Source organism: Sebastes fasciatus, chromosome 6, assembly GCF_043250625.1.
Source record: "Sebastes fasciatus isolate fSebFas1 chromosome 6, fSebFas1.pri, whole genome shotgun sequence".
NCBI lineage: Eukaryota > Metazoa > Chordata > Actinopteri > Perciformes > Sebastidae > Sebastes > Sebastes fasciatus.
In genome coordinates, this window is record NC_133800.1 from 7,874,865 (window position 1) to 7,946,953 (window position 72,089).

Here is a 72,089-nt window from a genome sequence, read left to right on the forward strand (position 1 = left end):
TTTCATTACCACTGCCCCTCGTAACCCCCCCACACACACACCCGACCCTCCCTCTCTCTCAGTGTCAGTGGCTCTGAGAAGGGCAGTTGTGTGAGTCATTTTATTAGTTTTGTAGTGTGACATGTTCCCAGCTTCTTGGCCCGTAGATGAAGCAGTCAGAGCCTGTCGTCTGCAAGCGGCGAGTGTTAATCACGGATCAGCAACTTGGGTTTCACCTGTCGGACATCGCAGCGTTCAGGGACTCGGGGATTTGCACAGTCTGGACACCCTGACAATGTTGTCTGTCACCCATTAGCTCTTTTATATAGTTATTCCCATCTATCAGTCCAACCTGCAATGTTACATTTTAAGACATCACAACACATTTTCACACTCAACGATTTTGCAGATTTGCTTGTGTCTTTCGTCATATAATACAATTTTATTCCATGATAATCACGTTAGGATTGCTGGTATGTGTTCATGAGTGTGTTTGTGTGTGCCTGTTCAAAGGCTTTCCAGGGCAGCACTCATTATGGATAAAGGGGGTGGGGAAACTAGTTCAAATTTATTGCCTGCGTCAGCTGTGTCAAATTTGGCAAGCTCAAATGGTCAGCTTGCAAATGGCAGGGCGATACCTAAGGGTCAGCAGCCTTTGTAATAAGCGCAGAGTTGTACATTTTCACCTCTCAGTGTATAAACCGAGTGTTCATCTGCATAAAAAAAAGTGCCCAAGTACATTCACAGATGACTGTTGTGTTCACATTTTGACATTCCCAGGCTGCTGAATCAGTCAACTGAGGGCGGTGAAGACTGACCTGATTTTGGGTTCGTGTGGCGTGAAGGACAAGAAGAGCCCCGCTGCTGCTGATGAAGAGCAGGCTGCTCGTCCAAGTGAATCCGTCAGTCTTTTCTTTTTTTTTTTCTTTTTTTTTTAACTTTTTCTCTTCTTTTGATCATTCATAAAGGGGACCACCCACTTTCTGAACCCTTGCCTCTATTTTTGCAGGGTCAGAAAGAGTGGCCAGTTGCTCTTTATGGCGGAGATTTTTACGATGTGGTCAGAGCTGTTTGGAGACCACCAGTTCTCCTTTCACTTGTCACTGGAGCTACAGTAGCCCCGAGGAAAGCCCGAGCTCTATGGGAAATGGATTTTTGAGCTGTTTTGAAGTCTTGGAAAATTTGGCAACTGCTCAAAAGTCTGAAAATAATTCTTTCCCCCCCCCTGTATTAAGACTATAATGTATTTGTATAATTGTATCCCTCATATAATTTAATTTCATAAATATTTATTGTGATGAATAGTTTGAAATTGCTATACTGCACTATTTGTTTCCATCAGAACTTGGGATAGCACCCAATATGGTCATCGATATGAAGAAAAATTAATTGCACATCGTAATTTCGTCACATTTTACTACTCACAGTAAATGTAAACTAAGAAATGACTTCAAGAAATGTCAGGTGTATTTGCCTCATGCCACATCTTTCAAACGAACATAAACTAAAATTAATTCACAAAACTAACTTTAAAGTGATGATGCTTTGAGCCACAAGGAGGCTCTGGGGCAAAAATAAGCTGCAATTTGCAATTAATCAAATAACCACAAAGTTCTGGCCTAATGGACAAACTTGGACATTCAGGAGCAATTTCCTGCTTTGTCTGCTTGGTAATCCATTCTTTCCTTTATCCAGACACCAGTGCAAGGATTTATTTACATCCAAGACGGTTCTGATGTTATGATTCAATATATTGCAATGTAAGCAAGCTGTAAGCGAGGCGATATATTGATATTTTTTAAATCTTATTTTAGGAAAACTGTCAATACAAAGAACACACCCGTATGCATAAAATATGAGTAAAAGAAAGTTTACTTTTTAGTGCAATCAGAACACATTGGATCTGCATTTGCATTTATCACAGTCCCTGTAACATCCAACATCACAACACTACTTTTTGCGCAGTCTGAGCTACTGTCTGCCACGTAAACTATTAATTAAAAATATAAACATTTTTGAGAATCGATGCAGGATCACAAAACATAATATTGCGATGCTCAAGTGTATTGGTATTTTCTCACACCCCTATCATAGGCACCACAATCATGGGTAAAAGTGGCTGACATGAGCTATCTTCATATCTGGCATTGAGGAAGCATTAGATCAGGATGTCCCCTGAACGCCTTGATCTGGAGATATTATGAAGGACATCCCGGGGAAGACTCAGAACACCGGAGGGATTACATATTTCATCTGGCCTGATAACTTCTCGGGATCACCCAGGAGGAGCTGGAGGACATCTAGGCAACCTTGCTAAGCCGGCTGTCAGTATGGATAAGCAGTGGAAAATGGATGGATGGATGGATGGATGCAAAACAACAGAGGGACAATTTGGAGTTTCCAATTCACCTGACCCTTTGGAGTTTAGGCAAAAACAGGAGCACTCAGAGAAAACCCACAGTAAACAAACCCCTGCTCTTGGCTTTAGCTGAAAGACAGGCCTGCAGGTCTGAGTTGTACGCCTGTTCTCCTGCACCACCTCTGCAACTGAGCTGTCTTGACCTAGCCTGTGCCATTGGGCTTCTCCACTCTGCACTTGTCGAGATGCCTGTACGTGTAAATAAAGGACAGCCATATCCTAATACTGGACACAGATTACAAACAGGGATAAAAAAAAATAAAAGGGCTACAGGAAAATATTCATATGCTAGAAAAGGAAAGTTGATTGGTTTTGCTCCTTGTAAAAGAACAGTATTTCACTCTTGTACCCTAACTGATAAATAAGTGTCTGATCCAGCCCCGGTTGCACGAAAAAGCGTATCAATGAGACAATAATTTGCGAGGCATTTAGTGTGCAAAAAGGACGCTTCTTGCTTTCGGCGTGTCATTTGTACGCCATGTAGTCTGTACTTAATGCAATGTCAAAAATATAAATGCTACTCTCAGAGCGAATGAAGTAGAATAAAAATCGAGAAAGATTGCTTCTGGTGGACGGGAGGGGAGGTTGATGGGTTTATGTACTTATTTTAAGCCCAACCATATAAGGGGTTTTGTTGCCTAAACCTAATTGCGGACAAATGACAAACAAAAAGCCTAAAAATGTGTCTTCATGACAGGCGCAACGTCCTTGTAATGTCGTGCTATTTATACGCCTTCCCTTGAGATCGGGTTGGTCTGGTCACAGTGTATTTATGTGCTTGAAGTTGGCGGTAGAAGAGCTAGACAAGCGTCATTTCTTGAGGCCCTATCTCCGCTTATTCTTCTTTCCATATCCCATTACCTAAACATCTTGCTGACAACACAGCACAGCCAGAGATATGTGAATTCCACAGTGATGACAGCAGCTACTGCAAAAGTACTCCACACCCACATCCAACCCTACCCTCAAATAAAAAAAAATATCCTTGTTAGCTCCTGTGACAGCAGGCTGAAGAAGTAATTACCTCTGCAAGGCCGAAGGCCTGGGAAGGAGGTTATGTTTGCACTGGCGTTGGTTTGTTAGTTTGTTGGTTTGTTGGTTTGTTGGTTTGTCCATTTGCAGGATTACTCCAAAAGACCGCGATGGATTTGAATGACATTTTTTGGAGGTGTGGGGTGTGACACAATGAACAATCCAATAGATTTTGGTGGCGATTCGGATCATGATCCGGCTTCGGGAATTTTTTTTAATAACTCCGCTCAGCCTGTGCATTAACACCACAGGCTTTAAGACATGCGCAGTGTAACTGATGACTGATTAAACTCTGTGAAATTACTGTTGAGTTCGACCAAAGCACACTTGGTGATTGTTGGAAAGAGTAATAAAGACGGTTTAGGTGAGTTTTACTTTGCTTCTGTCCAGTTTCAATGAAGTGTTTTACTCTGTTCCGCTACGTACAGCTGATCTCAACATAAACAAAAATGACACGTGGATGATGGCGCAAGCTGCACGGAGAGGGGGGACAATCGTACTCGGGCAGCTTGGCGGAGGTCTGCGCTCTCCGAGTGCCATTTAGCAGAATTCACTCATTATACATCACTGGAGTCTTCCACAAGCTGCTTGACAGCTGTGAGTACTAACAATAGCCATCTTCGCCGTTCACGTTCATCAGTGAGGCTTGAAGTGACGGACTGTCAGTGTTGCCATCTTGGCAACTTTCTCTCTAGATTAAGGGAGTTTTAGTTAGCAGCTAATGCTGCTAGCTACTTTCATAGGAAAAGAGTTGGCAACACTGGGCTCGTTTTTTCGACTGGATAATTTTTAAAAATCTTGTCTACTCTTGCCAGTTGCTCAAAATCACCCACCCTACATTTAATAACATCAATCATGACTGTACTCGGATTAGGTGAGCCAGTTCCAGGACTTTTTAGGTATCCGGGTTCAATGACGGTTACATCGCCTTCGTTAACGAGACCTGTGCTTTTCCTGCTAAGACGTGTTAAAATGTGTGCTGAGGAAAAGGCCTACTGGTGGTGGTGTCGTTCTGAAGTTGCAACTCAGTATGATATACATTAGTGCACACCTTTCATAATTTCCTGTAAGCACAAAGAAATACAATAATATATTGCACACCAGGTGCCAAAATAGTAAAATATGAGGATTAAGATATTGTACATTTTTCAATTTCGTCATTGTTATAATTTCTTTTAATTTCTCTGTTTTCATTATTATTTATTTTAAAGTGTTTGTCAATTCGCCTTTAACTGTGCAGATAGATTACAATGAATCGGATTTGACCATGGTCATCATGTTCTCTTTGGACAGCAAATACTACAGATGATTTTACTGCTTCATCATATAGTGACATATGGATATTGTGGGCCAGCTAATATGCACCCTCATGTAAATAAAAACACAAACACTATGCTGTTAAAGCACGACCTGGCTCTCTCGGTACAGCACAAGAGGGGAACTGGTTGGTGATGTACTGGAAGTGCGTAAGAAGTGACATCAACATGACTGACCCAGTTGCTGTTGCTGCCTCCTGTCAGCCAGTCAAAGGCAGATCAACATGTCAGAAATGCCTAACTGCTGCATTTTACCACTTTATTGCCCTGGAAGGGGGCAATGGTGGCGGTGGTGGGGTCAAGAGAACGTGAGAAGGGTTCGATGGGAAGGCACTTGAAGCTTCAGGTTACACAAAAACTATGCCTCATCTGGACTCAGCAGCTACCACAATAGAGACAGATTTGTGTATAGCCTAATAATATCTATTATTTCTCTTATAGTATCTTCTTTTTTCTTCACTTCTCTTCTTTTGTTTTCTCTCTGCTTCTGTTCTCTTTTCCTCTCCTCTCCTTGCTTATCTTCTCCTCTCTTCTATGTAAATTAATTGATCTGAGAGGAAAGACAGTATATCCTGCTCATCTTTGGGATGTTGATTGCTTATTAAGTATAGATGAAACAGGCCTTTTGTCTGCATGATTTGTTTTGGCCTCCTTTAACATGAGCTGGAAGTGTGACCAGTTAACATAAGATAAAAGGTGGGGGGTGGGGGGGTGGAGCAATGGTCTCTCTAACACATCATTGCCACACCCATAAGGTGCCATTAGGAACTCACTTTTAAATACAATGCTGCAGTAATGATCTACATTATAAGGGCAGACAAGAGGGATAGTCTTGAATGAAATTTGAGCTCTCACTTTCGTTTTCTTTTTAACTTTAGGATGTGGAATTTTTTCTTTTGCTAATCTTAAACATATTTTCAGATATCTATTTACTGTCCCACTACAGTAAATCATCATTAGGTGTCCTGTTGCTGTGCCCACCCATAATAGAAAAGATTTCAGGGAGGGACTTTGCCTTTCAACATTTAACCAGTGAGCAGCCTGATCCCGCTGAGACAGAGGGCTTTTCAAAACCTGGATTTAACCCAAGCAGACCTGCTCCGAGCCGAGGATCCCTCACATGTTACCCCCACCACCACCCAGTGATGTCCAGAACAACCTAAAACCAGGAGCGTTATAATGGATGGATCCGCTGGTGATACGTTATTGCGCGGATCTTTTGAAGAACTCTCCAACACTCAGTCCGCTGGATCAGGTTTTTGATAAATGTCTGAGGTGAAATAACTCCGAGGTGGTTGTATCACAGAGACTGTTGTTGTTGTGGATGGACAGGTCAGGAGCGCATATGCAACACTGTTGGATGAGCTCTGTTGGATTTATTTACCTCCTCCTCCTCCTGGGACGCATCTGATCGGATCTGATCGGATGAAATAAAAAGGAGAATGTATGGAATAAACCAGCGCTGTATTTACATGTAAGACGACAGTATGTAAAGACTATGATTGTAAGATTGCCACATAATGACTTCTTTATTATAACAACTCTTCATTTATTGTTACTTCTGCAGATCATTTCATTTCTTCGTGCTGTGGTGTCATGCTCAGGTAAGCGCACTTTACATTACAATATGAAGAAGTTAACAACAAAAAGTTGTAATAAATCACTTCTAAATATACTTCTGAATATGAATATAACAGATAGGCCTTCATCACTAACCTTCTAATCATAGGGGGAAATTGGATTTGTCCAACCTGTTAAAGTGGTTATACAATTGGCTATATGTCTTTATCCCAGATTCCCCAGATTAGAAAAAAATATGTATTTCCTAATACTGGACACATATTACGAACAGGGATTTCTATCAGATATGTCTTGTTAGTATTTCATGTCTTTCATGTAAATATATCTGAACCATCATGCAGTGGTTTGACGGTCATAAAAAGGCTACAGGAAAATATTCACATGCTAGAAAAGGAATATGAATATAACAGATAGGCCTTTATCACTAACCTTCTAATCATACGGGGGAATTCAATTTGTCCAACCTGTTAAAGTGGTTATACAATTGGCTATATATGTCTTTATCCCAGATTCCCCAGATTAGAAAAAATTATGTATTTCATTTTTCCCTTTTACATTAAAAAAGGGGGAGAATCACCCGTCTCCTAATTTTAAGCAGTATGTGAGGACGCAGGGCGCAGTGACGGACCAGCTCAGCCGCAGACAGGTCCGGGTCTACCAGCTCTACAGCCGCACCAGCGGGAAACACGTCCAGATTCAGGGCAAAAGGGTCACCGCCACAGCTGAGGAGGGAAATGTGTACGGTAAGTGCTGACCCGAGACCTGATGGTAACCTTCTAGCACATTTGGATATGTTTTTTTTTTTTTTGCTATCCAGGGAGGGGTTTCCTTATTTCAACACTGCAGGTCTGCTTCACTTGCATCCTTTACAACCAAAGTAAGACAACAAAAGATACAGTCAGTTTTTTTTTTATTTGGGACAAAAGCATGTTTACACTATCCCTAGATTGTGTCTCTCATGTATTACCATTAAACTGCAGTCACACAGCATCCTATTTTTCTGAATAAATAAATAGGCCTAATTTTGATCTTTGACAAACCTTAAGAGGGTTGTTGCTGCTCTGGAGGTATTTCCAGAATCCTCAAAAGCTCCTGTTTAGCCTTTTAGATTAAACAATTTTTTTAACCTGTTTCTCGAGATGCAACAGCAGGTATAGCTTGATATGGCATGTCCTTGCTCTTTTTCCACAACACAAAAAAAAATGTGAATATTTTGAATAAAAATAGCCTATAAAATACTGGCAAGTAAAGTCAACATTGTACCAATATAAGTGATAACATACATTGTACATTTTGGTTCACGTCATAGGCCTACAAATTGAGTAAGATGATATGAAATTTCCAGCCACTATCTTTGTCTGGATTTGGAAAAAGTTACAATTTAGGGAACTGGTTAAAAATGTTATATTAAACATGCAGTGAACTCATATTTCTTCATCCTGATAGTTAGAGGAGTATTGTGGAAATGTCTTTAGAACAATTGTAAGTTGTTTATTGACCTTCAGAGATTTTTAAAAATCACAGGGTAATTAAAAAATAAATAAAAATCAGAAAATCAGGTGCTTAGCTCTTTGAACCTGCTGCTGGTTTGGACTGATATTTACATTATTGTTTTTATTTTAATCTGCCAGTCAGCACCCTCAGTATAACAAAACTCACAATAATTCAGTCTCAAACTGTCAGCATGTAAAATCTGCAGGGAAAACTGTCATTTTTTGCCTGACAATACTGATGTGTTTTTGTACAAATATTGGTAAACAAAGATTGGCCTGCTATAAATGGCAAAAACATGTTAACAGATTCTTCACATGACTTAAGTGAAACTCTCTGAAGGATATTTGGTCCCTGACATTAGCCTGTAGCCTGAAAGCCCCTGCTGGGGACTGATGTCCTGGGGCAGAAACCAGCAGTTTCTCCTCCAGCCTGCTCGTCCCTCCCTCTGAGATGTGTTTTCAGGCTTATATGTTAATTCAGCCACCCTGCTGTATCCATGAAGCCATCGTCTGACGAATTAGCGGCTGATTAGGACAAGTCCTTTGTCTCTATTGCCCCAATACACAAGGCTGTTGTAATGCCAAATGGCCATAATTGACTGCAGGACGAATTCAATTGAGAATGTATATTCTGCTTCCAATACAGCTCTTTAACGTTCGGTGATAACATTTGTTTAATCATTTGTTCGAGGTATAATTTCAGGAGGGTTACCTGGGCCAGTGGGTGTCTAAAGGCTCTTATTGATTCAAGAGTTTCTACTGTTCAACAGAGATATCGTCCACTGAGAAAAAAAAAATCACATACGAAATTATAGCCTACTAGAAAGTAAAAGCAAATTCTTATATTAACAGGTAACATAATGACTCAACTGACAAAAATGTAACATAGACTGCATTGTCTAAATTTTAGATATATTAAATGCAGACCATGAGCTTTAATGAACAAATAGCAGACAATAAATGCTGTTCATCTATGTGTGATATTGCGCAGTAAAGTAGAAATTGCAGTTCTTCATATTTGAGCATCAGCATCAATGCAAAAAGATTTGAGTCTAGTCGGAATAATATTTGCTATTCATCAAGGGACATGCATGGTTGTCTGTGCATGTTTATATGAAAATGATCTTGAAAATACAAAAACATATTTAAAGGACCGGTGTGTGGGATTTAGGGGGATTTATTGGCAGAAACAGAATATAATATTCATAATAATGTTTCATATTTATGTGCTCATTCCTGTGTTTTCGTTAGCTTAGAATGAGCCCATCATATCTACATCGGGAGCAGGTCCTCTTCATAGAGTCTGCCATGTTGCACCGCCATGTTTCTACAGTAGCCCGGAGTGGACAAACCAAACACTGGCTTTAGAGAGAGCTTGCACATTTTGCGTTACCTGAAGGCCGCTCTGGGTTTTCCGACCCGCTTGGAAAGGGAAGGGTGAGTGGAGGGGTATTCAGTTGGTTGCAATCTGCAACCTCACTGCTAGATGCCACTAAATCCTACACACTGGTTCTTTCAAAATAAAGCCAAACAAATGAGTCCCTGGGTTGGTTGTGTCACTATGTTCTTGTCTTGTTTGTCCTTGGAGATTTTCTGACTTTCTCCTCTCTTTTTCTGGCAGCTCGTCTTTTCGTGGAGACGGATACCTTTGGCAGTCGAGTGAGAATTAGAGGTGCGGAAAGTGGGCGCTACCTCTGCATGAACCGGAAGGGGAAACTTGTTGGAAAGGTACAATATACATTTCTGGATGTCTTTTATTTGAAAGCAAGGCGAGCGGAATCAGTGCTGTGACAAAATTAAGTAAAAAGCAAATTGAAGTTATAGTATGGTAGTATTAGTTTCACGTTTTGACTCGCGGAGACCTGAATATTACATGCCTGTATTAACGTGCAGTACCAGCAGGGGGCACCGAAGAGACTTATTTATGATTAGGCAACAAAACCACTTAATTAGGTTAAGGGAAAACATCATGTTTGGGCTTAAAATAAGTATGTAAACAAAGTAAAACACGAACGGTAACAACGTAATGTCAGTACGGAAAACACGTAACAACCGTCAATACAAAACACTTGATAAACGTCGCTGATGTAATTTGCAAAACAAAACTCCGGTCTCGAACACAGGTCTCCTGCTTGAAAGTGCTGTGTTTGTTCGTGTAATATTCACATCTCTGCGACACAAAATATGACACTGACATGCTGTCTTCCAAGGGACAGGCGGGTCTGTTATAGGAATTGCATCAAGTAATCTTCGCATACTAATGCTGGGGGAGGCAGTTTAATTTTGGCGTTATTGGGCAGAAATTCAATAATAACCTTTCAGCATATTGTGATTCAAGTGGTCGCCCAGGGTAAGCAGTTTCCTGAAATAACCTGTGATTGGCCAAAGTCACGGGCTAGATTTTCTAAAGCTTGAAAAACAGATCCATGAGGAGGTGCAGAAGTATAGTTTTCTCTCAGAACACTTGAATTGCAATACGCAGAAAGGTTATTATGGAATTTTTGCCCAATGAATAAAAATATATTCTGCCTACCCTACTTTAAGGCAACATTTGATTCACAATGTAGCATTTTAAATATGCACTCTTTGCCAAACATACAGTTAAAATGTACTCAGATGGTGTAAAAATCAGTACAGTGTTTCTGTCAGTCTAAACCAGTCAGTTAATTTAACACATGAGGTAAATTTAAATCCATATATGAGTTTGGTCATCTTACAATCCGTGCCTGGCCTCACCTTATCAGATCTCTCTCACAACACACACTGTAGCTCCAAACACTAAAGCTTCAATCCATTGTCATTGTAGTCTCATAGCTTGTCAGTCAGCCCAGGACATGATGTGCTGGAAAAAAGGAATTCTCAGAGGACCGAGTGATAGTCGCTCAGTCTTATTGGCCGTGGCTGACGGCGATGAGAGGAAAGTACCCTCCCATCATGCACTGCCTGTGAATTTGGTCATAAGTCAACTCTCCACTTCCTTCATGGAAATGGAAAAGATGGATTCACATGTCTGGCTGACATGACAAGTCATAATATTTCTCATCATGGTTCAAAAGTGTAGAAACTGTGGCTGATGTAATGTATGTTTATAGATTTTAAACAGGCTCCCACTGAGGGATAGAGTCAAGATGAAATAAATCATTTTTTAGAAGGACATTAATTTTTTAGCACTTCTGTGCAATAAGAACTAATGAGCCCATTTAAGTTTGCTTTAAAGTTTGCAACTCCAAAACAATGAAATTTGTAGATCCAAATGTGACAAAATTAATCTATCACATTGTCTAAGTTGTAAAAAGAAAAAAAACAGGAAAATTATAAGCCAAACTACTTCCGTTAAACAATTTTTTTCTAAATGCAGCATTTGAAGCAGTTCAGCCTATTTGCTGAACTTGCATGCTTTTTTGCAATTTTGGGGTTTTATCCACATGTTGTAAGTCACTTTGGATAAAAGCCTCAGCTAAATGAATGTAACGTAAAAAAAAATCATATAACGTGTTAGCTAGTGAGTTGTAGACGTGCTGGTAGGCAGATTTTACCTCTGGAAAGAGCCAGGCTACTAAGCTAGCTGCGGCTTCATATTTAATGGGCTGAAATGATAGTGTTATCGATCTTCTCATCTAATGCAAAAAAGCAAATTAATGCATTTTCCAAAATGTGTATTTCCCCCAAAAAATATTCCTTAAACAGAAGTTAACTCAAGAAACAAACAGTTTTATAGTTTGTGTTGCAATAAAAAAGTCCAGATATTTACACAAGTTTAAAACTTTAAAAAACGACTTAAAGGGTCCATTACACTGCAATAGCTATGTTTGCAGGTTTGCTAACGTAAGCTAACATTAGCTTCTGGTCTTACCAGACCAAGTAAGACTGTAGCACCAAAACCCCTGAGGGGGTTATCGCTTATAACTTCAACTACTCATTTGTAACAGAAAACGTGTTATTTCCTCTTTCTAAAGTCACATAGCCTCACTTCCAGAAGGCTTTGATATAAAAAATAAAAAACCCAGTGTGAACTGGCTTATTTGAGATCATATGACTGTTTGATTTAGCAGTTTTCTGTTTGATAAATGAATGAATCAGAATGTATGCAGTCTGTCCAGTTCTAACATAAGAACCCTTTTCTGTCTTCTCACGCAGCCCAACGGCCGGAGCAGGGATTGTATCTTCACAGAGATCGTACTGGAGAACAATTACACGGCCTTCCAGAATGCCAAGTATGAGGGCTGGTATGTGGCTTTCACCAGGAAAGGGAGGCCCATCAAAGCGTCCAGGACGAGGGAGAACCAGAGGGAGGTTCATTTCATCAAGAGGCTACACACGGGCCCGCCTCCCTTCCCCAACACCGACCAAAGCAAACACTTTGAGTTCATCCGATTTCCGGCCACACGTCGAGCGAAGCGAAACAGGAAATCACGTACCTCTTCCTAACACGCAGCAAAAGAAATGGACTGATGACAGTTGTGATATAGGAAGAAACAGATGCAATTTTATTTTTGTATATTTTTGATAGGCAAAAGAAATGGGTAAAATACCATAAATCTAAAGTAATATGGCTGTAAAATGATGACGTGTAAATACTGAAAGAGAGTAAAGAAGATGGATTATATTTAATGGTCCTGTGTGTATGTGTTGACTGGTGGAGAGCTGCGAGGGATGGAGGGACATTTTTAATAGGGTGGGTGGTTTGTAACAAACTTTAGCATGACTTGTTATGATACGGGCCAACTACATTTTCAACTATGTTAAAAAAAACTGCTCAAAAGATTTATCATGCTGCATGAACATAACCAAAATACACTGATAACACAAAACACATCCAATTACATTTAGCTTCATATAATGCTGTATATGCTAAACAGGATTCCCATTATTCCCCTAGTATTTCACATTATTTAATGAAGTGGGTGAACAAAATAATGCTCAAACCTCATGGAAAATTGAAGAAGTGACTTAAAAGCAGTTTGCTACGTTTGTTAAATGCAACATGGAACGACTAAAAGAGCTCCGAAGAGGCCAAATCTTCTGAGCTCAAACTGCAGGAGCATCAGTCAGAGAAATCTACATCAGTGAATTTGTGAAAGGAAAAAGTTTGAAAAATCCTATTACTGTATGTCAAACACATACAACTTGCACTGACAACGAGGGACATGTCTTTGTTCCATCAAGTTTTTACATATGTTAATTTGTCTATGCCCTGTCTAATATTTATGATGACTTAAAATGCCTTATGATAAAGTAGAAAGTAGCGACAAATCTTGAACAGTATCGGGTGCCCAGTAGTAGTAAGAACAGAAGAAACAAATCACAGATAACAGGGTCTTTCTTAGTTTATTCTGGGGAAAAAAACAAAAAACTGTTTCAGCGATAAACCTGTCTCCTGATGTGTCTCCAGTGGTGTCTTTGAGGTAAGAAGGAAGCTGATGAATCAATTGTTTGACATGTAAATCAATAAATTGTGATATAGGTTCTGTAAGGGACTGGTCTCGTGCTACTGCAGGGCGCCCAGGGACTGGCTCAATGGTTGATTTTCTAATTTTAGAGAGTGTGTAAAAAATGGGTCGTATGCTACTGGGTGTTGCTGCAACATATAATCAAAATCATTTTTTGATATCAGTTGATGCTCCAAAGCATTGCTAAGAAAACTTTTAATCTCCTGAGCAAATTGCAGAGTGGGATCACAACAGAATAGTTTCCAAGACAGATCAAAATGTTATTTGGAGTTCAGCCGAACAACGCAGCTCTTTTAATGAACTTGGCAAAGAAGGAAGACATGAGTCTTAGACTGAATTAACATTGATAGTAGAACATATTGCAGTGTTTATGTAAATGTAATGAGAGCTATTTTTGCAGTGATGATGATAAGAAAACATTTGATAATAGATTGATGGGAGTACACCACTTTCTGCTCTAGCCTTAAAGTATTACATGCCACAGACTCACTGAGAAATATTTTCATTTGGGGAAATTTGTTACTCTCGCTTTTGCCAAATTGCTTTTGGTGGGCTTCTTTCTTTCTTTCTTTATATATATGTGTATCCCATAAGAATACTGTAAAAGTGCTGATGACAGTTTCAACACAATATAAAGTATATATAAAATGTAGTAATAATTATATATTCTTTTTAAGTAGGTAAATAGATACATTAATAAAAAACAACAATAACATATTCTCAAGATGTGTTACATATATTGTCATAGTAACAAATGTGATTTACATATGAAAAAAACTTCAGAATTATTCTACCCTGAAAAAAAAATTGTGTTTTATCAGCATTACCACAAATCAAGCAGGAGTTATCTACGTCCACACATCTGGAGATGACAGGCTTCAATGGATGGACTTTATGTTGAGTTTTGAATTGAACTTCCCTGACATTATCAAGGCCTATTGAGAGCTGGGACACGGTCTTGAACTATGGGGTATGAAACGTGCGCAGTGTAACTACATTGCTATTTGCTCAACTTCGGCGCGTTGAGGATGTGCGACATCTCCTCTTTTCACCCTCCTCGGACCTTATTAGCACTGCACAATTTATGAGGCAAAACCCAGGCTCTTTTCTTCTCCTTCTTTCATTCCAAATAAGATAAGATAAGATATTCCTTTATTAGTCCCGCAGTGGGGAAATTTGCAGTGTACAGCAGTAAAGGGGATAGTGCAAAAACAAGAAGCATCATCAAAATATGAACCATTTAAATAGAAGGAAGTATAAAAATAGGAGCAGTATATACAGTATTAACAATAAACAGACTATTATCAAAGGGCCTATTGAAAGCTGGGACATGTGAGTTCCAATAGAAATTGCTTCATAGTTTATTTTATTTATTATTTATTTATTTTCCTTTGTTTATGCCATTTAGGCTTCATTTTTGCAAGTATTCTTTATTGCAAAAGTCTCTCCTGCTTTAAACCCCTCTGTGAGATCAAAGGTTAGGGTTGCCTACAGGGCAGCATCCCCTGACAGTGTGAGTCTTTGAGTCTCTGAGTCTGTGTCGCCCCCCAGTGGCAGCTGCAGCTCACTGAACTGGGATCAGGTGGAGAATCAGCTGACTCCCCCACAAACAGGAAGAGGAACTCACAGCTCAACAACACCAGTCATGTCAAAATAGCATCTGTGCACTTGTTTTATTGAATAAAAAGAGGCTTCAGACTCAGAATATGTTCGCCGGAGACGATGAAGACGGGGACTTCTTGTCTCCATCAGGAGGGTGAGTCTGTCTGTCCCCACTGAGCTAACACTGTTAGCCTGGGAGCTAACCAGCTAACTAGCTGAACAGCAGTTAGCCTCGGCTAGCTGCTGTCGTCTATGAGACACATTTCATTAATCTATTGCGACCTTGTTTGTAGGTAATACACCTTTTAGAGAACAGCATGAAGCCGAGAGGATATTTCTAAAAGGTTGTTCTCTTATTCGGCTCACATATTTCACCAGATAAATAACAATACATGTTTATAAAGGATGTGTTTTATTGTGTCTATAATCCTCACCAAGGACATCAGGGTGAGCACCTCAACAACAACATCAATCAAGTTCTTTCACAAGAACATGTGTGTGCTGAATTACTGAATGACCTCTGATATTCATTAACATCCTGCCACTGATAACGTTTGATATGTGATGAGATTTGAACATTCATAAAGCTCAGAGTGAGCTCACCAGGTAAAGGTCAGCAGCTACAGAGCATCTTCAACCTGTGGAGAAGTATACATAATGCACCTGTAACAAACTAATCATGCAGGCCTAGTTCATGGAGCATTATAGCAAGTCATATTACATACTCCTATATTATATATAATATAATATGTATAGATAGATAGATAGAGTTAACTTTATTGATTCCGAGGGAAATTCAAGTTTCCAGCATCACAGTTCCATAGTGCAAAACATGTTAGTAAAAAGGCAGTAAAAAGGTTAATGGTGCAAAGTACAAAGTACAAAACAATATACCAGATATAAAAATACAAGGAGATGAAGAAAACTGTTAAAACTGAATATAGTGCAGGGTAACAGCTGTGATACACGACTATTAAACAAGTGAATATAGTGCAGAAGAGACTGTTAAAAGTGAGTATAGTGCATTATTCGACCACTCGAACATGCAGGCCAAAACTGACAGGCTCAACAACTTTGCCAGACAGGTTGGACTAAACATCAACACCTCCAAAACTCAAGTGATGTGTGTAAACTCCACCCCTGCAGCACCCATTCTTGTAAATGGGGCACCACTTGAGTTTGTGGAAGAGTTCACATACCTGGGCAGCCTCATCAGTAAAGATAGTGCAGTGCAGAAAGACATTAAAACAAGGCTGGGAAAGGCTCAGGGTGCCTTCTCCCAACTCCGTTCCATCTGGAGGTCCAAGCAATACAGCCTTAAAACTAAGATGCTTTTGTACAACAGCAATGTCAAGTCTGTTCTGCTATCTGGCTCAGAGAGTTGGCGAGTGATCAAAAGTGATATGAGGAGAGTGGAAGTTTTTCACAATGGATGCCTCCGACGAATATGCCAGATCTTTTGGCCAAACAAAATCTCCAACCACCAACTGTACAAAAAAACGGTAGCCGTAGCATCATCAAGGAAATTACACACAGACGTCTGAGATGGCTAGGCCATGTGCTGAGAATGGAGCAGGACCGGATCCCGAGAGTCGCCTTAAGATGGACACCACCAGGCAAAAGAAAACCCGGGAGGCCCAAATCCACCTGGCGCAGAACTGTGACACAGGAGCTGGACAAGATGAACCTGTCATGGGGAGAGGCCCAACATGCTGCCAAGGACCGAATACAATGGAGAGAGCTCATTGAAGCCTTATGTCCCATAGGGGATGAAGAGGAATGATGATAGTGCATTATTATCTGTCCTGCAGACCGTCCTCCTTTGTCCACCCCCCTCCCTAGAGAGGTGTTGTACAGTTTGATGTCTCGGGGGACAAAAGGATTTCCTGAGTCTGTCTGTGGAGAACTTGGGGAGCAGCAGCCTGCTGCTAAACGAGCTCCTCTGTTCGGTGATGACGGCGTGCAGAGGATGGCTGGCGTTGTCCAGTATGGGCCAGCAGTCTGTTGAGTGTTCTTTCCTCTGCCACCGTCACCAGAGAGTCGAGCTCCATGCTGAACACAGAGCCAGTATATGTATACATATTCCAGTGGTTTCATATAGACTGTATCTCTGGTGGTCCCATTGCTGGTCTGATGATTAATCACATGCCTTTATATCTCCACTGACTTTTGTCGTGTGTTTATTCAGCCAAGTATATATATATATATTTTTTTATCATTTATATGAATGAAGCTTCTCATACTGTCTGGTGTATTCAGGTCTGCGATGACATTTGATTTCCCTGGTTCCTGTTCTGTAGACAATGACTTCATGTTGTGACTTACCAAAGTCATTTTTATAACCTTGTGACTCTCATAAGTCTTTTGAGGTTTGAAATAACTGTCTGATAAACCAAACCCCTATTATCAAACGCAGTGTTTGAGATCTAGCTCAAAGTACTCAAAGAATGAAGAATACGTTTTTACATGTGTAACATTAGATTATGTATTTTCTATGTTTATGTCCACTTATAATGGAGGTTGTGATATTGACAAACAAAATAAATATTTCAGGAATCCAAGCTGTTAACGTTCTGTTAACTAACTTACTATTAATATACCTTGTCTCTCAGTTATGAGGCATTGAGTTACAGCTTTGCCACGTTCTCAAACTGACAACCCTGTTGTGCTTTCTGGCACTGAATGTGTGACCATTGTGTGATAGCGGCACAGTGTGGAGGCACTGGTGGAATAAGCAGCCAGTGTAGGGCATGATCTAGAGGGAGGAGTGTTATGGCGGCTAATTCCTATCACATGCTGCTTGTTAGAGGAGTGAGGTGAGGCCTTTTGGCCACAGCCCATCTCAGCTCGGTGGAGACCCAGCACTAAGTCGGAGCTCCTCGGTTTCTTTCTCTGCTATGCTGTTGAATCTGCCACAGTGGTGTGACTGCAACCGGGGAATGAGAGCTTAGGGGTAGCCCCGGGCTGAAGCGCTGGAACGTACGCAGGAAGGAGTTTGACTCACACATGCAAACAGGCTGGCCCTTCTCATCCCTGTTCCTTACCATCGGAGATGAGGGCCTCAAGGCTTTCAACATGTCTGCTCGGGGAGATACCAATGATTACCAGTGGAAGGAGTTCCAGGGGTCAGTACGAGTTAGCTGGGGAGTTTTCCCGAGGCTCGTCTTGTTTTGAAAACACAGAAACTTCGTAGAAGTGTTGGTCTAGTCGAGCAGGTTTGATCCTGACTGTTGAAAATAAGGAGATTGGTGCTTATGATTGAGGTAGTAGTTATAATGATGATGTAATAATATAATTTTTGTGCTACAATTGTTGTTGATTTGTTGATCATCAGAAGATTATCAATTTTGATGTCTGATTAATTGTCATTTGTCAACAAAAAATGTCAAACGTTTGCTGTTTTGGTTCCTCAGACATAAGGATTTGCTGCTTCTCTCTTTTTTTTTTTTTTTTTTTAACATCATTGCAAAATGACATCAAAATTTAGGATGACCTGAGAGTCCGTAGTTTGATCAAAAATGTAGTTCCATGATGCTGAGCAAACTTAATCCGCTGAAGAAGAAAAGATAGTATGTGGACTTTTGCGCACTTGCGTCTCCACAATGGATGTATTCCACTATTCCACCGCTGTCTTCCGGCATCACTTCACCTCGCCAGATTTCAATTCTTGAGCGAGACTCTTTCCATAATGTCAGACACTTATAATAACAATCTGAGCCTGTCGGTGGCAAAAACAAGCACTTTTAGTGGATGTAAATGACGGTGTCAGCTTGCCCCAATAGCACCATATTGCAGCCCGTGAGCAGCTGCCGTCTGCAGCGCTCGCCCTCAATACTGGACCAATTTTAGAAATTGTTATCCCTATTAGTCAGTTAGACACTAAATCATGAGCAAATAAGTTCCAGGTTGAAAAATACCAAAGTTACCCTTTAAGAGCTGTTGAAGTGTGGCAGCAGGCCGCTAAAGTAACCCCTGAAATGAAGATGAAAGGCTTGTATGAGCAGCTTTACTTGCGAGACTGCACAGTCGGGCCATATCTTATATCTGAGGAAAGGATATTTTATACTATAAGTGTAACCATAGAGCGGATCACACACTTCATGGCAAATATAATCATGTCTAGATGATCTTTACACTTGTTCTCCTTGCAGGGCCAAGTTGGCCTCCCTGTTCGGACTAAACCAGGAAGGCACTCAGGGGAACGAGTCCTTCCAGTACACAGCACCGAAACAGCCCAGAAAGAACTCCAATGCAGGTAAGACGATCAGAAATAGAGACATCAGTGACTTCAGATTCAGCTGGATGTGGAATCTGGAATTAATATGTTTTTTTGTCCGTTCACAGCGTCAGCCACCCAGAAACCAGCTCCACCACCTGGAGCTCCTGCAGTGTTATTCGCCACAGCAGTCCAAGCCTTCAGATAGTGAGGACACAGTTTTTAATATTTTAAAACCATTTGAATGTAGCTTGAAGTGCTTCTTGGAATATTTCTGTTTTTTCTTTTTCATGTATTTTCTAAACGTAAAAAAAGTCTATTCACTCCCCGCAAGAATTTCTTTTTGCAAAACTTAACAACTGTAACTATAAAATGGATTTTCATAATAAACTGTCAAGTGAAAAGCTTTTCTGGCACTTTTGTCCCATGTGCAGTATTAACGGACAGTATGCGAAGCAGGGGAAGCTGGGAGCAGCCGTACTGGGCAACCACGCAACAAAAGAGGTTGAGCGGTTTGCTAATTGGTCACTTGTTTGAGATTATTGGTGTGACTTTTGATTTTTTATGAATAATGCACCTCTTTTTTTTGCTGCAGTACAAGCTGCTTCTGTACTTGAGCCAACAGAAACAAGTGACCGCTGCCAAGATTCATGTGGGCTTTGTTTTCACAGTAAGTAGAGACGTACAGCATGTTGATTACATATGGACAGATAATGTGATTCATTAGAGGAATATCACACTTTGCACATGGTGGGGAAGTCTAAAAATATATGGAAACACATTTGAATCATTTCTAGGTCTGAAAATGTTTCCTAACTGATGGAAGTCCAAAGCTTTATCATATACTCTTTTTTAAATTTGTCATAAATAATCTTTAAAATAATGTTACTTATCTGATTGTTGTATTTTGACCTATTGTCAATATACAGTACACTAGGAGAGACACTGATATTTAAAACATATTATAGGGTTAATCCAATGTCTCTCTTCTTTTCTGAGTAACTCATGTACAATACACTATACTGTGATAATATGAATTGGTAAAAGTCAAATAATTACAAATTTGTGTGGGATAAATGTAGGAATCCTTTATCAGAAGTATGTGGGGCATTGTATTGTCAAGACTGCATCAGTCTGGAGTGTTTCACTGGAATATTTACGGACATCTTTATTGTTTAATTCAAATCAGTTCACAAGATGATGAATTTTAAAAATCTATTATAAATGGATTAAAATGTAATACAACAACACAGTTCAAAAAATCTCCCCGCCGTCTGCCCCAAAAAAGGGTGTGATGTCACGTTTCTGATGCGGGTAATAAATACTTATTGATAAGAGCGATCACAAACTATTAGCAGCGTATGAGAACGGAGCTTTAGTTTGTAGTCTAGTATAGAGAGACAGAGCACAATGTAATGTGACCATGCCTTGACTCCTGCCAGCGCATAACAGCTGGCCAATCAGAGTTCCTGTTTCCTGGGTGTGGGTTGAACATGGAAGTGCTTACATGTCTTTGAGTTAAAGTGAAATCGCGAAATGGAAACTGTAGAAATAAAGCAAGAGACAAATGAATTGTAATATAGAATAATGAAATGATATTTCAAATTTATTTTAAGATTCAATTATTCATTCGGACAGAATTACATTATCTGCAAATTTAATGATCATTTTATTATTCTATTGTTGTTTTGAGTTTTTAAATACATCCTTGAAATGCAAATTGGAAGAGTCTAGCAGTTACTTCTTCCCATTGATTCAAAAGTCTTTCAATATTATGTCCATCACAGCTCTGCAAGCTGTTATAAAAATATGAAGTAAATCTTCATTACTGAAGAATTTTTCGGTCAAATTAACAATTAACATTTAATATACTGTATATCAACTGACAAACATTAACAAAGACACCCCAGACTCGATATTAGTCACTATGTAAATAAATAATTGCAAATACAATACAATACATCAAAGTTCATGACACTACGGATTCCCCAGAGTGTGTAACTATGGAGCAGGTTGCAGCTCAAATGAGCTGATTGTTGATGAAAAATGATGAAGTGTTCCTCGTCTTGTGCCTGACCACATGTTCTTTCTCTCCTGCAGGTACAGCCAAACAATTACTTCACTTTTTATGACGAGCAGAGGCAGAACTGGTCCCTGATGTTTGAAACAGAGAAAGCTTCATCGGACTTCTGCAAAGAGGTGAGTGACGCAGGAGGAGACCTATTGTTTGACCAACAGAGTGAGTAACTAAGCAGACAGGCTGTGTTGACAGCACAAGATCCACAAGTATCAGGATTGATCTTCAAAACCCCTGTTATATTTCTGCTTTCATTTGATACACGCTTTAGCCAAATCGCACGAGTTATGTTGTTTGTCAGATGATGACTTCTTTCTGTTTATGTACATCAGGTGTGTTTGGCGAAAGCAAACAGCGCAGTCTCCTTAGATGATGTGGTGGTTCAGGATCTGAGTATTGGTGAGGGCCAGGCGGTGGAGAATGGAGACTCTTTGGAGGTGGTGTACACAGGCTGGCTCCTGCAGAACAACGCCATCGGCCAGGTCGCGCGCTTTTCCACCATTATTTAATCAATTGCGTCATTTTGTCTCCAGATCCTGGGGATTTAACTCCTATCATAGCACACTAGTTATTGAATCTTAAATATCATTTCAGATGTTTGACTCCAACCAGAACAAGGACAAGTTGCTACGACTGAAACTTGGAGCTGGAAAAGTGATCAAAGTAAGTCAAAACGTACTGTACAAAATAAGAATAGCAGCTTAAGTTCAATCTCCACAAAAAAAACATTTTAACCACTTTTTTTAGAGATGTAGGGGTGGGATGGGGAACAGGGGATGTTCAGGGGTAGATCGCAGGTCGACAGTAGATGCCACATAGAAGTGGTGTACATCACCTGAAAGTTGGGAACCTAGATTAGTATTTACTGCAGGAGCATGTAGTGTAAGCCAGCCCTGAGAACGGGTGTTATAAGTATAATGTCTTAGGCACAGGAGTGACAAGTTTAGCTTTAAAAGCCAAGGCCAGCCTAAACTGTGACTGCATCATGTTCGTCATCATATTATAATTTTTTGTTTTATTACATGCATTTGTTGCAATATTATTACTGTGTATCATTACCTTCTCTGTGTTAACAGGGCTGGGAGGAAGGGATGCTTGGGTTGAAGAAGGCAGGCCGTCGTCTCATTATCATCCCAGCCAACCAAGCTTACGGATCCAAGGGAGTCCCCAACCGCGTCCCGGCTAACAGCACTCTTATTTTTGAAGCAGAGATTCGAAGGGTACATTTTCTACATCATCTGCTCCTGTATTTGACATTTTCTAACGTACCTGATCATTCTAATGTCACATGAATACTAGTTAGGTCTGTGTTTAAGGAGCTGCAACTTCTGATATGACCTCTTTACTAATAGTTGCTTGTAATGTTGGTGAAGTGAAGTGAAGCTTTTTCTGCCTTTTTGCGCCTTAGGTGAAGTTTTCCAAGGACAATGGGTCTGTTAGTGGCAGCTCCAGAGGCTCTGCTGCTCCCTCCCCTGTTCCTTCCTCAGCTTCCAGTGTGGAGAATCTGGCGCCAGAGCCCCCAGTTCAGACGACCGCCTCCGGTCCAGGCAGACCAGGGTGAGATTTAAGCCTTGGAAAATAGTTACCAGCACTGTCCTTAACCCTTTTGTCACTTAAAATGATTTATTTCCGACCTTTTCTTTTTTTTATTGCAGGGAGCCACCACTTCGTGCAAAGTCAAACTCCCTCAGTGAACAGTTGGCAGTAAGCACCCTGCTATCACTGCTTCTTTTCTTATTAACAACGTACTGTGATATTGATTGTACTCAGTTATTTTGCAGCTGTACTGATGAAAGCTTTCTTTTTCAAACTTCAGAATCCAGATGCCTCAAAAGCCAAGCTGATCTCTCGCATGGCAAAGATGGGCCAGCCCATGTTGCCCTTTATGACAGGAGGGGCCAGCCAGCCCGAATCCAGTGATTCAGAGCTTGAGGTGGGTCGGCAGAATCTTGGGAGGAAGGTTTTTTCTATGGATGTTAAAGAATAAGTCTGAAGATATTCTGTATTTTTCTTATTGTCAGCAAATTCCATGAAAAGGCCAAGTCCAACAATGAATGTATCCTATTAAATGGATAGTTTGCGTGTTTTGAAGTGGGGTTGTATGAGGTACTTATCCATAGTCAGTGTATTACCTACAGTAGATGACAGTCGGCACGCCCCTAGTTTGGAGAAACCGACAGGAGTACCAGCACAGGAGCAAAATGATGTACTGCTGTGGACAGGGCCGGCAGAAAAACTTATTTTAGTCACCTAAAAGAATGGCCCTCCTAAAAAAAATCAATATCAGTTTAAGTGTACGCTATATTTAGAATATTTTCACTGGTTTACCATGCCGTGAGACAGCTATAGAGTCTATGTTTCCGACGGGAACTTGAGCTGTTATCTATGCTCTCTTTAAAGCCACCAGACTCCATTGAATATACGAAATGTCAGAAACATGATAAATGCCCTTCACAAGTTACATGAGCCCGAAGAAATGTCAGTAAAACCAAAAGTTATTTAACTCACAATGACAAGAGCGAGAGAAATGCAGCAACTTGACATGATTAAGAAGCTTTAACTAGTAAATGTTTGATATTTTTACTTGATACTTAAACGGAGAATTGATAAACAAAATGATCATTTTTATACCCCAGCGACAACGTAGTCGGGGGTATATCCGTCCTTCCGTCCATCCCTCCTTCCCTCCGTTCGGGTGTCACACTTTAGTTTCCGGAGCAGAACTCTAAAACTATTTAAATTAGGAACTTCGAATTTGGTATGATGATTGACAGTGTGGTCTAGCTGTGCTCTTTGGGGGTTAGAAGTCCAGGGTTCCCAACATTTTTGAAATATTTCGAAAAGGGCAAACACACACACACACACACACACACACACACACACACACACACACACACACACACACGGGAGAGACGAGACAACAGTCGGAGAAATAAGTGGCGTGCTCTAAAAAGAGAAAAGTAGACAGCGAAAACAGCTTTTTTTCCAGAATGGACAGACTCTTACACGTTCATTCTTCCCACAGACAGTTCAAAACCAGTATGTCTCATGTGTTCAGAGACCGTGGCGATTACTAAAAGCGGTAACGTCTTTTTTGAAGTGGAGGCTGGCATCTTCCATCACCTTTTCCGAACTTAACATGTACTGTTTATACTCATTTTGGCGCTTCACTTCCTCTGCTCTCTCCAGACTCTTTCTCCGTTCCCTACTTCCCTTTATACACAAAAACACATGCCCCATATGCACATCCATGCTCATACACCACACACACTCACCCAGGAGAGTTTGTCTGGGAGGGAGAAGAGAAACACCAAGGCGAGTCTCAATTCTGCCAAATCTGGTGTTATAACTGACTTTCTGACACTATTGCGTTGATCTCCAGGACACCAGTGGCAGCAGAGCGAAGGATCGGCCTGTGGCTCCATCTCCAGTGCAGATCTCCACTGCTGCTCCAGCTTCAGCACACAGTAAGCTTTTTCCACCTGCTCATATATACTGTATACGTTGCTCCTGCAGCTCAGGACTACAAAGAGCACAATTTCCTATGATAGTGTACCGTATGTTTTACAATTTCTTGGTTAATTCCCTGAATTTGATCTGTTAAATGTATTTTTTTTCTCTTCCTGCAGTACAATCATATCCTCACACCGCTCCACCTTCTGCCTTACTTCCTGTTATGACCACTGTTGCCCCACAGCCGGGGCTGTCTGCCAGCAGCCATGCCTTTCAGGTACTTTGCACTGACTCCTCATCAGTAAGTACATCATGGACAAATCTGGTAATATCAGTGCATTGTGTTGTTTCATAGCCTTACGCCTACCCACCGAGCTCCGTGGCTTCATCTCAGCTGCAGCCTGTTGGCCATGTCTACCCTGCACAAACTATCCCATACATGGGTAAGAGTGTTCAATTCAATTACAAGAAGTTTTTTGTACACCAGTCAATCCTAAAACTAAATATGGAGCCTAATCCCAGATCAACTGTACGTTGAAGGGCCCTGAATATCGTCTTCTGTGATTGTAATGTTTAAATGTTTGTATCCTTGTTTCTTGTCTTTGTCCTTTCTGTGATGTTGCAAATGGAGCTGCTGTTATGCAAAACAAATTTCAGACCTGTCTGACAATAAAGCATTATCGTATTATCGTATCGTATCGCTCTCGACACAGGGTCCATTCAGGGTCTGATTTACTATCATTTCACTATGCAGCCTCATTAATTAATGTAACTACACTTTGATTTAAATGGTGAATCTGTTACAAATTACAAACCCTGTGATTGTGTTGTTCTCGCCAGGCTCCAACGATGTGACATCCTTCTTGATGACTGAGGCCCGACAACACAACACAGAGATCCGGTTATCAGTCGGAAAAGTAGCAGATAAAGTGGATCAGCTGGCCTCAAAGGTATATAAACTCTCTGCAGGACAATACGTTCATTACGAGGTTTTAAAGGACCAGTGTGTAGGATTTAGTGGTATCTAACGGTGAGGTTGTAACCAACTGATTACCCCCACCCCCCCACACCAAGCTTGTAGAAGAACCTACAGTGGCCTTCAGGTGCGTTCACGCCACCACATTCAAGCTGCCACTTCAACGTAAAAAGGCGACTAGAAACACGGCGGCCCCTATGTTGATATGAACAGCTCATTCTAAGCTAGCAAATACACAACAGTTCTTTCAGATACACTAATGGAAACAAAGTTATGAATGTTATATTCCATTTCTGACAATAGGTCCCCCTAAATCCTACACTCTGGACCTTTTAATACAAAGCAGATCTGATCTTGTCTTTTTTTTTACTTCAACAGATAGATGACCTTCAAAGGCAGGGGAGTGTTTCCATGGGTGTTCCTAGTATGTCAATGGAAACCTCCATGATCATGCACAACATCCAAAGAATTGTCCAGGTAAACACCCGAACAGTACGGCGCCTTGTGTTTTACTGGTGTTTTTTTCCTCAGCTCTTTTTTATAAAACAAATATTGATTCTTTTATTACATCTTTTAGTGTCCTGGGACTTGAAAATCAAACTGTGTTCTGAAAACTCTTCATTTTATTTTTTAGGAAAATGAATGTTTCAAAAAGGAAGTCTTTGAGAAAAGCTCTCGCATCGAGGAGCAGAACCATAAGATCGGGGAGCTCATCAACCAGAATCAGAGGTGAGTCTAAAAATGTCAAATAGTCAGTCGCATCATGTCCGACCACTATTTCCACTTGAGTCACTTGCAATAGAAATGTACATGATCTCCCTCTCATGTGGAGCTCTTATGTTTTAAAGTCAAATTCCAAAGTGCCTTTGTATTTCATCTGAGAGATGTGTTTTTTATTTTAGACAGACGTCGTCTAAAATCTTTGTAGTGCTATCCTGCTGCAGTGTGATACTGAAATTAGTGCATTAGAAAAACAATGTAACTAGTAAGAATGATAAAAATGGCATCTGTATGAACTTAAAGATTTGTATGGGCCGCTATCTGATCTTACACATTACTTTTTCAAAAATAATAGGCAAGTGTAGGGGATTACAAACAGTTTTGAAAGGAATAGCGATATCGTCACACTGCTATTTGATCTGGTCGTGCTGTGGTTGTCTAGGTACATGGAGCAGAGTAACCTGCTGCAGGAAAAGAGGAATGACTCCCTCAAGTCATCCAGTGAACAGAACCAGGCCAGATTACTGCTGGCTGAGCAGGACAAGGTGAGAAAAAGTGGTGGTGAAAAGGGGGAACAACTGAGACTGGAAATTGTGCTTTCACACTGCATCAAGCATTACTCTCTTGCAATGCTGACAGACTACACTGGTAGACAAAATATAGTTTATTATGTATGTATTATGTGTATTAACATTTAACATAATTTGCCTGATCATACCTTTGTGGTCAGAGCCTAAAAGCCAAGTAGCTCGCAGTGTGTGAATGTACCTTCAGATTGTAGATTTGGTTTTCACAAAGCATGGGGGAAATATGCATTTCTCCACTGAGTCATCCAGCATTTTAGTGACTGATCCTAAGTAGAGCCTAACTGATCCATTGGTGGGACCAGGCGTATATGAGAGAGATGATGATGAGAGACAAGAAATGCCAAAGAGATATAGATGGATAGATATAAATATAGATAGATGGTTAAATCAATGTATTTAGAAAAGAAGTGTGCTGTTAAATTTGGAGACAAACAAAACTGAATTATTCACCCAGAGAAGAGGTGTTTGCCCGGGCTGCAATTTAAGTCCAACTTTATTTAATGTGTATATAAATTGAACTTGCTGTTCAGTTGGATCAATGTGCTGGTCTTTACCCGTCCCTTCTAGATAGAGAGGTGAAGTGTCTGTTTTATGCTGATGACCTGGTTCTACTGTCTCCTGCTGAACAAGGACTACAACAACAGCTGGGCATAGTAGAACAGTACTGTCAGAACTGGGGCCCTGGCAGTAAAAATGCCCCAGATGTCAGGGGAACAAATCCCAGTTTACCATAAATAACTATATCATTGAACATAGTATGAATTATACCTACCTTGGTATAACCGTAACAGCATCAGGGAGTTTCAACATGGCAGTGAATGCACTAAAATAAAAAGCTCAAAGAGCTCTAAATGTATTTAAGAGAAAATATTATAATTTCCAAATTCCAATTATAATCTTGCTTAAAATATTTGATAGTGTCATCCAGCCCGTTGAGCTGTATGGTAGTGAAGTACGCGGTCCACTCAGTCATTATAACATCCAACAGAACCCTGACATGCAGGGTTTTTCTGCGGATACATTTTACGCATATACAGAAACACACCGACAAATGCATGTAGAGCAGAATGTGGCTCAGAAAAGAGTCCCTTATGTCAGTGTGTGCTGAGGCTAACTGCCCCCTCTCAGGCACACTCTGGCCACCCTCACAACAACACCGCTCTCCAAACACCAACCAGAGTAAAACTAATTATAGCGCAATGTAAAGAAAACCATAGAGAACCCTGGAAAAAAAGAAACTAGAATGTTTTCTGGCTCTAACAAGAGATTATGAATTGTCAGATTATCTCTCTACTGTCTGAGATAGGAAGCACAGACGGATCCTATCCAAGACAGAGATGCACTTCCTCAAAAAATGTAAAACATTCAATGATATAAGGAACAATTATTTTGACAATTTCAACACAAAATGTAATTATAATATTGTAAATATATCATTAATAAATAACAATTGTAATGTTGTTGCCAACATTGTTTTTTTGAAACTGTCATGCCAATGAAGTCTTTGATTTAATAGCGATAGAGAGAGATGGTGAGATAGAAATGATCTAGTTGTGTCTGAGTGTGCAGCTGTTTCTTGCTACAACCTTTAGGATATCTTCCATTTCCAAGGTCTATATTCTCTTGTACGTGTGTTTCACCATTTTTACATTCAATATGTAAGGGTTTCAAATGCCCAAAAATAAGCAAATCAGACAATAAGAGGTCCGTCGATTTTTTTATTTTACATGTGTCCATAACATGTTTTAAACCTCTTTTTTACCTGTTGTTCCTGGTGAAAACTGTAAATCTCCAAATGTGTGTGAATTTTTCAGATACACTGAAGGATCAAGGGTTCCTTTGTGGATTGAGAAAATTCTCTTGCTTCTTTACCTAAATAAACTACTAAGTAAACCATTAAGAACCCCGTTGGATTATCAGAAAAAACTAACTCAACACTGATGGACTTTGTTCTGTAATAGTGGTACATTGGACTAGTTATTTAAGTACATGCATCATTATTTTTCTATTCTACGCTAACTGAATTTCACATTGAGATTTTCCCTTATTTATTGAATCATTTACTGTGTGTTTCTTGTTACAAATCTGATGCTATTAAGTGCTTTGCTCTTTGCCAACTGCTCTCTGCTTGGTTATTTGCGCTGCAGTGCTGCTCTGAGGAAAATCTAGCATTTACTGCTCTCTCTTCTCAGCATGCACTGCCTCGGGACCTGGGCTCCGGCCAGGTGAGCCTGTTTTCTCTGTGTACCGCTACCAGACTGGGGTCAAATAGTATCTGCAAAAGAAGAAAAGAAAATGACAAAGTGATACTGTGTAAGTGCTCCAAAAGTAATTTTTTTTTTAACTCAGCAGCTGTTTTGAGCAAACAAAGCAAAGACAGCTCCTCAGTGAGTTTGTCATCGACAGTTTAAACTCAGGAAGACAAACCTTCCTTTTTGCCTGAGAACTTTGCAATGACAAACACACAACAGATACATCCTTGAGACAGCAAATGCAAATCTGGCATTTAATCGCTGATCTGACAATCCGGTTTGCCCTTATCAAGCCCCACTTCCAAACACGCTGCACAAAATATAAAGTATCATGCGGAACTATTTGACCCCGATCTGACCGCTGCCACTGGAATCATCCTTTTTCATACTTCATTGACATTTGGACTAACTTTTCTTTCTTCTTTTTCCCTGCTGTCTCCTTTTCCATCAACCATCACTTACCATTTTTCTCCCACAGGGTCATGCTGCTCTCACACCAATAGCACCAGTAACCACTCATCTAGGCTGTCATTATGTTGTTACACTGTCTCTGTGTGGCCTGGGTTTTCCCTTACTGCAGACAGTCACTGCTACATGCCTTCCTCTCCTCTCACCCCTCTCTATGTCCGTCTGCGTCTCCATCAGGTCCGTCTGACGGAGGATCTGGCTTCGTCCGTGTCCCAGCAGTCTCAGCTGCAGCTGGAAGCTACAGCTCACCAGCAGAAGGCCATGGAGATGCAGAGTAAACTGAGCTCAGCGCTGCAGGACAACGAGAGGCACTGCCAACGCGTTGCTGCCCTGGAAACACAGCTGGAAGGTTTGTGCTGTCATTTTTATTGGTTTAATATAACAGTCCTGCAATAAATCCTACCTGCATGAGTGTTGTAATGTTCAGTTTTTGTTGTAAGTTTTTCACAGAGGTGTTCAACTTTATGATCCTTTTTGGAGGCAGATAATGATGCATTAAACCTTCATTGATAAAAATAGGGCGGCCTCCAAAATGACCATGAAGTTTAGTTAACACCTCTCTAACAGAGATTCAATAAGCAAATTGTAACTGGCAACTGGAGTGTATGTGGTTACACTCACTTAGTCAGTTTTTTCCTGCTCGACATACGTGGTTTAACTAATCCTGACTTAAAGCTACCATCACAATATGCTAGATTCTAAAAATGTTCCCAGCCCAGTGTTGCCAACTCTTTCCAATGAAAGTAGCCAGCAGCACAATCTCCAAAATTCACTAAATCTAGCGAGACTGTCGCTAAGTGCAACACTGACGGTCCACCCCTTCAGACCTCCCTCCAAAACCACTCCCCCAAAATGATCATTATGAACATAAATATATCATAATGAACGTAAACAACGAACACGGCTATTGTTAGTACTCACAGCTGTCAAGCTAGAAGCTTGTGGAAGACTTGGACGGGGTACTTACAGTCCTGCAACAGCCACTGATACTGTTTTTTTTCTTTTTTGATTTATTGATTACTCTAGGGATGTAATGAGAATTTCAACAAATGTAACAAAAACTGTTTTTGAAGAAGACTCTAGCTTTAATGTATGTTAGCCAGCTAAAACAAACGTGTTCATTCTCATCCAGTTAACATGTTTCTTAAACACAGATTTGAAGGATATGGCTAAGTTTTTCTTATTTTCAACAATTGACAAATTACTGTAAATGTAAATCTTTAAAAATAAGTCTCATATATAGCTTGATTTTCTCAAAAGGCTCAGTAATTTCCAGTAACAGCTGGTCACTGTAGTTTTTATTAAATGTTACTCAAACAAGAGGTAATAGTTCATTTGTTGGGGACTATTTTCAGCAGCGGATTAATCCACATGTGGTGTTCTAGTGAGTATTTGGGGCAGCAGGATGGTGTAATGTGGGATTGAGTCAAAATAAACTACAGTGTGTGTGTGCATGTTAATGAAGGAACATGTCACCCAGTGCAACAGTGTGGCTCATTGATGTGTTTTAATAGTTTTTGGACAACAATGGAGCTCTATGGCACAGAGGAAGACGATATATCAGGCTTTGATACACACACAATACTTGTTAGTAGATGCATTCATTCAGGTTTTTTTTTTTGTTGATTTGTTGATAATAAGGAAAATAAAGTCTTTCACCAGACGTATGTGTATCCTTCAATTTTGGATGATTATAAACAAGTGCGCTCTTATTCTGAAAGTCAAAACCATGATTAGCACTGATACAATTTTCCCATTAGTGCCTCTAAGAATGTGTCATGTGAATCTGAAAATGGGTTCAAGCATGGGGTTCATCTCGAAATGTCTTGATCATGATCTAGATAACAGAGTATGATTCAGAATTGTTAATAATTCTGCATTTTAACACATTTGAGCACAACAACATGTTGCTTTGTTAGCAGCTCCAGATAGGCCTAAACTTTGAAAAGCTGAAAAATCCTTCCCAGTGTAAAATCAACAGTCAAATCAAGGTTAGTCCATGTACCAAGAACATGGCCCTGGAGCGCACAAGTAAAGGACGTTAAAAAAATAAAATAAAGGACGTTACACCCGAACTGACCGAAGGCCGTGTTGGCCTAAGATGATTTTAAAGAAACACTGGTCTAACAATGCTGTGTTTATGTGTTTCAGAGATGAAGGAGGTAGCAGAGAGGGCCCAGGCTCAGTACCGTTCAGAGAAGCAAAGACGCAAAGAGATGGAGCTGAGAGTCAACAACACAGAGGAGGAACTGCAGGACCTGAAGACTGATAAAGAGAGCCTAGAACGAGTACGTATGCTTCATGTTTTTTGTCCTTCTTTCAGTGAAAGGGGACAGACTTAGGTTCTCCACAGAGGTTATGAACCTAATATCAGTATCAGTACACAAAAGTCACCATGGAAACAAGGATAGTATGTTAAAGAACTGTTCAAATTTAGGAAGAATTCATGCAGTGTTTTTTGTAATGTGAAATAGTTGTCGTGTAAATGTTGACAAACGGTTGTTTCCCCTCCCTTTAAGACACTTTCAGAAAGGAAGAAGAAGTGGCAGGCTGAGCGTCAGCGTCGGGATGAGGAGGTGGAGGAGCTCCGTAAGAGCAGCCAGCAGGAGCTGGACAACCTCCGAACTCAACTCCGCAAGGCCAGGACCAGCACTGACAATGCTGCATCCGAACAGGTTACATCCAATGAAAAGGCTGTACTGTAGGAACATAGACGATAATGTGATTATTTAATAACTTGCAATCGGTCTTCTCTCTAAATTCCCTTAAATATATTCTGTTAATAAACCGTGTTTTTTTTAAAGTGTCTATCTCAAGTGGCTACATTGTCGACATTGCTTTTCATAGTTCCACTAATGATAAATGCCATGTATGTGTTGCAGTTGTCTCAGCTGCAATCGGAGCTGGAGGAGGAGTGGAAGGGGAAGTGTGAGCAGATGTTGGCCTCTGCTAAAGAGCAGCACAGTAGAGAGCTGACTGAACTAACAGAGCAGAGAGATGCTCTGCAGGACAAGCTAACCCAGCTACAGGAAAAGGTAGACAAGCCATCTAGCCATGATAAAACACAAACACACACGAGTCCAAGCAGTATAATCACAAAGTTTGTCTCATTGGTTGTTGACTTAACGAGGAACTTCAATTTTGCATGTTATGGCCACTTTATAGACTGCAGATTGGCCCCTTCAGTCTACATGTCGAAGTGTCCTTGGGCAAGATATTGAAACCCAAATTGCTCTAGGTGTGTGTGAGTGTGCGTGTGAATGTTTAAGGTTTATGCTCCTGAAGAACAGGTGGCACCTTGTATGGTAACCTCTGCCACCAGTGTATGAATGTGTGGATGGGTGAATGCTTGCTTGTGTGCTTTGATTGATCACTAAGAACAGAACTATATAAACACAGTCCATTTACATTATGGGAAGTGCAGGCTCATACCAGAGACTAAAACTCATGATATCTCTGCCTCTGTTGTTGCATCGATTCTGACCATTCTTAGCAACTTAATGATGCTGGAGCAACCCTTTAAATGCAATTTAAATAGTATTGTAATTTCTCTATTATTATAATAGTATTATGTTTTATCTTTTCATGTAGGGCGAGGTCATAATACAGAGCAGGCTTAGTACAATATGCCATTAATGTTTTATGTTAATTACATCATCTTTAATAAATTATATTAATAATAATAGGTCCCTGAAATTTAATTTAACAATGATTTAATAATCATGACATAAAACCAAACAACTCGTCAGCTGTTAATACATGTACCAAAACCTCAAAGGCTCAAATAGCAGATGCCAAAGAAAACAAATATAAAAAAGTACCTTTGAATTAACGTTGTAATTGTTTTGAATTTTCAATTAGTTTTATTTTAGTTTTGACTTTTCAGTTTCATTTTTAGTTTAGTTTAAGGTAGTTTTGAAAGTGCGTTTTGTAGTTTTAGTTTAGTTTCAGTTTTTCAGAAATATTTAGTTTTAGTTTTTATATACTTAGTTTTAGCTTGTTTCAGTGTGTACTAACTACATATACATACTAAATACATGGTTGGGGAACTATTTAGGAACGGTCATAATGTTTAAATCTTTCTTGAGTACTCTTTCACAACCACACTCGGAAGAAAACTTGTCACCTGCAATTTCATCCCGGCCCAAGTTAGTTAACATTATACCTGAGCTAAGAAGCTCGGTTAAATGGCATTTGATCTACTGCAATATTTACTTCATGTTCTTGTTATTTAATTCTACAATACTAGACTCCATATTGGTAGTGATATATTATAGCTAAAAACCAGGGAATATCGTTTCAGTTTAGTTTTCTTAAAAGATATCTATCGTTTTTATTTAGTTTCAGTTTAAGACAATATTTTTCAGTGCTTATTTTTGTTTTAGTTTCATTTGTAGTTTAACCTTATAATAACCCTCCTTGGAATTTTGTAGATTAGCTACTACCGTTATTGTTTACAAAATGAAACCACTAGATGTAGCAAAAACACCAGATATGTTCAGCTCTCAAAGTAGAAAACAAAAAAACATTTTGAGGTACAAACACCCAGACTTCTTAGATATCACATTTTTTCTTACATGGATGCACTATAATTTGAAACAAGAAAAATTTGGTTGCATAGTATGATGTAAAAGTGAATATATGATTTGTGATTGCATTATTTTTGTCCTCTCTCACTCTCACCAGTTTACGGTTCTGAAGCAGTCAAGAGAGTCAGAAGACCAGTCTTTGCTACAACATCACGGGCAGACTGAAGAGCTGCAAGCCCTTCAGGAAAAAGTAAGATGGATGACTAGTTGTCAGTCAGCCTGTGCTTCTAATTACACTAAACGGTCATCATTGGCCGGGAACGCTTTTGTCAGGGATGTCATTTTTCTGGGAATTTCTTGTAGGACATCACGTTGACGCCCTATCACCCCCCCTCCCTCCACACACTTATACACACACACAAAACACTCTTTCACACACAGTCACTGTATGTTGTTTTCTAAGTACACAGCCTTGGAGCAGCAAGGAGTGGCTGTACGGGAGAAACTGGAAAGAAGAGTAGCTGAACTGGAGAAGAACCTGGCAGAGCAGGAGAGTTCAGGAGAGAATTCAGGAGACACTTCAGCAGAGGTGAGGAGTCATCTACGAACACATCCCCCCCCCCCCCCACACACACACACACACTTGTGCATACATGTAACAATGAAATGAGGGTGCAGCACAATTATTCCCTCCTGTTTTTCATCATTCATGAGAAGACTATAACTTTGTCACTGTGCAAGTCACAGAATTAAAATGATCAGCAATAGCCCATTACCACCACCAGATGTCAGCGAAGGGCAGCTGAGCCTTCAGTCCCTCCTACTCGTAGTTCCCAGCTTGCTTTTCACCACCTGACAAACAGGAAGTACAAGCTGCGGATGTGATGAATGAGTGAGGTGTTGTTGTATTGAATAACAGTTTTACCTGATAACTCTCCCGCCCACTACACATACATTATAGCATATAATATCTTACATACTGCACAGTGGGCAGGGCTTAGATTAGTGCTTGGGAGTCGTTCACGTTTTTCAATACGTAATGTGATGCATATTGTAAACCCATGTGGGCTGATCACCCTTTTGTAGTAGTACTAATATATACATATAAACTCAGACAAGTTTCCATTAGACTCAAGTGAAATTGTGTCCCCAGCTTGAAGTATTCATGAGTATGAACAAGATTCAAGACACGTTTAATAAAGCATTTCACCAACAAGGCTGTGCTTATTGAAGATGTGCAGCCGAAGGTCTTCATGTATTAGCAACAGATCATTTTGGCCTTTTTTAGCGCTTTTCATTAGAAACCTTTCAGTATAATCAATGCAAATTGAATCAACACCTTTATGATACAAACATAATCTGAATATGATTATAATATTACTGATATGATAATGTAATAAATATAAAGAATCGTCATAAATGTATGTAATGTATTTATGGTATTTTTTACAGTTAGAGAGATTTAAGATCATTTATGTCACGACGGTACTTCCTATAGGCAGGGTATTCATTATTGTTGTTATTATTTTTATTATTGGGACAGGCACATAAGCATAGAGTATTCATGTTATTACATGGTTATTGACCAATGCTGCATATCATATTTCATAGTTGAGGTACAACTTTTGCTTTGATGGCTGATTTACGTCGGAGTTTGTTTTTTGTTGTCAAAAGTTTAAGGCGTACGCATGCATGTGACATTACTTATGATTTTTGAGTAATGAAAGTGACGCTGCCTGTGTGTACTTTCAGGTGAAGCGTGTGATGAACGGAGTGTTTCATTCTCTGCGAGGGGAGTTTGACCTCAGTGAATCTTACAGTGGCCAGGCTGTGCTGGGGGTCATTGTCACTACCATTAAGGTAAGTGTATTTTACACAGAAATGCCAAAGCAGCCTTTCCCGTGGCAGTATGGAGGAAAGAAAATACATCTGATTAATGACATGTTTGGCAAATGGACAAAATAAAGGAAACGTATGAATGTAAAAAAGTGTCTTGTACCCACTTCAGACATAACTAGTGGTATTTATTACAATATGTAGTTGTACACCCAGTGTTGGTCAGCTATAAATGATTTATTGTCTAGATAAATAATAATAATAATAATTAATAAATAATAAAATAATAAATAAATAATAAATAACTTTATTTATATAGCACCTTTCAAAACAAAATTACAAAGTGCTTTACAATAAAACTAATAATAAAAGTAATAAAATACAAACACAAGATAAAAAAATAGTATAAAATAAAAAAGATAAAATATTTGCAACAAATACAATAAAGTTACAATCTCAAAGATCTCTGTTTTGTTCTCATTGGCGGCATCTGTGGTGATAGGCAGTAACTGCAGGTGTGTTTTTGGATCTCACTTCCCACAGATCTAAACAGTGTCGCCTTTTCCCGGTTATATAATACTGTAAATGGAAGGGCTTTCACCAGTGGGCCATAGGCGCAATCACCATTGTGTTACCTTATTCGGCGATAGATAGCGATTTAAAGAGATTTGCTGATTTTCAATGAGCTTTGTATCATTACAATGTGGGTAGTTTATGCAAATGAACAATGTTGAACTTCCCTCTGTGTTGCCAGCACCCAAAGGCCCTTCCTCATTTACCAGCAAATAATCCTTGCTGGCTCTGGGCTATTTGTTTGAACTACAGATTGCATTTTCACATTTGTTTTGTATTTTTTTTTGACATTTTTGTAAATGAAAATCTTAGATTATTACTTTAAGAAAAAGAAAGAAGAAGAGATTTAAAAGAGGATACTGAGTTTAGCTGTCTGAGAAGAACCATTAGTAGGGCCCTGCCAGAGGATCCCAAGCAGTGATCATCAGGCGCATAGTGAGCTATCAGATCACAGATATAGGTAAGGGCCTGACTATTCAAGGCTCTAAAAACCATCAGTACAATCTTAAAATCAATTCTAAAACTCACCTGTGAAGGGCTGATGTGGTCTTTTCTCTTAGAACGTGTTAGAAGCCTGGCAGCCGCATTTTGATGGCAATCCTACCCAGCTACTTTATATACCGTATATATACACACATGTGAAACTTCATTCACTATAATGGAGGTGGATGACACTCACTGGCCGATATTTGATTTTGCACAACAAAACACCAGTGCCAAACATCTGTTTTGGTGAAATTTCTTATAGTCATGTGGATATTTTTTTTTCCAGAATGTAACCTTGCAGCTGCTCAGTGGCACAGACAGTTCTTCGCTGAGACCGAGTAAGAAGGAAGAGGAAGAAGAAGAGGAGGAAGAAGAACATAATGCACATGTGAATGGTGGCAGAGAAGAAGTCAGAGAGGAATCTGATTCTCACCAAGTCAGTGAGACCCAGACGGATCAGGAAGTAGCAGCAGAGGAGCAGACGGAGACCGCAACTGAGTCAAAGACACAAAGCCAGACAGAGGCACTAGAGGTCACTGATCTCAGTCCTGTTTCTCCCACTGAACCAAAACCTCAAGAGACGGCAGAGTCTGAAGAACAGCAGGAGCAGGCAGAACACCCTGTTCCTGAAATCTCTACAGAGGGAAAAGACACCAACAGGTCTGCAGATCCAGATGATGAACCTGAAGAGAGTTCCCCACCTGAGGAGGACGGACAGGAAACTCTGTCAGAAACAAGCGCTGCAGTGACAAGTGAGGTGGACAAGGAGAGTGTGGACGATGGAGAGCATGTAGAAGAAATACATGCTGCTCCTCAGAAAGCCTTTAGACCCCCAGACAACCCGCCTCCACCACCGAATGCACTACCGAATGCACTACCGAACAGCTCAGGAGAGGACTCGAGGTGAGTCCTGGCACGAACGGCTGCTATATCAGAATATTCTTGGCCAACCACGGTGTATGGCATCCAGCGATTAACAAGAAGCATCTACTGCTATTTGCAGTTATAAACATTGTTTAAAAAAAGCCTGTAGGTAGAATATGAAGGCACCAGGAGGAGCATTTGAGATGTTGCACACTTTCTTCCAAGGTTTTAATACTTAGTTGATGGGATCAAATTCTGTTGTGCTAATTGAATTAGTTTTAAGTGGATGCAAGAACAATACAGGCCTGATCTGGAGGTACTACTGACAGCTTCTCTAATTTTCAGAATTTTGTCAGTGAAGAAGGAAACAAATTCATTGCGTGACACAGGACCCTCCTATCAGCTTGTCAACAGTTGCAAATAAGGCGCATGCATGTCAGAGAAGAAGCACTGTCTTTCTGCATTTCTCAGTTCAAAGTCTCTTTATAGATGTCATAATGCACCTGGAGATTAGTTTATCGCCACGTGCGTTCAGCAACTCAGTTTTTTGCCAGCGTGGCATTTCTCCATGGAGACTAACTTTACCTTAGTGGGGGCAATAGCATCAATAACATATTGTAATATTGCAACTGAAATTATCGGTATATATTAACGGTAGATTATGACATTGCTATTGTAACCGGCTCTTCATTGGTTTTATAAGAAAAGAATGAACGCACACGGGCATCCAGTTGAACAGCAGACAACACACTTAACTAACTAAGTAACCAACAAACTAACTAACCAATAGCTATAAGCATAATGTAGAAACGTACAGATAACTTCATCCTCACACCTCATCGGTGCGTTAACTCAGAAACATCCAGCTCCACCAGTCTTCACTTGATTCAATATTCATGAACATTACTATAGGCTACAGCAACGTAACTTAAATATCAACACCTTTTTTTTTAGGGAGACAGGGTTACCCCCTGTGTTAAGTTCCACTCTGTTCCATTAAAATACTAGTTACTGTACTGTAGGCTGCTGTACGAGGAGCAGAGATGCAGGGCTCAGTTTTCTCTCACAGCTGTTGCAGTCTGGACTGCTCACATGTGCCACCTGGTGGTTGTTTGTGCACACTGCAGCTAGTGCAGGAAACAACAGAATACAATAGAAGTCCTCCTACCTCCCTTTCTGTCGCCTCAGGGCACCTTTACCGCTGCAGGAATCGCATCACATGAAAGGAGTAACATCTGTACATGATCACTGACTGAGACTCAAGAGAGTTTGCTGTGCAAGAGAATGGCTGAATAATTCACTGGTGTTTATCAGTGATGTCCTCTGATTGAACATTTGTCTGCACTGAGGTAGTCATCTCAAAGAGAACACAGGAATGAGCAGAAAGAGCAGCTTCAGTCACCACAAACTTAGAAATGTTAAGACCCTTGGAGGTGATTATGTCCAGAGTGCGGCCTTAATGTGTGTGAGCTCTGTCACATGATGTATGTCAGTCCATAGTTATCCAGAGTATCAGAAAGCAGGTTTAAGAAACTCTGAGCCGAAGACTGAACTCTGAGTTTTCAGTTGCAGAACAGCTGATCAGAGTCAGTTTAATCAACTCTGAGTAGGTTGAACCTGAACATAAAAAGCCATTATCAACGGAGCTCTGATACTACGATTTACCATGGCAACAGGTAAAGAGCCTTCTTTTGAATCCAGTCGACGTAGAGATGTTAATACATGTATATGCAGGCTGTGCACATTTATCTTTAAAAAAAAAAAAAACTCAGAGCGGGGAAAAGTGTCAATAATATCATAATGTTTTATACAATAATGATGAGTTCCCCTCATCTCAGACTTAACTCAGTTTTCACTAATCCTGCTTTCTTAAACAGGCCTCTGCTGTCCTATAGGGGCTGTCAACATGAAACTTCAAATCACTAACAATAAATAAATACTCAGTCAAAGTCAATGGAGAGTCATCAAAAAAGTTTGCACTGTATTTAGGTGGCCTGTAGATGTTTAAGAATACAGCTCAACACGAGGAGTTCAGCTGAAAAGCAACATATTCAAAATGTTCATTTGACTACTTATCGAAACAGGAATAGAAACAGGAAGTCCAGTCACGTTATTATGTAGCACTTTGAAGCAGAGAGCACTTTAAAAACTTGCTGTTGACACATTCAAGAACACCCTGTAACTGCAAGAAAGGGACAAATTGTTCTTCCATGATAGCATTTGACTCATAATTCTTGTTTGTCAGAGCAGATTTTTGAATGCACCACAAAGTTTTGAAAATGGTTTGCTTCTTCATCATGCAGCACCAAACAACCGTCGGCCAAATATGGAATTTGAAAACTATCCAAGCTGCACTGTCGGCCGGTGGGAATGAAGATAATGCACGTTTGAACCCCAAAAAATAATATCGTGGATAAGAAGTCATTTAGGACTCGGTCACATGTTGTCAGATGCACTTTTGAAGGCCAATAAACTTTATTTTTACTGACCACATTTCATTTAACTTGACTACAGTCGTAACATATTTGTGCCACTTATCTCTACTAATGGATGCATAGATTCCTGCAAACTAACGGCCTGTCTGAACTTTTGTTTCTTGCTTGCTTCATCCCCGTTTTCCTTTTCACTTTCTTCTGTCTCTTTGTACTCCACCCCCCCACCCTCTTCCCACCACCACCACCACCCTTTTCTGCTATTCTCTCAGACTGACTGGGGGAATGGCTGAGGAAAATGGAGAGGCAGCGCCATTTTTCCCGATCTCAACTCCTGCCAACCCCCCCACAGCACCCAGTGAGGAGGAAGAGGAGGATGAGATGGTGAGGAAGGATCTGTAGATCCCCTTCCCCCTCCCTGACCCTAACCCTTTCCTTGTTTTTTGTTTCAATGTTAAGGCTGTCAGTTATGTTTTATCACTGCATCATGCTTTAATGTTCTGTATTACCACCAATGCAACATTTATGTCATCATCTCTCTCGTTTGCGTCCAGAGCTTGAAGGGCCGTCCCCCCCCTGCCCCTCTCTTTGGTGATGAAGAGGAGGATAATGATCTGGACTGGCTAAACTGAGATGGAACCAGAATAATGCAACACTATAAACAGGCGCAAGGAGCTTTACCAGCCGTCTCTGCCTGGTGGAGCAGTCAACACAACAAGAGAGACCTCTGCTGATGACCTTGATCGGACGGAGAAGTCAGACCCGCCTGGCTCTTCACCTCCGTGCTGCCCTGCTGACAGACAGCTGCTGCCACAGCTACAATTTCAGGCTCTGATTTTGTTTTGAAATAACAATTCAATTTGTAATTCACAGAAGAAGACAATTACAACAAATACGTTTCATCAGTTTATGTGATACCTGTTTGGTGATTTCATTTAATCCCAAATTTTTACATGGCACTGTAGCAGATTAGTCTGTTGAATCAGAAGTAATCCTGTTGTTTTAATTATTAGCTTGCTGCTTTAAGAATAGAACTTTTACACACTTTTGCTAACCTGAAATTCATTCCCAGAAAATAAATGACATATAAAATGCCACGGCTTTATCGCTTCTCTTGGCGTGTTGTTGTTGTGCGGGTCAAATCATTTTATAATTGTTGTTAAAGTTAGCATTTAGTCTCATGGATATTTCAGAAACCTTTGGAAAAAATAAGTTTTGTGCTTGTGCGTAAAATTGTCCTGAAATACTGTAAATTGAATTTGATGCCGATCTTTTGATTTTCAAACAAAGTGTATTCGTTTGTCAATTGTTATTAATTAGTTTATAAAATATGCAGTATATTTTTTTCATGTTGGGGATGACAGAGACCAGCAAGGGGTGCTCGAGACCCTGATAAAGTGTAGCTTTATCAGGGTCTCGGGCACCCCGTGTGGTGTGGATTGCTGTGTCCCCAGGGTTCAAACAGACCATATAGAAAAAAATACAATTTTAAATATATTTTCTTTTGGAAAAAAAGGTGATGTCATATACCTCTGCGCACCAACCAACATTTAGCAACATTTGAATCAGAATCTGATGACAGTTTTTGGATTGTTTGCCAAAATCTGGTAAAACCACACTCACACAGCCCTGATGAAGTTGGTTATCTGTGTTTTTGAGTGTTAAACTTATATTATAATATCTGAAATATTTATATATTTTTTTTACTTTTAATTTGTGTTGCTTATTTAGTCATACAGAAATACTTCAGATCTGAAACTAGGTTTTCAGGGGCTTTAACGGCTCTAGTGCTTCACATTGTCTGAGGAACTACATCAGTTCTTTTGCCATTTCATTTCAAAAGCTTTTGTTTTCGCAGTTTACTTACTTGCAAGACAGATTCATGCCAGGCAGTTAATGTTTGATATTTGTGTCCACAGATCGTGCTAAATACAGAAATATAGACCATATAAATGGAATATGGCAGAGCTATTGTCAGTTCCCGGCATCTACATCCGATGATGGCCCTCCTATACGAATGATAACTTCAGGTTTTGGTTTTCAACCTGCTTTTGCCAAAACCCTGGGCAACATACACCTGTCTATTCCCTTGCTCAAAACCATACATTATTATCAATATTTATAGTATATATGACTCCTTTTGGTGTTGAGCTAGTGTGTCCAAATCAGTTCTCCTAGCCCTCATCAACAGAAGCAAACAGAAGTAACAATTTCATGTATTCCCCAGGCCATAAATGTAGAAGCTAAAAGTGATATAGAGCTGCATGGTATAGGGACCATTCCTCCCCAGGCATCAAGTACTGTGACATTAACCAGGTCAGTTGCAAATCTCCATCAACACAATCATGTCTTAAAATGTTTTTTTTCTAGGAGCCTATTTTCCCAATTATTATACACTCAATTTAAAGCCTAAATGCAGGATTAGTAAATCACTCCAAAATGGAGTTTTGCTGTTGACATTCACAACTAATCTTTTTTTCTTTTAAAGTACTTCATGTTTTTTTTTCTGATTTATCTCTTTATTTGTAGAAACATCTGCGATGTTTGCTAGATGCAGAGCCTGAACACCAGCAGTCAACTTCCAATCTACCCATTGTCACCTCTGATATTGGTGAAGAGGAGACGGTGAGCAGGTGCAGCATGCCTCATTCAATATTACAGTGACCATATGATGTCATGATATAATGTGTAATAGCTTTGAATGAGTGATACCTGATGAGCGAGCGAGAACATCATCAGCTATAGGTATCAGACTTTGCTTCCTGTTATATAACATGGTTGGTTTTTGTAGCAGTACTGTAGATGTCACCGTAGAGTCACTCATGTCGGCTCATGTGAACATAAAAACTGGACCACGGTGTAGGATAGACAACTTTTCAGAATAGAATTGCTGACTGATTAAATTAGGGTGACATCTTTTCTTGCAACTATGACATCAGAATCACCTTTATTTGCCAAATATGTGCGCGCATACAAGGAATTTTACTTGACTTTTGCATCTCTCTCAATTTATGTACCTACAAATAGAAATAATGACTCGAGACATGAACAACAAAGCTGGACATATAAAGCTAAAGGATAGACCGGACTGTTATGTACACAAGTAGTGAAAAATAGGTATTTATATAAATGTACAGTATATAGAAAGCACCAATGACCAACAATAAAATAAGAAATAAAACGTCTATATAAAGTCAAGTGTTACATAATAACGCTATATATTTATATATATACATGTAACGCTAACCATACCTTCAAAGTGGGGACCCACCAGGGGGGCTTCAGCAAATTGAAGAGATCATTAGGGAAAAAATTATTTTTAATAATTGTGATGTCATGTGACATCAAGATGTGAATGATGCACCCAGGTTTAAATGAATGGGACTTCCCACTAATCAGAAGAACTGATGAAGCCTCGTGGGTGAAACACAGTCCAGTCACCTCTGATTCAGTGCTTTAAATATCCTTCAGTAATTTGCTTAATGTAGCTAGAGATGTGGAGAGATTTTAGCTTCTCTTTCTTTAGAAATGCATTTCCTCAGGAACTTTATATGTGGTATTTAGATGCTGGAGAAGTCTAGATTTCAGCTTTGAAGCATATTGTCTGTCAATTCAAGACCCTCCAAGAGTTTCAAAGGGCCCTTTGAATAAGTGACCTCAATCCAGTTGAATATCAGCGCAAACACTCCCGCCTAATTTTAGTCTCCAATAACACAGAATATTTGTCATCGGGTATTAGTGCATGCTGCTCGCTGCTGAACAAACAAATGATCTCGCTGGTTTGCTGAAGGAAGCGTATTTTGCAATGAGCTACATCAAGGTTGAGTGTAGCCAGGCCTGTTTCTTATACTCACACATACATACAATACCTTCTGTGCTGTCATTTCGTGATCAAACGTGACTTCATTTCCATTTACTGTATGTTGGTTTTCCAGCAGCCCTCGGACTCAGTGAGCTTTATGTGTTTGTGTCCCAGTTCCCGTAGTGGAGCCCTGGAACGTTTTCTGTTTACGGCTTTACTGTGATAACATTTTCCCCTCTGAATCACAGGCAGCGCTGTGTAGTGGTGCCACCTTTCCCCTGCCCACTAAACAGGACACTCTCTGTCAGCTGGCTACACCACCAGCTCCCACACTAAAGTCCCTTTGAAATACCAGTTTGTTTATTCTTGTGTACTAAATATGCAGTGTGCCGTTTAAGAAACCTCAGATTGACTGGAGGGAGAGGCAGCATCTGTGGCTCTGGCCTCTGTCATTTTTAGCTAATTCATGGTGTTTCTTCAATTGTATTAAGTGTGTTTTCCTGCAAACTTACTTTGTGTGTACTGTATCTCCTCATACTGTGTTTACTTCATTTTTAGTCTGGGATGTTATGGAGAATGCCTCCACCCATTGCCCACCTTTTTTATTTCTATTTCTATTACAGGATTCTGTAGAAACAAAGCCCAGGCTTGTCTTCTCTTCGGTTTGTGCATCCAATTTGAACAACAACTATCTAACATTTTGGCTACTAAGTGTTGTAAAAGCTGAGCTGTCGTTGGCGGACAGTAGAAGGCAGCTTTGTTTTGCCCTCCAGGGGGGCGTCGCTCCCATAGGGCCGTGACATCACGTGATAACTATGAATTGGGGTCTATGTAGTTCAGTGTATTTTTGGGCCTACTGGACCACACAGTCCTCAATTGACCCTTCGCTAAGTCCCGCCCTTCAAACGCAGACTGGCCAATCATAGCGTAGCATCACCCAGCTACGACCAGGGTCCGACAACTATACGACTGCTCCAAAGACTCATGCAATCGTTTTAAATTTTTTAATTTTCATAGCTTGTCATAGTTAAACTTTTTGGGAGTGAGAACGGGTTGGACTGTGTTTTAGCTGTGGTTGCTTTGGCATATGTTGATGTTCAAGATTGTTTTTCTAAAATCCGGATTTTCCATGCCATTATAGCGTGTTTTTGGGCAATGTAGAGAGCATGAAGACAAGCCGACACACGGGAAGGCACGGTGGAGGGGGGTGAGAACGAGGGTGCTGTAATTTATCGATACAATGTTCACGTCCTGCAAAAATAGTAGGTCTGCATAATATTGCCGACGAGAGCGAATCATCTACAGAGCAAACAACAATCATCAAATCAAATCAGTAATGGACTTTCACTTGCGCTTGTATGACAAGAGATGACACTGCGTCTAGGATACGTTGTGAACGTCTCCACGCTGAACAGTCTGTTGTTCATCTCAGTAAATGGACCAGGGGTCGCCTCCTTCCCTGCCCGGAGATTTGCAGAGATGTGGGTGAACGAGGGGCGACACACTGCAGAAGACCCCTCCACAGGAAATCAGAAAAAGAAGACAGAAATCCGTTATCAAAGCAGACTGTTTTTTTTAGTTCTTGCATTTTGTGATTATTTTATATTAAATATTGAGGTTTATAAATAGGCTTACTGTTTTGGCACGCCTGGCCGAGTGGCGCTATCCATGGTACTGAAAGGGGGATTTAATTCTGGCATGTTAAATTAGCGTTTGACCGTTTGTTTTGTTATGTAGTCCCTCGGCAGGCCTATAGCAGCAAAACTAGGGGCTGGTCCAAGGCAGCCTGAGCCAGCCTTGGACCAGCCCTAACTATAAGCGTTATCAAAGAGGAAAGTCTTAAGCCTACTCTTAAATGTGGAGAGGGTGTCTACCTCCCGGACTGAAACTGGGAGCTGGTTCCACAGAAGAGGAGCTTGATAGCTGAAGGCTCTGGCTCCCATTCTACTTCTGGAGACTCTAGGAACCTCAAGTAACCCTGCTGCATTCTGAGAGCGCAGCGTTCTAGTGGGGTAATAGGGTACTAGGAGCTCTTTAAGATATGATGGTGCCTGAAAGATTTATGGCTTTGTAGGTGAGGAGGATGATTATTTCTATTCTGGATTCTGGATTCTACAGGGAGCCAGTGCAGAGAAGCTGGTCCAGGAGACATATAATCTCTTTTAGTTCTTGTCAGTACACGTGCTGCAGTATTCTGGATCAACTGGAGAGTCTTAAGAGACTTACTGGAGCAGCCTGATAAGAAGGAGCTGCAATAATCTAACAAATGGACTAATTTTTCTGCATCATTTTGAGACAGGATGTGATTTTTGCAATGTTAGTGAGCTGAGATGAACATCAGAGCTGTCACTACCAGGAACAACGTTCACAACATTTGATCCACTGTTAATATAAAAAGCATTCTATTTTGATTCTCTAATGCACCTTAAAATAAAGACAAATTTACTGACTTAAAAAAGCTTCTTGAGTATTGCACACAGAGAAGCTGCACCTTTAAGCACCTTTAAATCCACTTGTTGAATAGGCCTACCTCAACCTCTCTGTGGAAGGGATGTGTCCATCAGTACCTGTAGCACACCTGCTCATGCCAGACACACAATGGCCAGGTTATTGCTAGTATTGCTCTCACTGTGGCCAGTTATTGCTGCTCTGTGCTCCCTGCTGTCATCACTCCTATTAGATGCTGTAGAGGAATGTGCAGGCCACAGCTTCCCTCTGCCCCGCTGCTTGGGCAGCTGCCAGCTCAAATCATGACTCCCTTTTGTATGTGGCTGCAGGACAGCCACACCTGCAGCCCCCACGTGCAGGACTACCCTGCTTTTTCCTTCACTTTTATTCATCCCAAGAGTTTAGGAGTTTGTGGCACTACCTCATCCTGCTAATGAAAACCCATCCAAATAAAGCCTTGTTAAGGGAAATGCAAATTTTGGAACTAAATCCTCCAAATGGTTGCTTTTTATACACAGTGCTTTGTAGTTTTTATATGAGCAAGTATCAGCAAGTAGTTGACTCCAGGGAAGTGAGGAAGAGTCTGGCTGTAAAGTGAACAGCAGTCAACGAGCTGCAGCCGCTGGGAGCGCAAGCTTGTTCGGAACTGGCCGATTGCTTGGGGGAAATGGTAAATGGACTTGCATTTATAAAGCGCTTTTATAGTCTTCTGATCACTCAAAGCGCTTTACACTACATGTCAGCATTCACCCATTCACACACACATTCATACACTGATAGCAGAGGCTGCCATGCAAGGTGCCAACCTGCCCACAAGGATCTAATCTAAATACTCATTCACACCACGACGGCACAGCCTTCGGGAGCAATTTGGGGTTAAGTGTCTTGCTCAAGGACACTTCGAGCCGCAGCCGTCCCAAATCGCGGGACAGTGCCCTTTCGGAGCACAGAGCTGTGGTCTCTCCGCTGTGGACGACATGCTTGTCTCAGTCTGCAGAGCCCTGAAGCCCCGCCCCCGCTGCAGCACAGAGCGCTGTGTGCTTCTTTATTCAAAGTTTCTTAATATTAAATGTGTCGTGTGTCCAAATTGCAACAAATATGACACTGCGTGTCCTTGGGTCCCCAGCAATACACCCGCCAAGTGTGAAGTCGATCGGATGAACGGTTCTCGAGATATGCAAATAACACACAGAAACACAGACAGAGATTCCTCGCTTTATTATAGTTACATTTTGGATGTGGAACATTTAATTCTTAAATCCAGCGAGGCAGAACATTATAAAGAATACATCGTTGGTACCAGGCTTCTTCGGGACATAATAGCGGTGTATCATCTGCATAGCAATGAAAAACAACGTTATGTCTATGCACAATTTGCCCTAGGGTTAGCATAGTAAATAAGATGGGACCCAGAATAGACTCCCTCCTCCCCCTCCCCTCCAAAAAAAAAGAGAGAAGCACAAGAGGATCAGACAGCAGAAGTATAACAGAGAAGGACCTGTTGGTCAGACCAGTCCAGATCCACATTACTGATGCCAACATAGTTTTTCCAACACGTTCTCAACTCAACTCGTCACATACTAGCGCTTTGTCATGCCCCATGGTGTCACTTTAGGTTTAGGCGTCAAAACCACTTAGTTAGGTTAAGGAAAAAAACAACATGGTTGGGCTTAAAACTACTACGTTTGTAACGTGAAAATGAAACTGAATGTTGTGAACACGGGATGTGAACGAACAGCTGATTGTAATGTGAAAGTGAAACTTAACACACAGGACACAAACAGCGGTCTCCTGTCTCCTGTCCAGTCTCCTGGATGAAAGCCCTGTGTCGTTGGGTCCATCCACCTCCCCTTCTGCCCGCCTTGCGTGTCTCTCTTTGCTCTTTAAACTACGTAACCACACTCCCGGTGCACATTCTCTGAGCGTTTACTGTTGCCATGGACGGGTTTACAATGTAATTAATGGAAAGCCCGGTGCGTCTCATACAGGTACTAAAGGGTGCATTGTGCGGCAGTATCACACGCCGACAGCCGTGACAAAGCCTTGGTATTTGACGTCCTGGGAATGAGAATTTTCAGACGGCTGATTAAGACATTGCTGTCCGCTGAGGAGAGAGTTGGTGAATTTGTTGTTTAACTTTTAATACAAAGTGATGTAGAGCATTAATTTAGAATATGGAGTAAATCCATGTGCTTCACCTTCTCAGAAAGACCAATGAAAGAAATGCTAAATGAGCGATTGCATTGACTTACAGAAGCTAGTGGAACATTTTATCCTTACATTTAGTGTGAAACTGTGAAAAAAAGTAGGGAAAGGAATACCAGCGATGAACAACCAATATGAAGGAAAACTTTATATGAAAGGGCTGATGTGCAGATGCCTGCTGCCAGTCATGGGCATCCAAATGCACCACCGCTCATGACATAATCTGCTCACACTCATCTATGAATTCTGATACTCAGCTGGTGATCACTGCGTACAGTATGGACAGTATGTGTCTGGAGGGGAAAATGGAACCCATTCGGGATAAGTGGGATGAGTGATGACTGCAGTGCACCAGGAGCTTTTTAAGGACACTAGTATGAGGAATGTGGCGGAGACGTAACTTGTGGAGGTGGTGTCATGGGCTGGGGTGCAGCTTACACACACACACACACACACACACACGCTTCACACAGCTGATTCTCCACTGAACATACATATACATTTACCTAATTGCATGTTTTTGACAACTATTGCGCAAAATGTGTTGAGGTGTGCTTAGTTCTTCTTGCATCTACTGTTTACAGACACTACCAGGCTGGAAAAGATTAAAAAAAAGACTGTTATGGTATGATGTTAGAAATAAAAAGAGTAAAAGTCTAAAGCCTGTAGAGTCTGCAGTGTTCCTCAGACCTGGCAATACAACAAGACAGACAACATACTGATCATTTTGTTATTCTTGTCAGAGACCAATTTGGTGTCCTAGGCAAGGTTTTAGCTGGTAACAGGATTGACATAGCCTCTTAACCTGCTGATAATATTGACCTTGATTGTGAGGCACCCATACTTTTTTGAATTTTGTTTTTGGTTTGAATCAAATCTTGTTTTTATAAAAAAATTAAATCTGACCAGACTGTACCAGTCACAATAATCCTGTTGGAAAAATTAAACAAGATAAGCTGATATATGTCTTTTAAATTAAACTGTCTTGTTTGAATAGTCCAAAAATTAAACTGCAGCCTTCTGGTAGGCCTATTTCTCACATAATTTAACCATCTAAATGTGAAACATAGAACCATTAAGGTTATATTATAATAAGGCTCTGCCTGTCTCAGTGATCACCATGATTTTAAAAATTGAATTATGCTCCTCCTCAGTTCTTGGTTTGCTCGGCCTACTTTTAAAAAATTATGGTGGATTATCTGACTGGTATTAACATTACTGTCTTTTGAATGCTGTTGTAGGTTTGATTTTTTTAAGACAGTGAACATACAGTGGTATCATATGAATGTCTTTACCACGAGGTCTGTGACACCTCAGTGACAAACGGCAGTGTTATGGCCAGGCTGTTTGCCCGGCGCACAGCGCATGATGCACGTGTGCCTTGCGGCAGCAGTGATTCTTAGCATCTCATCAGTGGTGTGGCTAGTTTGTCTACAGTACAGTATATGGTGCTGTAGGAACAAGAGGTCATGGTTCATCAGATCATGAATGAATGAATGAATTACTAAGCCTACTGCAAATTAGAATCAGAAGTGCATTTTTTTTTCTCAAATTCTTAATTTTAGTGTCATATTTACTAAAACAGATGAGCCCAATCAATGTTTGCTGTAGTATAATTAAAGGGGACATACTGTATCATGCTCAGTTTCAGGTTCATACTTATGGTATTTTGGATTTCTACTATAGAACATGTTCACATGATTTAATGTAAGAAAAACTCCTGGCTGCTAACTCCTAACACCCTGGACTGGACCCGCTGTGCGCCTGTTATCTTTTAGCGTTACAGCACCTCTTCCTGCATGCTGCAAACACTTCTTGTTTACCCTTTGGATTGCTATAAAAGAGTGATTCTGAGTTATTTAGCAGGTTTTGCCATTTTCATTACTACCTCTTCAAGGAAACCTCACAGTTAAAGGAGTGTTGTCGCATCTATGGTTACAAAATGAGAGCAGATTGAAGAAACAACTGTTCTCGGAGAGACAAGTTAACTTGTTGTTTGTGAGAAAAATGTTAAAAACACTTTTTTATCGGACTGACTCTTCAGGCTGGTGGATGGTGTCAGATATCGAGCTGAGAAAACAAACGAGAGGGGGGGGGGGGGGGCAACAGCGTGATGAATAACTCCTGACCTCCATGAGTTTTGGAAATGTTTGCCTGGCTAACAAACAATGGTTGGCACATTGCCAGGCAGGAGGCTGCCAAACTGGCAACCCCTCCACCCCTCCTCGACTCCCTCCTACTCCATCAGTGTCTGACGCAGCGTGGCCAGTACACACATCCTGCCTTTGTGGGCCAGGAATTCTAAGAATCCAGACTGCTGCCCTCCTCCCCACTGCTGCCCAACAAGGTGCTCTCACCCCCAACCTCCCTCTCATCCCCCCATCTCACCCCGCTCCAGCGTCCCTGGTGGTTTTGCAGCCCAGCCGGCCGGGTGTCTGGGTGGCTGCGTGTGGTTTGATGTTGTGCTCTCTCTTCGCACAGTAACTTCACCGTTTCAGTCTGGAGGTACAACACCTGCTCTCAGGAAGTGAGCCGTGTGTAGTGGGACCAGCTTTCAACATAAAGGCCTCAGGTTTGGTCCCATCAACAAACTGAAGTTTGATGAGGTTTTCAGGGTGGGCTGCGGGGGGGCTGAGGTTAGTCCTTTTTCATCTTCAAATGGGACTTCTTTGATGCCAAAAAATGTGGAAATGCTTTTGAAATACCATGGCATTCAAATTCTTTATTGAAATACACAAAACTATTACTACCTGCAACACATTTTAATGGTAATAATAGTTCTTTTTTATAAAACAGTCAGCAACACACACAAATGCCAATATTCCATACACATAACGCAAATAGCAATGCTAGTGCGCTCCCATTGTCAACAATATTAAAGTGTGCAGGCAATTTCAGCTCCTCAAACGAAATAATACTATACACCACTTTCTCATGTGCGTCAAACACACACACACACAAAACATGCGCAAGCATGTTTCATCTGCAACTTAAAGGTACTATATGTAGCTTTCAGAAGATCCTTGTTATTAATGACACCTGTGGCCGCTAAGTGAACTGCAGTCAGCATCCTGTTGCTCTTGCTCGTGCTCGTGTGCATGTCCGCGCACTGTAGGTACGAGCGAGCATCCTGGGCATTGGCCAAAACAGTGACGTGACCTTACATTACAATCATATATCTTAGAATAATGTTCTGTAATGTTCCTATATTTTATTTGGACCATTGGCTCCATGATACTAACTAGCTTGCAGTTTGCAAATTACTTTATCAGCTAACTTTACAAAGCAACCAACGGCAGGTCAATATATCTTAACACCTTAAGATCTCAACTTGCTCCTTCAATAGCCTCCTCTTTTTCCGTTCAGATAATTCAAATAATTTCAGTCATTTAGACATGCTTCAGTATTTCCTTATTCTCACATTGCATTTGTTTTGTTTTTTCTCAAAGACAATCAAACTTAGTGTAAGTAGGCCAGGCTATCACTGGCTCATGAGAACTGGAGGCAGGAGGCATGATAGAGAGGCGGCTGCTGCAGGTGCGGCGTGATTGACATACACAACACATTTGATTATCACGCTACCTTGTGGCTACCTCAGAGTTGTTGTGGTCTTCCCCTCTTTTTTGGATTGTTTCATTTGATGGAAACTTTAGAGAGTATCCCGTATTTTACAAGGGAAAAGCAGTCACAAAAAATAATCATAATTTTGTGATTGAAAATTCATTCTTGACTTTTTTTTCACCACAAAGTCTCGGTTGGACCTTTTTATCTTATCACAAGGTTTTCCCCAATAGATAGAGTGGCCCAAGTGTCATGGTAATGTAGATTTTCAAATTTCCAAAGACTGAAGGACTTCTTGTCTTTCAGTCTCTAAAACAGCTACTGAGCCAACATGGACAAGAAATCCTTAAAGTGGATAGAAAATTGGAAATTTGAGCATCTACAGTACATTCCCTTGACAACTGCATCAATTCCATCTGCTGAGGAAGATCATGTGATATGATCAAAAGCTCCAGAACAGCTGAGTGGACCTCATTTTTTGTTTTCTTTCTTCTTATGCCTTAATCATCTGGTGCCCTTTTTCAGGCTGGGAATCACTGCTATAGAACGTATTACTGTCCGTCCTGGTATAAGGTCCCACAGAAAGCAGTTCTGTATAATCACCGCATCATATCTCTTATGTAAGTTTCTCTCAGCAGATTGTAGACACCATGTTTTTCAGGGAGCAAGGGGAAGACCTTCGGCAGCCTTATCAAACGCGCCAAATTACATTTCCCATGTTTCATGACAGCGTAAGCCAACGCTTAATGTGAGGACCTTCCTGCTCTCCAACAAAACACTTTTTACGTGCCCCTGGGATGACAATGGGAATGCAGCGTTTTCCTACCAATCATGGGAACCTGAGGACAGGCCTGTATTTCCTGGAAAGCGGCCCATTCGGAAAGAGATGGAGGGAGCGCAGGATGTCCTGAGAACAGTGTCCCACAGCACACTAGCTGCAGCGGAGAGGACAGAGCCCGGCTGGTTGGCCAGAGCTGGTGGAAGTGTTGTTCACAGGGATTTTCTCCACATCACCACTTCCCCTGTTCAAGACTCTTACCATGATGGAGTGGGATTCCCCACTCAGGTTTTCCATTACACCTGTCCTACCATTGTTTTCTTTGTTCTTGCAGACATCTGTCAAATATCCCTGGGTATGTGTGAGGCTTAGGGTTACCCTTAAAGCCTATGGCACAATATATTTGAATCATTATTTGGTTGCTTTGATAAACCAACTACTATTAATTATTAAAGTTTCTTGCATATATTTGGACTCCCTGAGGTCATATGTCCACAATAATACAGTGATTTGAACACGTCTCTGTCAGTATCTCACACCAGCAAACCCGCCACCACCTCCGTCTGGACACTCTCCTGCTGTCTTGAGAGGAGAGTGGATGATATCACAGCGGGGGCGGGGGCATGTGCGTCTATAAGTACAGGCCCTACACAGGGAAACCTCTCTATGAAGTAGAGCTGACCTGTGCTAACAACAAGATAGTGTAGGAGGGAGAGCGAGAAAGAGCAGACGGGTGTACCTCTCGGTGCACAGACTCTTAACTGTGGATACATTTTTTATCCTGGAGCTGACGAATAAGACTTCTTTCCTCTTGGGACTTTTGGATAGTCGATCTAAACAACTTCTTACTTCTACAATTCTTTAATTCCTTTGGAAGGTTTTTTACCAGCTTTTTCTTTTTGGTCATTTGCTGTAATCAGGATGTTTAGCCCAGTTACTTTGCAGCAGATCATTTCCACCTTGTTTGTGCTTGGCAGCGCTGCAGTGATGGTGAGTTGCAGTGACTTGTGGCCACTTGCTTTTAAACCATCTCTGTTATTAATTTCTGTTTGTGAAATTTCACATTGTTCAGTCATTATATCTTGGATGAACTTATTCTTAACTCATTTTATTAGTTTGATTTAGATTTTTAAAATCACACCCACCTATTGTGACACATCCTGACCTGACCTTTGACTCCGTTCCTCAGGCAGACAGTGAGTGCCCGGCTGAGTGCTCGTGCACGCCCTTGCCCCAGCCGTGCCGGCCAGGCGTCAGCTGGGTGACCGACCACTGTGGCTGCTGTAAAGTTTGTGCTCGGCAGTTTAATGAGGACTGCAGCACCACCGAACCTTGCGATCACATCAAGGGGCTACGCTGCCATCTGGGGGCTGGAGGAGACCCTGAGAGAGGACTGTGTCGAGGTGAGTGAAGGCACATTGTTAAACTGAATTAAAAAATTTTATTGACATTTTGTCCAACATTTTGCCATAAAATGAAGGTTACTAGACATTTCTTAGGACATTTTCATAATTATAAACACTCCCCCACCCACCCTTTATCTCCACAATAAAGATACTAAGCGGCAGCAGTACAGCACAAAGAGGGGGGTTCGTCAGGAAAAAACAAAGTCATTAAATTGAATTAAATTTAATATATAGAAAAGACAATGGGCTTTATCAGTTGACATTTGTATACTGTATTATCGCCTCAAATGTATTCAAAAACATCTTGTAGCGTACTGTTTAGCTGTAAAATGAGAAAGTTTGTGACCCGGCAGCCATGTTGAGATCTGCTGAGGAAATACCAAGCACCACCCACCAGCTGGAGCACAGCCAATAGGAACGCTCTCTCTCTGAAATGACCTATGATTGGCCAAAGTCTTCCGTCACGGGCTAGATTTTTTAAAGCCCGAAAACAGAGCCATGAGGAGGTGCAGAAGTCTAGTTTTCTCTCAGAACACTTGAATTACAATATGCTGAAAGGTTATTATGGATTTTTTGCCCAATGATGCCAAAAACATTCTGCCTACTGCAGCTTTAACCAGAGAATCTGTGTCATAAACTGGAGGTATATAAAATTCTAAAGATATAGGCGTTTTCCAGCCAGGGAGGGTCTACTAAAAGGTGCTATGAAGTTGCATCATGGGAAGTGTAGGATCCAGAGTTTTTTGAGATTGACTATAGGGACTGACAGAAAGGATATTTCTGCCTCTGTTGCACACATTTTGACCATTCTTTTTTATTATTATAGAATTGCAGTACAAAATCATGAAATATTCCCTTTTACAAAATATATTTCTTTGTGCAATTTGATCCTACAGGCTATGATGTATTTGTGGTTGTGTTCGTGTAAACGCAGGTTTTCCGCTGTGTCCTTCTATGAAGTTCAAAGGTCTCTGTTCACAGCTGTGTTTCCTGTTTTGTGTGTGTGTGTGTGTGTGTGTGTTGACAGCTGAGGCCCAGGGTTTGCCGTGCGAGTTCGGCGGACGGGTGTACCAGCATGGCGAGGACTTCCAGCCCAGCTGCCAGCACCAGTGCATCTGTATGGACAGGGTGGTGGGCTGCATGCCCCTCTGTCCTCGCCAAGTGCCACTGCCCGACTTGCGCTGCTCGAGGCCCCGGCTGGCCAGGCCCGAGGGCGGCTGCTGCGAGGAATGGGTGTGTGACGACGACAACCACATCAGTGAGGAGCCAGACGAGCTGACACACACCTCCCTGCCAGACAGCCAGCCCCTTCCCAACCACATCAGTGCCCTGCTGCAGGTCCAGCCGCAGCCCCGGCACCCAGTTGCTACCGGAGGGGCCACGTTCAGAGGTGAACTTCTTCCTGATGCCCACCACCAACACTTAATGTGGTCTGAAGGAGATTTTCTATTTTGATGTGCAGGACATGGGCAAAACTCAGGGTCATTTTCCACAATATGATACATCTTGAACTGGTTTCAGAGATATTCTTTCTTAGTTTCTGACTTGCATTTGGGTGTAATTCTGTGATATACCAGGCCATTACACTAACATTTCATTAGAAATGTTTTGTATACATTTCAGATTCCAGTTCGGAGATTTTTACGCACATCATTTAAAAAAATATGAAAATGAAAGTTCTCCCCCTTGGAGCGTGAATGTAAAAATCTTTATTAAAAAAAATCATGGCAGTGGTTTTCTGCTAATTAGATGTATTTGTTATCTTGTGAGCAAAGCTGATATTTTATCCTGAGGGTGGCAACTACAAGAAAGCTCATAGTGAGTACAAAATGGAAAGGGTTTAACCTCAGGGGAGCATGAATGTGCTCAGTAAATATAATGGCAACCTTTACATTATAGACTTGGATATTTCTTCTGTAGAAGTGAAGATTTTGACCCGGCTTTAACACTATACAGTAAAGGTCATGGGGTGTGATTCGTCCTATGTGGACCATTAATGTCCACAGCTAATTTCATGAAAATGTGCTCAGGACCCAACAAAACAATCAACTGACTGACATCTCTAGCCTAAAGTTCTTCCATTACTGGGGCAAAAAAGAAAAAAAAACATCCCATTAGCATCATTTAATCCAAAGATTATGAATATATGGATAGATTATAGATGTCATAACGGCTGTTTGCTGGGATTCAATGTTTGATTGTAACTCATTGTTATTTTTTTTGGCATCCCACAGAAATGGTGTCGTTCCCCATGTCTGAGGTGTTACTCAAATCCAGCTGTTTCCCACAAACCACTGAGTGGACCGAGTGTTCCACCACGTGTGGGATGGGCATTTCAAGTCGAGTGACCAACGACAACCCAGACTGTCGGCTGCTCAGAGAAACCAGACTGTGCCAGATCCGGCAATGTGAGCTGCAGCTTCCTGTAGCTAGCAAAGTACGCTACAAAAACACATCTGTTAGGAAATGAAAGAATTGGAGATTAACATAAAATATTACATATTACATTACAACAATAACTCATCTCAATTTCTTTGAATAATACTGGTAGTGAGCTGACTTTGAGATGAGCCTATAGCCTACTAAAGCCTATTTGTCAGTTATAATCCTCTGAGTTAATGTGATTTTCACATTGTATGGGAAATTAATAATGAAATCCATAAATACTACATTGTTCCTTAATGAAAACTCAATAGGGGGTTTCGTGGTGTCATTTTAATGGTGGCTCTGTTTCTGTCATCCAGAAAGGGAAGAAGTGTCAGCGAACTGTCCGCCCCCAGGAACCGGTCACAATCACCTTTGCCGGGTGCTCGACGACACAGCTGTACCGTCCTCGCACCTGTGGGACTTGCACCGATGACCGCTGCTGCACGCCCTCCCTCTCCCGCACCGTGCGGCTCCATTTCCACTGCCCCGACGGAGAGGGCTTCTACAGAAACGTCATGTGGATCCAACGCTGCAGCTGTAACACCAGCTGTCGTATACACGGCGGGCCCTCCAGCCCTTCAGTCAGCCTCCACAACGACATCCACACCTTCAGGCACTGAGGCTGACTCTCCACGCCCAGCCTTGGCCTGGCACACTGGGCAAAGACTGCACCCCCCCCTAAACCCACCACCTCCCTGTCTGTCAGCTGGGTGTGCTCCTGCCACCCAACTCCCCAGCTAGGCAATACACTCGCTTGCACTTTAAGCTTCCTGCCACAATGACATCAGTTTGTCCACACTAGAGGTGTGTTACTTCTCTTGTACCAGGGCAGCACTGAGGACTCTTCAGTATACTGTATGCTGCTGTGTTAGACTGTCGGCTGAGAGCTTTTTCTGAAATTTCTTTTATTTAATTGTAAATTTGTGTCCTCTCCACAGAGAGCAATGTGACAGTTTGTCATACAGAAAGAAGTTTTTTTTAGATCAGTAACAGAGAACCATCATGAGAAGTGATGGTAATTATGGACATGCATTTTGAATAATGAGGAAGAACTAGGAGACATATTCATTAGTGACTATAGAGGCTATGTGTTCTTTATTACTTGTCCTTCGTGATGTTTCCTACACATGTACTGATTGTGGCATTGATTATCTATGTGTGTGTCTGTGTGTGTGTGTGTGTTCTTGTACAACTATCTTTTGAGGACCAATTTGAGTTTTAGACCTTCAGAGTGAGGACATTTTTTGGAAAGTGAGGACATTTTCCTTGCTTTGGGACGGACCTTCAAAGGCCTGTTTGAGGGTTCAAACTTAGTTTTAAGGTCCAGGTTAGAATTAGGTTTAGGTTAAGGTTAGGGTAAGGGGCTAGGGAATGCATTATGTCAACGAGTGTCCTCACAAAGATAGAAGTACACGGCTGTGTGTGTGTGTGCGCGGATGTGCGTGTGTAGGTGAAAGTGTATTGGTTTGTTTGAAGAATGAGAAACTTTCACAAGTGAGAGTATGCTATTACAGTATATCAATTAAAGCGTATAATGTATATGGACTTCACTCTTAGTTGTGGAGTGGTAAATTCTAGGATCACCTCATTTTTCGGGGTGTGATTTTATTTTTTATTTCTTGTTTGTGTCCTTCACAGTGTACATACAATGCTTTATTTTAAGGAATAAAATTATGCTATATATTTAAGACATGTTACACATGTTCATTGGATGTTTTTGTCTGCACATCAAATAAAAACTTATCAACCTGTAATTTGTCTTATTTTTTGGTTAATGTTTGAATTAAATGTATATCAAGAGGCGTCGCAGCTGTTGCACTATTATTATTATCTGTTTTAGTGTTGTAATAACTCACTGGATAGTCCAATTGGGTCGAGGTTAACTGAAACAACCCTAGACTATAAAATATGAGAGTTCTACTTGTTGTTTACGAACCAGTTTCTCTTACCAAAGGCTACTTGAACTAGAGACCATCTTGTGATGGGATCACCCCAACCGCGACGCCAAATCCAACCACGGGCATAAAGTGGGTTGGCCAACCCACTGGCCCCTTCCAAACTTCCTACCCCCGTACTTCCAACGCCGTTGCTCAGACTGTGCACATCTTCAAAATCTGCCTTCATTTTGATTGCAGCTACACACCTGTAAAGTTTCATGACTGCATCTTGCACGGTTGTGATGCCATCGCGGTGACAAAATCTGTCCACAGACCGACAGAAAGACAAACAGACATATAAACACCTGGCAAAGTACTCAAAATCTCATCTGTGGTAGTTCCAGGACCACATTTTGCTATGCGACATACACACACACAGTCTCACAATGTGAAAACAATACCAGTGTTGCTGTTGCGGCTAAGTTCATCAGACCTCAAAAGCCAGCATGTACCAACATACTTGCCAATTTTGAGACCTAAAAAATGGTGAGGATTTCAAAACAAAAGCGGGGGGTCTGGGGTTCCTCCACCAGAAAAAATTAAATTTTTCTTTTTTCCCTGCATTCTGGTGATTTTTAAAGAATGTAAATAACAAAATAATAAGTACACTGCAACGGTATTTAAAAAAAAAAAATAGGCCTATATTTAATTTTACTTTTAATTCTCAGGAAAGAAAACTGAACAATTCGCCCCTCTGAATCTCTGGTATAGGCTAATATTCATCAGTTTTCATTCATTCATTCATTTTTTGCTACTGTATTTCTTTCGCTTAGTACTCTCCTGTTCCCTCTCCTTCTCTCACTCACTGAAGGCCCTTTCAGACACAGCGCATCTGCGCTCTGAAACCTGTTATTTCAAATTGCTTGTGCCATGACACGACCAACAACCATCACCCTCACGTCTTTTCCAGGTCTTTTTTGTAACAATGGAACCCTTAACCCTGCGTCATTACCAGACATCCACAGATATTTTCAGTCAGAGCTCTGCGTTCATGATGCCTCATGGCCTTACACAGCGCTCCAGCTGGCTCTGGAGCACAAACATTACGGTGGACTACTAAATTCCTCACCCCGGCCTCTGCCTCCTTCTGAAAGGAGGGCGGAGCACTCCTGACTGCCCCAGTCAGAATTACTGCTGTGGGCCTCATCTCTACCAACTCTCCAGTCTCCAATTACAACTGGACCAGAGATATTTAGTGTGGTGGGATCATACTTGAGGCAGTATCTTAACTGCTCAGTGGGTTCTACACACAGAAAGGGTTCATTCTTTGGGAAGTGTGAATGTGTTCAGTAGATTTAAATTCAATTTATCCATTAGATTTTGATACTTGAGGTACTCAGGTGTAAGTTTTTTGCAGTATGGTGGCACTAGAAGTAAGGTTGATATGGGTGATACCAATGATATCTGCAGCTAATGTCATGGTGGTAATCCAATAAGATACTGTATATTGCTGGAAAATCAGATGAATGGCCTGATACTCTTGGGTTTTAAAGTTAACACTGAACCAATCAATATTTTTTATATTAATAATGGATCAAATGGTGGCGCCCCGGTAGCTCACCAGGTATACCATTAAAGCTGAGTCCTCTCTTGTCTGTCTCTCTCACTATCAAATAAAGCAGAAAAAAACTAAAAAAAGAATGGACCAAATGAATGTGTATAATGTGAAAAGTGATAGAAAATGTCACTTAACTCTGATGTTCCCCTCAGCTCTACAGAGCTTTTTTTTAGCCTCTTTTAGCTCATTGTTTTGATTTTACACCCTACAAAACTTAGCTGTCATCAACCTGGTTTCCAGCAGCAGCAGACAGCTGTTTTTAGTGAAAAAGCTCTGATGAATCCACTGTACTCTACATGCCCAGCACCAAACAGCAGACAGACAGATTTATTGACTAGCTGGTGAAAAAAGTAGGATAAAGTAGGACATTTAACAGCTAAAGAGACAGACAGAGTAAATATTGAACTCACGTTCATCAAATGGACACAAACATGTGTGCAATTGTAAGCTTACATGTTCACCAAAACAACTTTATAAAGTGATTATATGTCATATTTTGTTTTCAGCTTGTGACCAAAATGTGTTAAGTCATGTTTACAATGACTAGTTCATTAAGTTCTAATGCTGTGCAGGCCCCTACAATAGTGTCTTTATAACTTTGAAAAACATGCTTGTTTGTCCATGAACAAACATAGTGTCTCAGAATACATTAGCTTCCAGTGTGATGTGTGATACAAATTAAACTCTTATGAAAACCTGTCCAGGACATGGCTAAGACAAAAACACACCTCCAGTAGGAGAGCATTGTTCAGATTTGGTTTATGCTAAGGCCTTTGTTTGCACCATCCCCTACACATCCAGTGTTTTGATTACTTTTTATCATGGGTGTTTCTAACTTGAGCTGGATAAAATGTTACTAATATTGGCTAGTTTTGTTACTGGGACTATCAATCATGAATTCAACTGACAACAGATAAAATATTAGTATCCCTCTCTGCATTCTCCTCATTCAAACAAGGCAGAATTCTTTTACCGTACGACCGACAGGCAGGAACCAAAAAGCACACATGGCATAGCATCTCACCATGGAGACCTACCATCTGCTGTCGTCACTGATGCTGCCACTGGTTCCCATCTGACTCAGACTGTTCAACATGACCCTCAATGACGGTGTTTGTCTGCTGGGGCTGTTTGGTTGGAGTAACTTCAGGGAAATGATCCTTCCAACAGAGTTGTTGTAAACAAAAGCTGGTGTTCTATGACGACGTTTGACTGCTCATTGTTTAAGAGTCATCCTGGCATCTATCTATCTATCTATCTATCTATCTATCTATCTATCTATCTATCTATCTATCTATCTATCTATCTATCTATCTATCCATCCATCCATCTTCATCTATCCATCTCTCTATCTGTCATTCTATTCTATCTATCCATCTCGCTATCTTATAGATATCAATCCATCTATCCATCTCTCTATCCATCATTATATCTAAAAAGTCAGAGTATAGTATGTAAAAAAAAGTCATAAAAAGTCATAGTATAGTATGTGGAAAAAGGTCATAAAAGGTCATGTATAGTATGTCAAAAGCAGTCATAAAAAGTCATACTATAATATGTCGAAAAAAGTTTTAAGAAAGTCATACTATAGTATTACTATACTATGACATATTAGGACTTTTTTCCCCATATTATAATATGACTTTTTATGACTTTTTCCACATAGTATACTGTGACTTTTTTTTTTTTTACTTTTTTGACATACTATAGTATGATTTTTTTTTAAACTTTTTTCAACATACTATAGTACGTCAAAAAAGGTCATACAAAATTATTGCGTAGTATGTTGAAAAAAGTCATATAAAAGTCATACTACAATATGTCGAAACAAGTTTTAAAAAGTCATACTATATGACTACAATAGTAAAAAAGGTCATTAAAAAGGCGTGTATCTATCTACAGTATCTGTCTATCTGTCTGTCCGTCCGTCCGTCCGTCCGTCCGTCCGTCCGTCCGTCCGTCCGTCCATCCATCCATCCATCTATCTATCTATCTGGACCATCCTCTCCAGGCTTGGCTCCTGAGGGGGACAGGCTGAGGAGGGCGGGTCTGTGTGTGCAGGTTGTGCAGACCATCCAGACGGCAAGAACGGGATCCACCACTGTCTGTTACGAGGCAAAGTGGTTATGGTTCCTACGCTGGTGCAAGGAAAGGAGGATAGATCCCCTGTCCTGTGCAGTCGGGTCTATTCTCTCCTTTATACAGTGTTTAATGGATACAAGCTTCTGTACCGACCTATTGCACATGGACAAGTGAATGTAATTTTGTGGTGTGACTGCAGCTTTAGACTTGCCTACCACAGCCCAATGTCATAACTTGTCTATGACATTCCATAAGTAGCTCTTCCGTGACCTTTTCATTTGATACTATGGACTGCAGTCTATAGTAGAGCGAAAAAAACATTCTTCTGCTACCTTTCATCTACCATCACTATAAAGTATCATACTGATATTCATTGATTTCCACCGCGAAATGACCAATTTGCTGTCTTTTTCTTTCTGCACCGCTTCAAACTCCTTGACAATCCATTACTTGTGGACTAAGGAGTTGTCAAGCATTTAGGATGACTCATTTCTAAACTAATACCACAAAACTCAGCTGACACTGAGGTGCTTTCCCTCAAGAGAGAGAAAATAGAGCCTCAGACTGGAAGGACGACTCCTCACGTCACAGTGAGGGAGCTTCATAAATGTAATTGTCTTGGCAGCCTGTGGTGCCGTGATGCTCCACAGCGAGTTATATTGGCTGGGAACCCAGACTGGAAGTTACAGGTGTTGTCCAGCCTCTCAGAGAGCTGTGACTTTCAGCATGGCCTTGACAGAGGAACAGGAAATATGTCGGAAATCAACGGGGCCTTTTTAGAGAGTGGTGGAAGTTGGCCCGTGCTGCCACACTGACCACAGCAGAGGAACCCCCGCACTCCCATCTCCGCCATTCCCTCTGAAAAAGGATGTGTCAAAGTGGTTAGTTTTCAACACAATGCGGGATAATACCACATGTCTCCATATGACTTGTTATTGGCTTGTTGTGCTGAAAACGAATGTATGGAACATGACGCATCCTCTTTTAAGAGTGGCGCCGCTAACATCTTTTATGGAACTAAAGTCAACATTTCCACAACAGGCTGAGGACTCTCAGTCAACACTGTGACGTCAACACCTCTGCTAATACTACTACTATCATTACTGCTGCTATTACTACTGCTGAAGATGATGATGCTGATACTACTTCTGTTGGCCCCTGAGATCAATTATCTGAACTGCCATTGGCTGATGTGTGTGGATGTATATGATTGGATGTATGTCATATATATATATTTTTTTACCTCTTTGCATTTTTTTCTGCTTCATACCTACCCTATTTAAATGTTGTTTGTAATGTGTTTCATGATGACCCCGATGAAGGCCAAAAGCTGAAACGCATTGGTCTCACAATAAAGTTGTTCTTTATACTACTACTAAGTGTTGCTGGAGTTTTGACCTCTTCAGACTTTTTCCCTTCTCCATGTTCCTTGGGAATATGTGAAGTTGTGCCAGAAACCTCCACTCTGCTTAAAAAAGTATATCTCAAAGAACTGGGGTGCAATTGCTGGCAGCAGTACCTCCAGTCTGGTCGTTTTTTCCAACAAATATAACAGTTTGTGGATGGGAAGCCAGCAAAGGTTCTTGACCTTTTCACTGTTTGTGACTTCCACAGGTTAGTCGAGACATCGGCACAGTGCTGGCTGGAAACGCAGGGGTCATAAACAGCATTGACAGGTGATAAGGTATTAAACTGGTTCTAGCTTCTCTTCATCTGTTCCCTGTCAGTTAAGGATCTTTTCAGGATCAGGTCTCTCTGTATTTAAATTATTGTATATGGAACTAAAGAAATGACCATGGCCGCAGTCATGGCTAAAGACTGAAGGTGAATGTGCTTTTACTTTTGAATAAACAATACTCAAACAATACTTTTGTGCTTGAAACTTGTTTTAATTATCATATTTCTAAATTAAAGGTTTTATATTTCAGGTATATGTATCTGTATTTTACACATTATCTATCTGGTAAATTTATCACTGTCTCTTTGAAAGATCCTTTTATTTCTAACACTTTTTTGGCACTGCTGTTCCTACAACTACTAATAATTAAGGGCTGCTTTCACAGAGTACCTTAAGTTTTCTCCTTAAGTATGATGCTTAAAGCTTACAATCTCCTTAGCTGAGGAACTTACTTAAGGGTGTTGCACAGATTTCCTTATAAGGTTTCCTTAGTTAAGGAAAAAATGTAAGGCATTTACTGCATTGAAAGAGATTTTACAGCAGTACAGTTTCCACGGAGACCGTTTGTTAGTACTGCCAGGCCATTGTGCTACAACGTCGGTTATTTTATTTTCATGATTGCAGACTAACTGGACATTGAACGTTGATTTCTTTCTGTTAACAAATTGGTCTTCATATTGTACGGGCGCTTGAACCCTGATGTGGGTCCGTCTATCACCAGTGAGGTGATGGTCAGTGAAATTGTTGTTCTCTTCACAACTTCTAAACAGTCTTTCATCGTTTGAGCCATCACATGCCAAGTGATCCAGTTATCAAAATCTGGTAGACATGCATGTATATTGCATAAATGTCTATCACATGGTGTTACATACTGTGAGGAGGTACAATTAGTTGTTTTTTTAACTGAACTACAGCAGCTTCTTTTATTGTTGCAGGGTTTGTTTTATGGCATGGATGTCATTTCGTGGCAAATTTTTTGTTCACTGTATATGACTTTATATGAAAGCTCAAAGGAGAATTTTCTATTTATAATACATGTAACACATTACTACACAAATAATGTTACTGTATAAACACACATGCACATTTCCTGTTTCTGTGTACTACAGTATTGACCTTTGTCAATACTATTGTGTTGGGTGAGTTACTACCTTTTGCAAACATGCAATAGAGTTGTGATGTCCTGTGTTACGGCTGTATGTGTTTCCAGTAACAAATGGGGGCTCGTCCGGGATTAGAACATCCGTGAGGTGAAGTAAATGTAAGTTTTTGTGTGTATTTTGTGGCCTTTGAGTGTAGAGTTTAGATCATTTGTGGTTATTGCTGCTTGTTTAGTTGTGCTTTTGACTGGGTAACTGTTTGACCAGCTTGGAATGTTGGTTTAGAGCACCCTGACTCGGTCGTCACCGGGCAGGTTTAAAGAGCCTGCCACTTTGTTATTTTGCCTTTCTTATTTTTGGTGGTAATCCTGAGTGGGGGTACGTTTCAGTGTATTACAGTTGGCTACATCTTTGATCTTCGGTGATACGCTGAGTTCAGCGTTTAAAGTTGCCTCGAGCTCAGCAAGCCACTGAAGACTAGCTAGGTTAATTAGCCATCTCTGTAGGCGGGTTGGGGTGTCTCTCTACAGCTTGTTTCCCCAGTCTGCACTTTGCACAGCTATTTGTTTGTGACTCTACTTTCAGGCCATTTTCTTTTGTGTAGCTGTAATAAATACCTGCGTGCAGTAACTTGTGGTTTGTGACCCTTTTGGTTGTGGTAGCTGCACTACACATTTGTTTAAATGGCAGTGTGAAGTTTGGGGCAACTAGCCTCAAAAGCCAACTGGCATTTTTTCGGACCACAAGAATGGTGCTTTAGGGCTTACTAAGCTCGTCAATGGAGCTACTACATCAGAAAAGTTTTTGCAGAACGCACTGTAATAACCAGCCATCCCCAGAAAACGACGGAGTTTACAACACGTTTGTGTAGCTTTGAAATCTACAATTGCCTGCACCTTGACAGCAACCGGGCAGACTTGACCTTGTCCTACCTTTTTACCTAAATAGGTTACAACAGCCTTCCCAAACTCACATTTGGCCAAGTTGAGAGTAAAGGAAGTGGAACACAAACGGGCAAAAATCTCACTGAGGGCTCTCACATGTTCAGTCCAGGTTGATGAATAGGCCACAATATCATCTCAATGAACCTCACAGTTACTAACACCGCACAAAACTGTGTTCCAGCGGCTGGTGCATTTCTCAAACCGAATGGCATGACCTTTTGGTGGGGCGTAACACCTGTCAAACAGTTGTGACAGTTGCACTTACAGTTTAGAGAATGTTAAGATTGAGGAAAAACTGTAAGCGCAGTGGGCTGCTGTAAAGCGCCCAGGGAGCAACTTGGGGTTCAGTGCTGGGGATCAAACTGCCAACCTTGTTGTGGTTAAAGGACGACTCGCTCTATACCCTGAGCCACAGCCGCCCCCAAACAGAATTGTTGCTACTATTTACTGTAATCTATGCAATCCATTTACAGTAAAAGGCCCCATGTGCAAGATAAAAAAAAATGTATAGACTTTGGAGACTCCCAGTGGTAGTATCAAAAAAGACACATTAGCTGTATCTCTGAGCTTTAAGCAACCCATCAATTAATCCAATTTATATAGGATTGTTTTCTACAAATTGTATATATATTGATGACAATACAAAATAATAATAATATATATATATATTTATTATTATTTTTTTTAATTTGGAGGATTCTATAATCACATTGATTTTGACCATTTTCACTGGAAATTTAAGTACAGTGTTGACTTGATGCTGGTGGAGTTTCAATCAGTGTCAACAAAAAAAGAAGAACACAGTTTTAACATGTCCAGGGTTGACTGGTTGACATGGTGAAAAAAACCCATCTAAACATTTTGATCAGTACGGCTCACATGATGACAAAAACATGACTGATGGACCAATTTACTGACACAATAACTAGGTTTTGAAGCATGTATAACATGTTTGGGGTGAGTTACTATCTTTTGGAGACATGCAATAGCCTTGTGATGCCCCATGAAACAGTTTTCTGACAATTGCACTCACAGTTTAGAGAAGACTGTTAAAAAAATGAGCCAAAGAGAGTAGTGGTGATTACTGATTACCTTGAAGAAAACTATTCAGTCACTGTCTGCTGTTTTGTTTTTCATTCATTCCATCATATCTAACCTCATATATCAGCACGTACAGTCCAAACTTGCCAGTGTCTGCTCCTTGCAACATTATAAGATGCTGTCCTCTACTGGCACTCAACTGCAAGTACAGCAGAGTGGAAGGTTGACCGACTGAGACCTAATCTGCCCTGCTGTAGTGTCCTTAAGCAACACTGAATCCCTAGCCCATCAACTTCAGCAGTGCTATTTTGATCTTCCTGTGAGGTGGGTGAAGAGGATTAGAAAAAACAAAAAAAGAAATCAAATGTGTCTCCATATATGTTGTATTTTATCAATGAATGCAACTGTTTTTCGTTGTTTTCAATGACAATGACAATAAAGTATCTATCTATATCTATCTAAGGTTGTTGGCTATATTCCTTTATTTGGATATAATACCTATGATTTAAACGACAGTATCAAAAAAATATGGATGGAAGGATGAGTTATTGACTATCAGACACACATTCATTCCTACACTAAGAATGTGTGGCGTGTTGTGGATAAAAGTCTTGACTTGAAATGATACTCTTACTACTGCATATCATTTCTTATCAAATTATTTCTTTACAACATGAGAATAACCCGTGAATGAGGAAATTCCACAACCTTTTACAGTATGCTACTGAAACAAGTTCACATATTCATAAATTGTACACACAACTTCTTAAATCAAATGAAAATTTGAAGGAAAAGACCTGGACAACATGATCATTATGATGGGGAAAGCATTTATATTTAAAGCCATAAAAAGACAGCAATTAAACACTGAACGTTTAAAAATGTTTTTGAAACATCAGTGGGTTCTTCAGAAAGATGTTAATAGAAATAAAGAACAGAATATCATTTTTGAGCGTGAGTGGGATACTTTGAGTCAAGGTGAGGATTGGAGTAAAACAAAATTAATAAATAAATAATGTCAATTAAGATCAACTAAAGGGATGTAGATATGTCCTTTTTTTGTTTGTATAATAGAATAGATAATTGTGTAAGCGAATGTGTCTCAGTGGATATGTATATGAATGCGCGTGTAGATATAGACATATGTATATACTGTAAGTATATATATCTATATATGAGGTTGGTTGTATGTATATGAATATGAACTTTTCTTGACACTGCACTATTACAATGGGTAGTACTTTTTTATTTATTATTTTCCTTTCCTTGTTTCTTTTTTTGTTGATATATGTTGTTTCTGCTGTCTGTATGTCCCTTTACAAGTATGTGTATGTATTCCTTTAACCTTAAATAAAAGATAATAAAAAAATAAATAGAATTTGCCACAAGACAAGTGAGCAAATTATTTCATGAATTGTATTAGCAATATAACATGTTCATTCCTAATTAATATAGCTTAGTTTTTGCAAATGTTTTTGAACATGTTTTACAGTTATTCATCAAAGAAGAGGTATATGATCTATATCGATGTAAGAATATAAAACAATAATGTAGCCTCCCATAATCTGTTGTTTTGGCTGTTCCCCATGTCAATACTGCACACACACACACACACACACACACACACACACACACACACACACACACACACACACACACACACACACACACACAGTGCCACCCCACAGGGAGTGAATGTGCATATTAATAAGCCACTATAAACTCATAAATCATCTTGACTTTGGACACGCCCCCCTGCTCTGCTATTGGCTGCTGCTCGCTGCTCGTCGGTCTCGTTGCCTCTCGGTAATTTAAATAGCCGCTTGCGCAACTTGATGAATAGTGTCGCTGCTGTCAGGAGCGTCAGATGAACACATGAAGGAATGTGGATAGATGGACAGCTGTAACAAAGAGCGGAGCAAGAGAAGCTGCGTCATCATGTCTCCTCCTCACGGTTACAGTATGTACTTCTGTCTCTCCGGAGGTGGACGTCGGTGAGAGTTTGCTCTCAACTATTGACCGTCTCGTCCGTCTCCGTCTCCGTCCCGGGCTAAATGTTCTGTTGCTTTGCGTTTCCTCTGGAGATCTATGGAGACCAGACCGAGTCAAGTCCAAGTGCTACAACTGTGAGCGTGTCGAGGTTCTTGTGAATAGTTTATCCACCTTCTCAAACTTCAACTGCAGGAAGGAAACATTTGGCAACAAGGTAACATCTTGTTTTGTTTTTCCTCTTTGTTTTTTTGCATTTCTGCAAACAGATATCTTTTAAGATAACATCTCCTGGTTGTAAATATGTCAGTTAAGCTAAAATGATCTAGATACTAGCCTGTATAAAGATAGAACTAGTACATGCAGGATAAAATACTTTTATAATGCTTTTAGTATTAGGGCGACATTTAGTCTGGCAACTCGTCTATTTAGTCCCATTTGGTGACTTTCCCCCTTATCCCCCCTTTTCATCAAAACAAACGTTGACATCCCCCCTTTTCATCAAAATAAAGGTTGGCATAATGTTAAAGCCTTTAAGTCCCTCCCCCTCGGTCTACTTGTCAAATCAAAATTACGTTATAGAGCTATAATGAACAGAATTCAAATATATTTAATTTCATGTGCTGCTTACTGTGTGCAGAAATGGAAATGTTTCATTCATTCTTCCTTGTGTTAGTAATAGTGTCTCTAGGTCAACCTGTTACAGCTCTTAAAGGGACCATATTAACAATTAGTTGCAGTCAAGCTGAAGCCCTGTCTAGGTTTGCCAGAGCAAATGGAAATGGGTGATGTGTGTGTGTAGTGATAAATACAAAAAAAGGTTGAAAGGCTTATAATTAATTGCAAAATAAATATCCACCAATGGAAATATGAATAAATATAGTTTACACAAAAAAAAAGACTATTATTATACCATCATACAAATATGATATCTTAAAAAGGGTGGAAAAGTAAACATTGCTGGGTGTAGTCGTTGAACCTGTCTCAGTTGTCAAACCTCTGTTCTTTGTGTGTGTGTAGGAGCCTCTGAGGGCCCAACATCAGCATGGTGAACAACCAAGCGTCAGGCGTACCGCCGGCCCCCAGGTCTTGTGCAGGATGCGGGGGGAAGATCGCAGACCGCTTCCTGCTCTTCTCCATGGAGCGCTACTGGCACACTCGTTGCCTCAAGTGCTCTTGCTGCCAAGCCCAGCTGGGGGACATTGGCACCACCTGCTACAGCAAAGGGGGCATGATTCTGTGTCGGAGCGACTACATCAGGTGAGAGGAAGAGGAAGAGGTGGCAGAGGAGGAGGAGGAGGAGGAGGAGGAGGAGGAAGCTGCTGGTTTTAGTTTAGTTTGGAAGGCTGTACAGACTGAGCAATCTGATTTTTTTTCGTGTGTTTGCAGACTGTTCGGGCACAGCGGGGCGTGCAGCGCCTGCGGCCAGTCGATCCCAGCCAACGAAATGGTGATGAGGGCGCAGGGAAATGTTTACCACCTCAAGGTAAATCCCCAGCTATCACATCCTTCGCGCTTTGTCTCCCACTGCTTGTTTGACAGAAACATCTGGGATTTGATGGGTGAGAGACAGTCAGATGGGAAGAAGGAGAGAAATTAGTCGTGCCCTCCATCCTTTTTTTACCTCATGTACTCACCTTTAAACTTTAAAGGTGTTTTTACCACACATTGGACTGCAAAGTATCATATTTTAATTAATATATATATTTGTTTCAACTCTTGATATCATGCACATAATATGTGAATGTGTTTTAGTGGACTGAATTTGATCCATTTCTGTGTTTTTTCTGCTCCTCTGTAGTGTTTCAGCTGTGCCACCTGTAGAAACAGACTGATCCCTGGCGATCGCTTCCATTACATCAACGGTACAATCTTCTGCGAGCACGACAGACCCGGCGCCGTCTTGCTCAACAGCCACCTGCCTCCACTTCAGAGCAACACTGTGCTGACAGACCAGAAGGTGAATAATATACAGTAGGGGTTGTTGACATGACACTACAGAAGCATCTGCATATTTACAGCCGAGCATACGTTCTCCTTACGCGAATATGCTGTAATGTGAATAATAGAATATGTTGATTCCCCATGGGGAAAATGTCTGCCACAGCAAGACATGCCATTAATATGGAGAAAACAATGCACAAAAAAAAATAATAATATCAGAAATGCTATTTTCATAATGCAAACAGTGTTTACAGAGCTCTTGGGAGTATTCCCATGTTATGCTACTTTATACTTCTACTGATTTAATAGGGAAATATTGTACTTTTTACTTTGCTAGATTTATCTGAAAGCCATGTCACTTTACAAATTCATATTTTATATACACAACCATATCATCAGCTTATACATTTAGCTCCACCTTGATCAGCTACAACATTAAGCTAATAGTTACATGTTAATACATCAGTAAATCCAATATTATAGTATACATATAATAACATAACAGTGAAAGACGCTATCCGGCTGCATAATGAGGACTTTCTTTCTTTTTTGATACTCTCAGTACATTTTGCTGTTAATACTTGTTTACTTTTACTTAAATATCATTTTGAAAGTATTTACTTGTAATGATATTTTTTATATATAGTGTGGAATACTTATTCCACCACTGAAAAAGGAAATATGATCAAATAGGATTGAAGAACTGTAATGCTATCTGGTAATTGAACTGGGAAAAAAAATCGTAAAATTGACTCTCATAAGCTACTGATTTTGTAATGCTCTTTACGACTAGTGCATTATTATAATTCATCAAATGCTTTTTTGTCATATTGTATTTTGATTTAAGA

General features: G+C 40.6%; 4 protein-coding genes across 4 annotated transcripts in view; all 4 read left to right on the plus strand.

Moving 5' to 3' along the window:
• Window positions 1–5,813: 5,813 nt before the first annotated feature.
• Window positions 5,814–12,447, plus strand: fgf17 (fibroblast growth factor 17). The gene is made up of 5 exons (XM_074639832.1): window positions 5,814–6,220; window positions 6,314–6,350; window positions 6,893–7,070; window positions 9,442–9,548; window positions 11,958–12,447. The coding sequence occupies exons 1-5, from the start codon at window positions 6,189–6,191 to the stop codon at window positions 12,246–12,248; spliced, it is 645 nt and encodes a 214-aa protein (XP_074495933.1). The 5' UTR covers window positions 5,814–6,188; the 3' UTR covers window positions 12,249–12,447.
• Window positions 12,448–14,855: 2,408 nt separating this feature from the next.
• fkbp15b (FKBP prolyl isomerase family member 15b) lies at window positions 14,856–41,438 on the plus strand. The gene is made up of 29 exons (XM_074637457.1): window positions 14,856–15,026; window positions 19,024–19,127; window positions 19,217–19,295; window positions 19,523–19,592; window positions 19,684–19,758; window positions 21,189–21,287; window positions 21,498–21,647; window positions 21,760–21,828; window positions 22,242–22,385; window positions 22,574–22,722; window positions 22,821–22,869; window positions 22,982–23,098; window positions 24,548–24,632; window positions 24,795–24,895; window positions 24,974–25,061; window positions 25,459–25,568; window positions 25,973–26,071; window positions 26,229–26,323; window positions 26,757–26,859; window positions 29,799–29,970; window positions 31,773–31,909; window positions 32,141–32,296; window positions 32,504–32,656; window positions 34,308–34,400; window positions 34,614–34,739; window positions 35,903–36,010; window positions 37,332–37,948; window positions 40,614–40,725; window positions 40,896–41,438. Exons 1-29 carry the CDS (start codon window positions 14,977–14,979, stop codon window positions 40,971–40,973), a joined length of 3,588 nt encoding a protein of 1,195 aa, XP_074493558.1. The 5' UTR covers window positions 14,856–14,976; the 3' UTR covers window positions 40,974–41,438.
• A 12,344-nt stretch (window positions 41,439–53,782) lies between these two features.
• Window positions 53,783–58,722, plus strand: ccn1l2 (cellular communication network factor 1, like 2). The gene is made up of 5 exons (XM_074637459.1): window positions 53,783–54,125; window positions 54,325–54,538; window positions 55,569–55,931; window positions 56,776–56,978; window positions 57,286–58,722. Exons 1-5 carry the CDS (start codon window positions 54,057–54,059, stop codon window positions 57,586–57,588), a joined length of 1,152 nt encoding a protein of 383 aa, XP_074493560.1. The 5' UTR covers window positions 53,783–54,056; the 3' UTR covers window positions 57,589–58,722.
• A 10,404-nt stretch (window positions 58,723–69,126) lies between these two features.
• LOC141768929 (LIM domain transcription factor LMO4-B) overlaps window positions 69,127–72,089 on the plus strand; it is a 3,941-nt gene continuing 978 nt past the window's right edge. The window contains exons 1-4 of the mRNA XM_074637460.1: window positions 69,127–69,514; window positions 70,318–70,557; window positions 70,687–70,783; window positions 71,099–71,257. Coding sequence (XP_074493561.1) covers window positions 70,343–70,557; window positions 70,687–70,783; window positions 71,099–71,257 — 471 coding nt within the window. The 5' untranslated portion in view covers window positions 69,127–69,514; window positions 70,318–70,342. The remainder of the gene's footprint in view (window positions 69,515–70,317; window positions 70,558–70,686; window positions 70,784–71,098; window positions 71,258–72,089) is intronic.

What these genes read in the sequence shown, in the direction of transcription:
- ccn1l2 (XM_074637459.1), top strand. Translation starts at nt 54,057, where the DNA reads ATGTTTAGCCCAGTTACTTTGCAGCAGATCATTTCCACCTTGTTTGTG. An exon ending in TGAGAGAGGACTGTGTCGAG is followed by an intron (nt 54,539 to 55,568) that starts GTGAGTGAAGGC and finishes GTGTGTTGACAG; the next exon opens with CTGAGGCCCAGGGTTTGCCG. An exon ending in CGGAGGGGCCACGTTCAGAG is followed by an intron (nt 55,932 to 56,775) that starts GTGAACTTCTTC and finishes GGCATCCCACAG; the next exon opens with AAATGGTGTCGTTCCCCATG.
- fgf17 (XM_074639832.1), top strand. Translation starts at nt 6,189, where the DNA reads ATGTATGGAATAAACCAGCGCTGTATTTACAT. An exon ending in AACCAGCGCTGTATTTACAT is followed by an intron (nt 6,221 to 6,313) that starts GTAAGACGACAG and finishes TTACTTCTGCAG; the next exon opens with ATCATTTCATTTCTTCGTGC. An exon ending in AGGGGAAACTTGTTGGAAAG is followed by an intron (nt 9,549 to 11,957) that starts GTACAATATACA and finishes CTTCTCACGCAG; the next exon opens with CCCAACGGCCGGAGCAGGGA.
- fkbp15b (XM_074637457.1), top strand. Translation starts at nt 14,977, where the DNA reads ATGTTCGCCGGAGACGATGAAGACGGGGACTTCTTGTCTCCATCAGGA. An exon ending in CCTGGAAACACAGCTGGAAG is followed by an intron (nt 29,971 to 31,772) that starts GTTTGTGCTGTC and finishes TATGTGTTTCAG; the next exon opens with AGATGAAGGAGGTAGCAGAG. An exon ending in TCATTGTCACTACCATTAAG is followed by an intron (nt 36,011 to 37,331) that starts GTAAGTGTATTT and finishes TTTTTTTTCCAG; the next exon opens with AATGTAACCTTGCAGCTGCT.